Genomic DNA, 72089 nt, shown 5'->3' on the forward strand with positions numbered 1-72089 from the left:
ATGCCTACAGCCCGAAACACTGGACATAATTAAACAAAATTCTGCAGAAAGCTAGCTTTCGGTACGCAGATTGTGCTTTTGCTTATTTGGTGTAAATCAGTCCAGTAGTTTAGGAGCTAATGAAGGGAAAAAAATGTAGATGCCTAGGGCTGTGGATCCTTGGCAATGATTTCACGATGATCACAACGTATTTGTGAAAGCAGCGCCACCAGGATTACTGGGATTGGCTGGCCGCAACCTGACTGGAAAGTTAAGGCTGCCATTTTAAGGTACCAGGACACGGTGCCTGGAATAAGAAATAAAATTAAAAGTAACATAAGGGGTCAGGGTAGAGGTACCCTGGCCCCAGAGCTGTGATATAGGGGGCTGTGAGGGTGAAATTATGTCCTTAAATTTTTTTTTTTTTCACGCTGCACGATATTTGTGAATATGTCACAATGCTCAATGAGTCACCCTGTGTAATGTTGCGATGAATTTGCAAATACGGGCAACAATAAAAAAACAATGAGTAAAGCTCTCATTCACTGACCTACCCAGAAACTGGTGCAACCACTGACAGACTCATTAGAAGTATGACGTCAGAATGTTATGCACCTACTGATAGACCCACAGTGTCTCTCACACACCCATTCACAGACCAAGTCAGACACTCATGCGCCCACTCACATATGTACTCAGGCTGATGCACCCACTGACAAACGCACTCAGACATTCACACACCCGCTCCTACCCCTTGTAACGTTGTGACTAAAAAAGGAGGGTAAAGCTCCCATTCACAGACCTACCCATAAACTGATGCAACCACTGACAGACCCATTAAGAGTATGACATACCCAGTGAGAGACCCAGTGAGAGAGTCACATACTCACAGGCAGACCCACTCAGAATGTTGTACACCCATTGACAGACCCAAAAAGTCACTCACTCACCCACTCACAGACCCAGTCAGACACTTATAGACCCACTCACACATGCACTCAGGGTGATGCCCCATTGACAACCTACCCAGACACACCTACTTATACTCCCACTCAAAATGTAATGTGCCCACTCACGCACCCAGTCAGACACTCATGCATCCACTCATACCCACTCAGATATTCATACACCTGTTCATAGACGCACTCAGGCTGATGCACCAACTCATACACCCACCCAGACTCTCATTCACCCAGTCACAGAACAACTCAGACACTCATGTACCCACTCACACAGCCACTCAGACACTCATGCACCCACTCACAGACCCACTCAGAGACTGATGCACCCACTCACTGACCCACTCAGAGGCTGATGCACCCGCTCACAGATCCACTAAGACCTTCATGCACCCACTCACAGACCCAGTCAGAGACTGAAATACCCACTCACAGACCCACTCAGATCCTAATGTACCCACTCACAGACTCACACATAGACTGACACACCCACAAACTGGCCCATTCGGACCCTTTTGGACCCACTCACAGACCCATGCAGATCCTCATGCACCTGCTCACAGATCCACTCAGACCCTCATGCACCCACTCACAGACCCACTTGAAGACTCACACACTTACTCACAGGCCCACACAGAGACTCAGGAACTCACGAGAGTGAAGCTCCAATTCACAGACCTACTCATAAACAGATGCAACCATTGGCAGACCCATTAAGAGTATGACATACCCAGTGATATACCCAGTGAGAGACTCACATACCTACAGACAGACCCACACAGAATGTTGTGCACTCACTGAGACACATCCACAGAGGAATTCACACACCCAGTCACAGACCTAGACATACACTCATGAGCCACTCAAGGATCAACTCAGAGACTGAAGCACCTACTCAGGCCTTCATGCAACCACTCAGAGACCCACTCAGAGACTGGCAAACCCACTCACAAACGCACTCAGACCCTTCGATACCCACTCACAGACTGAGACACCCACTCAGTGACCCACTCAGATCCTTATGCACCCACTAACAGACCCACTCAGAGACTGACATACTCACTCACAGACCTACTCAGACCTTCATGCAACCACTCACAGACCCATACAGAGACTGATGCACCCACTCACAGACCCACTCAGAATGTTGTTCACCCACTAAGACACCCACAGAGGAATTCACACCTTCTGCCACAGACCCAGGCATACACTCATGCCTCCACTCACAGAAGAACTTAGAAACTGAAGCACCCACTCACAGACCCACTCAGACTATTATGCATCCACTAATAGACCCACTCAGAGACTGATATACTCACTCACAGACCCGCTGAGACCTTCATGCAACCACTCACAGACCCTTATAGAGACTGATGCACCCACTCACAGATGTACTCAGACCCTCATGCACCCACTCACAGACCCACTTACAGACTGTCAACCCACTCACAACCCACTCAGACCCTCATGCATCTACTCACAGACCCACTCAGAGGCTGACACACTCACTCACAAACCCACTGAGACTCTCATGTGCCCACTTACATACCCACTCAGAGACTGATGCACCCACTCTCAGACCTACTCAGACTCTCATGCACTCACCCACAGACCCACTCAGAAACTGACACACCCACTCACATACCCACTCAGACCCCCATGCAGCCAGTCACAGACCTACTCGGAGACCAATGCAGCCACTCAGAGACCCACTCAGCTCTCATGCACCCACTCACGGGCCCACTCAGAGACTAAAGCACCCACTCACAAACCCACTCAGCCCCTCATACTCTCACTTACAGACCCACTCAGAGACTGACATGCCCACTCACAGAACCAATCAGACCCTCAGGCAATCACTCACATAACCACTCAGAGACTGACACATCCACTAACAGACCCACTCAGACCCTCATGCACCAATTTACTGACCCACTCAGAGACTAAAGCACCCACTCACAGAGCCACTCAGACCCTCATGCTCCTACTCACAAACCCACTCAAAGACTTGTGCATTTACTCACAGACCCACTCAGAGACTCAAATACTCACTCACATACCTACACCGAAACATGTACTTACTAACAGACCTATTCAGACCCTCACACACCCTGTCACAGACCCACTCAGACTCTCATAGACCCACTCAGAGAATGATGCAGCCACTCAAAACCCACTCAGACCCTCATGCACCCACTCACAGAAACACTCAACCACTCAGAGACTGAAGCACTCGCTCACAGACCCACTCAGAGGCTCATGCACACACTCACAGACCCACTCAGAGACTCACATACCCACACACAGACCCACTTAGACTTTCATGTAGTCACTCACAGACCCACTCAGGGACTGACATATCCACTAAAAGACCTGCTCAGACCCTCATACACCCACTCACGGACCAACTGAGAGTTTGAAGTACCCACTCACAGACCAAATCAGACCCTCATTCAAACACTCAGACCCACTTACACCTACTCATAAACCCACTGAAAGACTCATGCACTTACTCACAGACCCAATCAGAGACTCAGACACTCACTCAGATACCTATAAAGGCACCTATGCACCCACTCAGACCCTTACACCCCCACTCACAGATCCACTCAGACACTGACTCACCCACTAACAGACCCATTCAGACGCCTATCCACTATGAGAAAGGGCCTCTTTGACATGACAGCCCCCACTTTTTGCCTCGAAATTTATGTGATTCCAAACTGTAAGTGCCCTGGGCCCCTGCTAAACAGGTTCCCAAGGCAAGATCTGTTTCCCCCAAAGTGTACTATGTTTCGCACTTTAGCCACCCCTGCAAGTCCCTAGTAAATGGTATCCCTGGAACCTAGGGCATGGGTACTGAAGGAGACCACCCAGAGCTGAAACACCAATTGTGCCACTCTGAGAGGCCCCATAGCAGCCTCATGCATACAAAGTGTTTATAAAAGTTGCAAACTTGACATGGCACTAACCAAGATTGCCATACCCACTAACAGTCACCCCTCTAGCAGGTGTTACAGCCCTAAGGCAGGGTGCACTACAACACATGTGAGGGCATATGTGTGTATGAGCAAATATACCCCTACTCTGTTTTTGCAAAACCTTAAGACATACTAAGTGTACAGGGACACCATAACAAATACATGTGCTGGACACTGGCCATTACAGTTTCCCTAGCTACATGATGACCTCTCTGAATACTGGGTTGTTTGATATCAATCAAATCAGAATAATAAACCCACATTGATACCACTGTTGGATTTATTATAACATGTACCCAGAGGGCACCTTAGAGGTGTCCCATGCAAAACCTACCAGCCCTGTCATGGTTGCTGACTGGTCTTAACCAGCCTGCCACCACAAGACAGAAGTCTGGACTCCTGGGTGTGAGCCTCTGCTCTCATTAGCTAGAGCACAAAGTATTTTTTTCTGGGTGGAGGTGTTACACCTCCTCCTCCAGGCAGGCATCCTGTCCCAGCGGTCCACTTCAAAGGCCTTACAGCCTTTAAATTCTGACCCACGTCTCTGATGCTAGCAGCTGATGGCAGTCCAAAGTTTTTTCCTCCACTTTGAGTCGGAAAACCAGTGGGAAATCTTAGTCAGAGTAGGAGGAGTGTGGCAGGCGAGGTGACCACTGCATTTAATTTTCATCCATATTGGGTGGCAGGAAAACAGCCAATCATTTTTAGGGTTGTGACCTCTTCCTACAGGACGTGGTCACATAATGGTTGTAGTCACCCTAATCTAGATGGCCCATTGGCCACCACCAGGCACTACCATTAAAACCCACTAAGAGTGAGCATTTTGAGACCTGCAGATCAGATTCAAAGGGCACAAGAAGCCTTGGAACAAAGAAGGCCCAATGGAAAAGAATAGAAGTCCTGCTAAAAAAAAGAAAAATGTGCCAAACCCTGTGTGCTGCTCCTAGGACTCAATAATGGGAAACCTGAAGGACTCTCAAAACCCCAGAACATCTCCACCCTTCTGAAAATTGCTAAGAGCCTCTCTCAGAGTGAAGACATCTCTCTCCTGCAACCTGCAAGCAAGGAACCAGTGAAGTCCAGTTCACTGACAGCCACTGACAAATGAACTGGACCCAGCAGCCAAACCAAAATCAACCCAACAGACCCAAAAGAGAAAACCTATGAATGTGCCAAGTGTGTTGCACTTCAACCTTTAGGGCCTGAGACCTCCCATTGCCCAGGGTACTAGACCCCAAGCATTGGACACACAGAAGCAAAGTCCACTCCAGATTCTCTGAGGGCCAGAAGCAGGCATCATTCAAGGGGCTGAAGGAAACCCAAGAAGCACCCCCCAGATTGGCCTTACAGACCTGCATTCTACCTTCCAAGTGACCTGCGCCTTGCTCCAAGGACACTCTCACACAAGCCTCTTGGTTGACCGAACTGCACTGCACCTGGCCTCCCTGCCCCCTGCAACACCAAACCAGCTGTGTTCTAGAGGTCCCTAACCCCTTGAAGCCTCTACATTCTAAGGGGACCCGCTAGACGTACCTTTAAGTCCACCTGTGCAGTGCGTTTCTGAGTGGTTTCCTTCTACGTTGGGCACCAGCTGCAAGACTTTCAGCCACTGCTCCTGCTTCAACCGGTAACCGCTCACACTTCACCGCCTGACCCACAGGACGTCTCAATGACTTTGACCTAAAAATAGATGGGGACACTTGTGAAAGCATTGCCTGATTTTATATACACTTTTAAAGATTTTCCCATCCACTCCTATGGTAGTAATTACACACAAAAAGCATGCATTTTTGTAACTTTGAAAAATCACAACAAAATAAGTATTTACCATATATTGATGATCTTGGTCCTACACATTTTATAAGAATCTGAAGCATTTTTGTAGATTGGTCTCAGGTTATTCTTCCCAGTGTGTGTCCACATTTATTGATACTGTGAGTAGAACAAATGCTTATCACAGTTCCAAGATAAGCCTAATTGCTTGCCCACACTACAACAAAAACATAGCAATAGGTGGTCTGCTTTTTACCTCTAGATACCAAGGTGGGGTTGCTTGAATTCTCTGCACAGCACACGTCATTTTCATACACTTTACATAGAGCCAGCCTCCTACACCCACCTACTCACAGACCCACTCAAACACTCATGTTCCCATTCCCAGACCTTTTCTTTTTGTATTGGCGACTATGCTGCGAAGGTTGCAAATTCATTGCAAACATTTTAAAAATTTGAAAGAAAAAGCTTTTCAGAAAGAATATGAACACAAACTGTGGGTCGGACGGTGGCTCTGAGAAGAGCCTTATTTTGTTTATTTTCTGCATATGATAGTTACATATAAGTATGGATGCAGAAATATATGTTACTAAGGAAAAGCCTGTTGCTATCATCTGTGAAGTGAACTCCATCACCTCTATAGGTTTCAGGCATGTGGAAATGCAGGTTGTGGTGACAGATATAGCCCAAGTTATGGTCTTTGAGGAATGCAGATAATGACATGTTTCCTGACTTTTTCAATCTTTAGACCACATTGATTTCTGTCTTTGACAAATGTTGGAGTACACAGTGTCAGGGAAAAGTCTAATCAAATGTGCAAAGGTATCCTTCACCAGGATTTCAGAACCAACCCCAGTCAGTGTGTCTAGGCCATTACCACCAGAGTGTACAATGGTGAGGTGAGGTGATTGGCAATCTCTAATGCTTTTTACTAAAGGCATCAATGCATTGCACTTCCTCTCTGGCCAAACCATCTAACTTCTACCTTTGATAAACCCAGGTCCCTGTCAATGCTGCTCTTTCTAGTATATTCACTTGCCCACAATGCATAGCTGTGAGTTACAATCCACACTCTGTACACTGTGACATGAAGCAGCAGTAGCACATAGTAGAATGCTAGAGCTGAATGATGCAGATTTCAAACTACAAGAAGTTAGAATGGAGGTGTGCTCCTGGTTTAATTGGATGCTGTGAATATGCAGGTGAACAATAGTAGGTAGTCTCTTGACAGAATTAGCAAATGGGTTTACAATTGGCTCTGGTAAAAATAAAAAAAATGAAAACAGACTTGGATATGCTTTTCACTTTTCACAATGAACCACACCTGCTGCAGCTCATGTTTTAACTACTATGGTCCTTCTAGAATGTGCTGGGAACTTGTGACCTACTGGTTCTTGTGGGTTGCTATGCAGACTGTGCTAAGACTGTATTGGGTGAAGAGTCTTAAAGAGAGACATCTGTTTTTAGATTTTATAGTTTTGTAACATCATTGTTGTATAATAAAAATATATTTCCTAATGAGGGCTTCTTAAAAAAGTGTAGTATACTCATAAAGGTAAAAAAGAACCAAGATAAGTATGTTTTTGGACACCCTTTTTTGTGATGTCATTGCGAAGACTGCAATTAAGTTGCAAACACAGGCTCAAAGATTCCCATATTGGGGTTCTTTGAAAAGTGTATGAAAGGGTTAACACATAGCAACCATTCACAAGTGGACTTACAGAAGTCAAATATGAAACATAGGTTTTATGCGTACACATTTGCAGTATCACACAGTGTAGTTGAAAAGTTTGCCATTTCTCGTTGCTATGTGCAAACATGCTGACCCATTCAAATGCTTAATTTTGAGAATAACTGAGACTATTGAATGTAATAAATATCGGCCAAACAAAATATTTCTCCAACTAACTTAATTTTCAGGTATGTACACAAAAAGAAAAAGAAAATTGAAAGATATATTTTGTGTGAGATTGTTAAAATAGAGTATGAAATGTATAGTAATGTGTAAAAAGGTAGCATAGAAGACATGTGGATGATAGCGTGAGTGGTTTTATAGATTTATCAATAGGTGAGTAATACTCTCTTTGTGGTGTAGAGTAGCTGTGTAAGCAGTGTAAGCAGTCATTTTAGAATATGTTGTCATGGAACTGCATATTCTAATTGTACTGTTTAGCTGCATGCTCTAATTGTTAGAAAAAAGTGCACAAAAAATCTTAACATTAATTTTCACAATTTATTACCAGATGTGACAGTTGCATATTTCTATACATGATGTGTTGCTCAGAAGCAATGTATTTGTTTGAATTCTGGGACTTGAAGTCCTAGTTCCTGCATGTTTAAAGAGGACTAGAACACAGAATTGAAAGCCCAAAAAATACTGCAGGTGTAAGTGAAACATTAATCTGTGAAATTTGACTAGTTTGTATTATATTTATGTTAGGGAAGGGGTTGATGAATTATAGGACAGTTTTAGAAGAGAAAACATGTTCTTTAAAATAATACTGGGTGAGATGACAAGTTCAAGACTGCTAGGTGTGGTTAAGCAGTCTTTAAACATGAGTCAGGTCTGCCAGTTTATACTATGTGTATGGTGTTACAGGGCCAGCTTGTCATGGCATGTGTAACATATTATTGAGTTATCAAGTGCAAATTCTAGGGGTTATTACTAATTTCTGATATATTGTGTAGATATTTTATAAAGTATGGTGGTGTGTACTGAAAACATGAGAGATCAGCTTTTGTAATGAATACTGACACAATCTTGTCATCTATTCAGACAAATACTGCTTTACTCATGGTTGAGGTCTTGTAGTGCAGAATCTGTGTGTTGTTTGTCACTACCTAACGAAAGTTGGCCTGTAAATGCCCTTTATCAAGTCTCAAACTCATGTTTAATACAAATAACTCACCTCTGTGATATGCTGTAGGTATGACATCAAGTATGGTGCATTGTGGTTGTAAATGTTCTATTCAGTTTTAGGAACTTGTTCATGTAGTTCCAGACCCCTGACCCAAGCACTACATAGATCATACCACTCACCACAGAACTGACATACATGTTTCCAAAGCATGGATCGTATGTGTCAGGTACTCACAGAGTGACAGAGAAACTTCTACATTCAGTCACATGTTAAGAAAGTACTTATATATCTAGAACTAACAGAGGTAATTGCAGACACACTCACATACCCTTGTATTGATTGAGACAGGCACAGAAGTATTTGTTCAGCCACTTACATACACAATTTAGAGCAAATATTTTACCAGCAGGATATACTCTAAATATGCTATCAACCATGCTGTAATGTGCTTAATTGATTAGGAAACATACTTTTCGGTTTTGTAAACTTGCTTAATCACTGGCAGACTCCCAATGTAAGCACTGTAAAGAGTATAGCACTCACCAAGGGACTGGTACCCATGTTTCCAAAGCATGCATCTTATGTTCCAGGCACTGACAGAACGTCAGAGAGACTTGCACATTCACCCACATATTGAGGAAGTACTATATGTATATATATAGTTAGTCTGCATGCACAGTCACATACCCCTTGTATTCACTGACACAGGCTTAGAAGTGTTTGTACAGTCACTTATGTACTCATATACAGAGCCATACAGGTACACAAACAGGGAGTAACCTACTGGCATATGCACTAAAACCGGTGCTGGTGCTTCTTTAGGTTGAAACATATGTTCATTCACATATAGACAAGTAGTGATACCGTCTTTTCACATATTCCAAGAAATATTGCTGTTATCACATTGAAGGCCTACTACTGTAGAACCTGCCTGTGCCCTGTCACTACCCTGTAGAATTACCCTGAAAAACCCTTTCAGAAGCCTAACTCACAACTTTGTGTAAATATCCATCACTGTGATATGATGTAAAAATGCCATCAACCATGCTGCGATGTCCTTAAGTCATTAAGATATGTAGGTTTCAATTTTAGAAACTTAGTGAAGCACTTGCCCACCCAAAAGGTAAGCATTACAAAGAGTATACCACCCATCAAGGAACTGAAAATCATGTTTCAAAAGCATGGATGCTATGTGTTACTCACTTAGGGAGTGACAGAGAGTTCTACATTCAGTCACATAGTGAGAAAGTAGGTATGAATATCCATACTATCTGTGGAAATTACAGGCACAGTCAAAAACCACTGTATTCACTGACACAGGCATAGAAGTATTTGTTCAACCAACTATGTACTAATTTTTCATAGTAATGTAAGTACTAAAGCAGGATGTCATCTCTGGCATATGCACTAAACATGTTCTGGTGCTACTACAGGTTGGCATGTACATTCACTCAGATATTTAGGTATGTAGTGATACCATCTTTTAATGTATTCCAAAAAATATTTCTGTTATCACAGCTGAGGGCTACTACCATTGACCTGTCTGTGCCCTGCCACTAGCCACTATAATTGGCCTAAAGAACCCCTGTCATAAGTCTCAAACTCATAATTTAGTCCAAATATCTCACCAGTGTCATATACTGTAAATATGCCATCAACCATGCTGCAATGTTCATAACTAAATATTTTTCAGTTTACAAACTTACTGAAGCACTTGCAGACCTCCAAGGTTAGCACTACATAGAGTATACCACTCACCAAGGAACTGACTTTCATGTTTCCAAAGTATGGAACCTATGTCTCAGGCACTGACAGAGCAAAAGAGGGACTTCTACATTCATTCATATATTAAGAAAGTAATTATAAATATTCAGCATTGTCTAAGGTAATTGCACGCACAGTCACATACTCCTGTATTTAGTGACATAGGAAGAGAAGTATTTGTTCAATCACTTACTAACACATTTACAGAGTGATACAGAGAGGCAACTACTGATGCCATTTTTCATGTATCTAAAAAATACTGCTTTTATCATGTGTGAAGCCTTCTAATGAAGACAGTGTGTGTACACTAGCACTGCCAATCTCAAGTTGGCCTTAGAAACTGCTTTTACTTCAGAATCATACATAAATATAAAGTTAATATGTAATGCTATTGATATAATAATAAGACAACTGTTTATATTGCTATTTACCGTATTAAAATTTTTAATGTACTTATATTATCATAACAAAAACCTATTTTTTTGGTTTTCAGATGTGAATTTCTTCTCATCTGCACAAACTTGCAATGCCTTTAAAGAGTCAGAGGAGAAAGAAATAGACACAACAATACCATCCCCTCTAACACATGGGTGGCCGGGAACATGGCAGCCGTCTGAGGAGCCGGTCGCGGGGGACGCCGCTCCTGGAAAGATAATGTGTTGTTAATATAATCCCTTACGGGGTTTACAGGGTTCGGGAAGTGTGACGGAAGCGCGATTGAAGGGATTTGTTTTCTTTTTTCTCCCCGTTTTTTTTATTTCGGCGGGGCAGCAAAGGACGAAGGAGCTGGCGGGGAGACAGCACTCCTGGGAGCACAGAGCTCCGTTGCTGAGTGCCTCTCTGAAGCTCAACCGGGTCAGAGAGGCAGTGGCTTGTGTTTCCCTCTGGGGGGATCAAGGTAGAGCCAGCACAAGGGTGGATATTGGTGGAAGCAGGGAGAACAGGTGCTTCAGGATTGTTCAGCAGGAGGAGGACTTGGGGACTATTGAGTTTGGTAGGAAAGCTCCAAGAGTGGAAGGCTTTTTTCAGGCTAATGTTACAAATGTTGTAGAAACTTTATTAGAACTTATGGTGGATAGGGTAAAGGGGCAGGTGGGGTTCGGGAAAGAAGGGGGGAAGGTGGCATTTAGAAATTGTGCTGGTCAAGTAACGCATTCCCTCCATAGCGCTAAGAAAAGTAAGAAAAAAGTTGAAATTGAAAGTTTGGTCCTCTCGCCTCAGAAATCGTCTTTTGTGAAAAATAAAGCAGTGCAAGATAATAGTTCTGTTAGGAGGCAACTGGATGCGAAGAGTGTTGGTGGGCTGAGTTATAGGAAAGCTTGTGTCACCCCTTCAGTTAGGTTTATTTTCGATTATTGCCAGGCGCTCCCAGGGTGTTAGCTGGAGGGGCGAATATGCGAGAGTTGGACAAATTGGACAGATTAGGGGGTGCCGCTAGGCCAGAGGGCAGAGGCTCAGACCCACGGGTGGATGGGGGAAGTGGGTTACAGCATCCGCCTCCTGTGAATTCTATAGAGAGGCAAACAGAAGTGAATGTGGTGCAGGTTTCCCAACCCTTCGGAGAGGATCATGGGCTATCAATTGCGAATATGTTAAAAGCATTATCCATGGAACTGAAGAATGGCTTTGAGACATCAAATGCCAATCAGGTGGAGATAAGTGGTCTCTGTGAAGATCTGGGGAAGAAAATTGATGATCCGGCATGGCGTACTGCCGCTTTGGTGGAGGAAGTGGGGGAGTTAAGAGTGGTGGTAGAAGAAAATAAGGAGCAGATAAGATATTTAAAAGAAGGAGAAACGGGGTGATGGCTAAAATGGAATCCCTGGAAAATAAATTGAGGAGGAATAATTTGAGGATTCTTAGGGTCCTGGAGGGGCTGGAAGAAGGTGACTTAAAAGGGTTTATGGCGCGTCTGATAAAGCAATAGGTGAATGTGGAAATATCAGAGGATGATATTGCAAAAGACATTCAAAGGGTGCACCGGGTTCCGGCTAAAATGCCTTCCAACAGGGATAGACCAAGGAAAATCTTAGTTTACTTTCGGAAATACTCCTCCAGGCGCTAAAAAAGAAACCGTTGATGGTTAATGGATCCCCTTTTGAAATCAGGTCAGACCTTGCGGCTGTGACTTTGAATAAACTGTGGAAGCTGGGGAAAAAAATGGATACTCTAAGAAAACTGGGGGCTACAGCTCAGTTGAGATTTCCTGCATCTCTAAAAGTTATGGTAAATAATAAGATGTGAAATTTAACAGACTGGAATGAGGTGGACGAGTTGATTATGAAAATTGAGAAAGAGGGCAGGAATGAGGCAGGTCTAACCTAAGATTGGAGTGTTCCCCCGGTAGGGAGGTATTGTGGGTAAGGTCCTAACTCAGGAGCGGTGATCCCCTCTGACCTTGAGTCAGGTCAATGTTTGGGTGGGTTCCCAGGGGAGGAGGGGGATTGGGTGGGGTGCAGGAAGTGGGTAGAGAGGCACTGGGTGGGGTGTGTAATACTGGTAAAAAAAAATGTTTTTGGTGTAAGTAGTTTGGGGGGAAAGGGAGGGAGGGGTGGTGCTGGTGAGCACTGGGTGGGGAGTATATTATGAGATAAAAAGATCCTCAATGTGGAAGGTGGACCTGGGGGGTGGGGGAGGTATGAGGGGGTGGGGTAGAAGAAGGTAGGCGGTTTGGATGTCGGAAAATGGCAATGAAGAACTTGAGACTCCTGTCCTGGAATGTAAATGGTCTCAGGGTAAAGAGTAGGCAGAAAAGGTTGGTGCAATATTTGAGAGATGTCCCCTTGATTTTACAAGAGACTCATCTTTCCAGGGTGGAATGTTTTGATGTTTTTAAGACATGCGGGTGGGTCCAGCAGATAGCCAGCTCAAATTGTTTGAGTGGTAGTAAAGGAGTGGCTGTTCTAATTAAGAAACATGTTAATATTTTGGAAGGCCCCATAGATAACTCGGGGAGGTGGGTGGTAGGGAAGCTGTCTGCTTTTGAATATTGCTTTACCTTGGTAGTATATTACTGTCCTAACAGGGATGATGTAGGCCCTTTAAGGTAACTCTCAGATTATCTTTTACAATATTTAGATACAGTTATATGGGTGGGTGATTTTATTGTTGTTCTGAATTATGAACTAGATAGATCAGCGGATAGTAGGTCCAAAGTAAACGAGAAAATGCAGGGTCAGATTCGGGTAATGATGTCCCAATGGGGTTTATATGATGTTTGTAGGGATAAAAGGTGGTCAGAGAGAGGTTATTCTTATTATAATAAGAAGTATCGGCATCATTCCAGAATTGACTATTTTCTGTTGGATATGGGTTTGAGGGACTTGGTTGAATCAGTTGTACATATCGGGCCCCTTTATCAGATCACTCAGCGGTTAGTTTAGTTCTTAGGTTGCCAACAAAAAGGAGGGAACATGGGTGGACTCTAGATAGAACCTTGCTTCTGGAGGATGAGGTGGTTATGGAACTGGGGGCGGATTCAGAGGAATTTTTTAGGATAAACTTGGGTTCAGCTCCCCTGGCGATAGTTTGGGATACATTTAAGGCCTTCATGAGGGGTTGTCTGATTAGGATTGCTGCATATAGGAGGAAATTATATAATGAAGAAATAAGTAGGTTGGAGACTCAAATACGACAATGTGAGCAGGGAATCTTAAGTAAGGAGCAGGGTGAGGAGTTGGACAACTTTGTTAAGCAAAGTCAGACAGCTAGCTTGGAGTTGGCAGCTCTTTTGAATTGCAGGGTTAGATTAGATGTGAAGCTAATAGGGTGATGCATTTAGAGTATAGTGAGAATAGTAGTAAATTGTTGGCCTGGAAGATAAAATAAGATAGGATCAGGTGACAGAAATTTGAGATGAGAACTCGGGTGAGATTGGGAAAGATGCTGAGCAGGTGGAAGAGGGTTTTTAAATTTCTTTAAGGATTTATATACGGAAGATTTAAAGCTGAAGGAGGAGAAATTGAAGGAGTGGCTTGGGGAATTAGAGTTACCGACTCTGGATGAAGAGAAGAGAAGGTTGGTTAATGAACCGGTATGGCTTAGTGAGGTAGAATGGGTCATCTCAGCTGGTAAATTGGGGAAGGCAGCAGGACCAGATGGGTTACCGATAGAGGTTTATTGAGCTCTGGGTAGCAGCATTTTAAAAATCCAGAAGAAATTATGTGACAAGATTATGGGAGGGATGAGAATCTTCCTCCATCTTGGAAAGAGGCAATTATTATGCTAATTCTAAAACCCGGTAAGGACCCTAGGGAGTGTCATTCATACCGGCCAATTTCACTGTTAAATTTTGATGACAAAATCTTTGCTAAACTCCTGGCTGATAGATTGGCAATGGGGAAACTCATACACACAGACCAGAGAGGGTTTCTGAAAGGTAGGCATGTGCAGGATTTGACACAGGGATTGGTAGGGTCGATTGATTTAGTTACGTCATTGCATATGCCTTTGGCAGTGGTAATGGTGGATGCAACAAAAGCATTCGATAGGGTAAATTGGAGTTATTTGATGAAGGTTTGTGAATCATATAAAATCAGAGGTCAATTTCTTAGAATATTGAAGAAAATCTATCAGGACCCAAGCGCAAGAATACTGGTTAACGGTACACTTACTCCTTTAGTAAAGATAGAAAGAGTGACGAGACAGAGGTGCCCATTATCCTCTCTATTATTTGATCTTTATATTAAACCATTAGCCTGTAGAATTAGGAGAGATACGAGAATACCACCTTTCCGGTGTGGAGACCTGGTTAAGAAGGTCTCTTTATATGCAGATGATCTAATGATTTATTCAGCGAACCTAAGCCAGGCTAATCCGGTCCTACCAGTGTTAATGGAGGATTTTGGGGCTAACTCTGGTTATGCGGTTAACAATCAAAAGACTGAAATTATGGCATGGAACATTGAATTAAATGATGAGGTAGCAAATGTAAAAAAAAGAAGTCAAATGTTTGTGGATTACGGTAACACAGGATTTATGTAAAATGGCGGAAATAAACCTTGCTCTGGTTATGAGGGAGGTGGACCTTTTACTGAGGAAATGGCTACATCTTCCACTAACTATAATAGGTCAGATTAATGTGGTAAAAATGGCGATAGTCCCTAAATTAACTTTCATTTTTAATGCATTGCCATTAATGTTTAACAAGGTTGCTTTAAAGAAGTTGCAGGGGAAAATTAGTAGTTTTATTTGGGCATCAAAAGTTGTTCATAAATAATGGAAAAAGCTCAGGAGAAAGAGAGAAAAAGGTGGGCTGGCAGCTCCTGATATACAGTACTATGCATGAGCATACTTGTTAAAAAATGTAAGACTGAGTTTTGTTGCATGTCATCGTTCTGAGATGGGGCAGGTGTTAACTGTTATGATGGAAGGCCAGGAGGTTCAGAGATGTTTTTTGTATAAGTTTGGGGATCTGAAGTTCTCCCAAAAAATTAGATTTAAGATAATATATGATTGGGCGGTGTTGTGGTATGAGGTGAGGAAGATGAGGTACTGGGTTTTTCAGAACCGGTACTGATCCGGTAACCCAGCGGTGCCAGGGTACACCCAAAGACCTCGGGTACTTTCCTGATTCAGACTACAGAAACTCAGAGTCTTCTAGGTGAAGTCAAAGATCGAATTTATTGGCTGCAACCAATTGACAAGTGTCCTAGAAGTACAACAGCACGATTTGTATGTTCTCAGGAGACTGTTTCAATGCAAAGTCAGGTTTCCTTATATACAGTTTTTTAAGCTTCAAGCAAACATTCTTGACATTTTGGTTGGTCATTCACATGTTTTCACTACAAAGGAAAAAACAGTGTCATGATGAAACCTCATATTTCATGTCATCCAACCCATAATAAATTACCCGGCAAGGCCTAGTATTTTACATCAGATAAGTGTGGACCCCCAATAAAAACGGGCACCTCCCCCTCGTAAAGTAAGAAGAAGAAAAGAGCAGGTGCAGGTGTGAGCAAGATTAGGCAGGGTGTGTGAGCGATAATAAGGGTTTTATGGCATGGTGTGCCTTGATGCTATCTGATTCGGCCACTGGGAGAGGGACTGACCAAACAGGTTTGGCCTGAGGCAATGGTTCCAGCTTGCCCAGGTCAGAGAAAAGTCAATCAAGGTGTACGTGTCCTTGGAATCAAATCTGACTGTATTATAAGCCTACGTGAGGGCAACTTTTAAAATGGCTGCCGTGTATAAAATGGGAGCCACGAGTGCAGGACGAAAATGGAGATTTCGAGGTGAAAACGCTGCTGGAATTGAGCGAAAATGCTCATGCTTAGTGTACTAGTCATTATCGGTCTTTTGATACTAAAATCGTACTGCTGTGGCAAAGTAAATTACATGGGTCCAGAATTTTTAGAACCACAAACCCTCCTTTTGCCCTTACATAGGCAATAAACCTATTCTCATGCTAATCTGAGTCCAGGTCTATGTTTATAAGGCCATGGAGATGTTGCTGGAGCAAAATTCTAGTACTTGGTAACTCTCTCTGGACAGGTCTCCTCGAACATGAAGTAGCACAAAAGGCCACATATGGCAGGACAAAATAAGGAATACCTCTATCTGCAGTAGGTGGCATAAGATCACACACCCAACAATTAGTGATGTTCACTACTAACTAGTGTTGATGCAGAAGCTGTACAAAAGAATTGCTTACAAATTCTGATCTTCTAACCTGCTCATGTTCAGGAAAAGGGTGAAAAGAGTGCAAAGAAACAATAGTAGGAAAAGACATAGGTTGGGAAGTGGGTGCAGAAGTCAATTGAGTAGAGAAAAACAATCCCACCCATAAATGACAACGTCATGTTTAAAAGACACTAGAAAACACGTTATTAAGAACATATAGACAACGGGAGAAAGTAGTGACCACTATTTACAAATGAAATAATAATTTTTCACAACCCTAACCAAAAAGCAAATCCTAAAATTATCTAGTAACATTTTTAGGGCTCCTCTGCATTTCAGTAATTTTTGTATGTTCAGGTGGAACAGTGGTGACTCATCAATGCTCTAAGGTGAAAAGGGGGTACTCTTTCCACAGAAAATGGACTTTATTCTGCTTTTACTAAACAGAATAGTACTTTAAAACAATGCCAGCAAAACAATCAGTCTCCTAACACCTAGTCTATACAATCACACGGAAACCTCTTGTGAAACCAACTATGCCCAGAGTCCGTTCAAAAAGCCTCTCTGGCAGGCTTCTATTGTCCATCAAATTTTCTTTTGTTGTTTTCTTTCGCATGGGCCTCTCAATTCAGGCCTCTTCGTGAGAAAAGTACTGCTTAGTTGAAGTGCCCTCCTGGCAAACACCCACAGCTCACTCGAAAGTCTCAATGTCTTAAAGCAATGCACCAGTGTCTCTCCTCTGTGGCAGATACTACAAACAATGTGCTCTTCATTGATCAAGGGCACAAATCATCTCGTGCAGACCCAAGCACCATTAATTGGGAAATAGCTCAAGCTCAGCAGCACTTTCAGACTCCAACACTCATTATTTAGTGTGAGAGGACGCTCAAGCTGCTCTTTCATGGGCACCAAAATATAGTGCCTTTTTCCAAACTTGAAATCTCCGGTGCACTGCCCTTCTTCCGTTGGAGCAAAGAAAAGGGGGTGTGTGGCCAAAACTCAGGCCAAGGGGCTCAAGGGATTGCACACTGTCAGAGGTTACCAGCACATGACAGGTAGAGAAATGAAACCTCAAAACAGCTCTGCCATCAACAACAGGAATCCTTCTCTTTAGCTCTTTTACACTGAAACTTTGGTTTTGTGATGTCCAACGCCGTCTGATGGAGCAAGTACGATACCATGCGCTGGCGATCGCTGTCCAGCTTTGCTACTTCCTGGGTGCTGAGACTGTAGGGCCAAGACGTCCGTCTTTCATCTGTAGCTGTCACTGATGGGAATTAGGCTTAAATCAATGTCCTGCAGGTTATTATGACTTGATACCCGCAGAATCTAGTGACGTAGGAAGTGTGCCACAGCTGTTAGTTTCCTTCAATTTAGTACAAAAACAGTTCATGGTTTTTAACAAGGGGACTGCAAGCAGGTGGTCTGCAATCTTCAAAGGAGTAGCCATACACCATGGGCATAAAATACAAAGACAAAGGCAGAAGGGCAAAACAGGGTCTGTAGCATCTTTAATTCAGTTCTCTCCATTATTCTCTGCCATCTATAGCTACATGAGAATTCTATCTGAATGGATTTCCTCACACAGTGGCATTGTCTAATGGGGTAAACACATATTTGCCTCAATGATTAAGCCTAGGTGTTCCTCCTTACCTTAGAACATCTCAATAGAGAAATCACATGATACCGATTATCAGGGACATGTAGAAACCTTCCTTTAAAAACTGTGCATCAGGTGCACTATGCAATACACAGGCTAATAGTCAAATGTGCAAACAAAAAGACAAGAACTAGAGGGTCCTGATATTTGCATGACTAGGACACATCTGATCCCACAAAAAATTAAAGTAGCAGGAACAGAAGGGAACCGAAAACCAAATTAAAATAGACATTGAAAATTCGTCATGTTCAAAAAGGTAAACATAAGATATCTCCTATTGAGATGGAAAACTTGTCTTACTATAATATTGAGTCAGTTAACCAGTCTATCGCTACCCTGACAGTCAGGCTGGAAAACATTGAAGCAGGCAAATTCTTGAAAACCAGTCTGGTCATACCAAAGGGAATTGTACATAACATGGGGGTCCCTGGTACATCACTGCAGTCTGGAAATCTGAACCTGAACAATACATCAATAATAATAAAAGGGCTGACTGGTGAAAGGAATTCGAAAAAGAGAAATGGGACTAGGACATAGCTAAAATCTCAATAACTAAGCATGGTGCGACATTGGTCAGGGGAAGTAACCAAAGAAAAAATCTATAGAAAGAACAAAAACAATTATTTGGGTGATAGTCAGGCATGTGACACAACACCAAGAGTACGGGTGATACACAAAGGCCAAAGTTACACAAATTTTAACTCTACCGTTGGCGACTACACCATATACGGTACTCCTAGCTAATGTTTCAGTTCCTTCTTCAGGAAAAAATGAAAACCTGGTTTTCTTTTAAGGAACGAAAGCCATATGCTACTTAGGAAACAGAACATCATTAACTAATGTAATATAGAAATTAGGCCACCTTGAGTCACAGATCTATAATTTCATCCTTAGGTCCAATCAAGGATACATAAATGTAGGGCTGCCTGTTCCTTTAAGGGAAGGGGCAGTAACGTGACTAACTGCAGGTGACACACTTTGATCCTGTATATCTCTTTTTATTTTCCTTCAATACCATTATAGCCAAATAGACATTCACTGGTGAAGTGTTGTCTTTTATGTTCACAGCATGAAATATCATTATCTGTGGAATTTAGTAACCAGAACAAGTTCAACCAACTGTTGCGTAGCGATGGGCATCGTCATGACCATCCCCTCACAACACAGGGGAGCTTGTAATAGTATCAAAAGCAGCAACAAACATGCAAAAAACAAATAAAAAAAATAATAAAAACGCACAAAACGTCAAGCCATCAGATATACTTGCTGTGTATCAAGCACAAAAAGCATAGACAAAACAATAGCATGTGTGAATAAGCGGTGACACACAACACCATGTCATGTACTTTATGCACTGTAAACCTGCAGCCCAAAACCCAATATTTGGGCCTGTTTAATTTGTCAGGTTTAAAATCCTTACCCTCCTTTTGACAGTAGATCACCAGGCAATGGAAATCTGCTGTCAAATATAACTTTACTGTTTCTCTTCTAACATACAGGACCAGCAAGAACAATTCATGATAGGACCAAATACATGAAAATAAATTTCCATTACTTAACTGTTACCCTCTTGTCAGTTACTTCGCAACATCAAGCCACCTTAGTTTTACCTTTCTAAAAGTAAAAATTGTTACACTGACACTCCATATTAATTTGGCACCTACAATTTCCACTGTGAAAAATAAGTCTTAATTGGCAAATCGTTCTCATTAAGGCATGTAGCCTTCAAAATTTTAGAAAAGGGCTGCATCTTATTTTCTGTCTAAGACTTAATGCAACACTTCGTTTTCTGTCAAATAAAAGCAACTAGCAGGCATAATTTTATTTTTTTAGAGCGGAGACGCAAATGTATCAGTTCTGCAGAGCATTTAACATGATGTTGGGACTTTCGAAGAAACCCCTTTTTTATATTTTCCCTTTGGAATTAAGTTCTTTAATTGTATTGATGTTCTTCTGGAGAAACCAGAAATCCCACTTTTAGAGGCCCGGTAGGGTCATTCTGCATTTCACAGAGACAAGGCCCTAATTTAAAAGGTCACAAGTGTCAACATGACAGCCTCCTCCATTGTTTATGGGAAAACTAAAGATAGAATCTCAGCAGCATGACTTGAGCCAGCCTCTGTAGCTCTCCTAGCTTCTGCCACTCTGAATCTGTCAAAGACAGTAGGCCTTTCTATTTTCCTTCTAACCTGCAATAATTCACTCTATTTAAAAAAATTCCTTTTTAGGCGCTAAAAAAATGTATCTCTATTTCCAGATTATTAAACTACATTTACTGTGAATAATTCACAAACCTTAATAACACACATACCAGTTGTTAGAATAAATGCTTGTTGCAATCCCATGCAATGGTACATATTTCATCAACCTCGAATGAATGAACATCTCAGTAGGCCCAGCTGAAGTTAGAACCTTCAACCTTGATATTAAAACAAGCCTTTGTACTGGCACATTGACTCATTGAATCATAAGAAGGCACAACCTGCAAATATATATCAAACCTAAATGTATGCATTTACTGAAGCCTGAGACACTTTAAAAAGTACTCTGAATGAAAGAAAATGCAGTTTAAACAGTGCTTTTGCCCAAAATCGACTTTGATATTTTAGGCATTAAAAAATCAATATCCTACAATTTTCTTGCATAATATGCATTACCAGAATGTCTATTACACAATCCATGAGTCAGCCATTGAAAATATTAACTTATACTTTATAGAAATGAGCTTGTTTGCTCCTGCGCCAAGGGAAAATTGCACATACAAATGTCATTTTAGCGGTGCAACATAACTTAAATTAAATGTTAATGTTAGGAGGTCATAGTATAGGTATTAAGCTTTATAAATATTAAAAAACGATTTTGAAAGGCACTTATTTTTTAAATAATTTTTCCATAATTAATCATTTTCTTTAAAAAAAAAAAAATAAAAAAAAATTATTCTTTTTTTTGTGATAATTCCACATATAAAAGCAAGCTGCATCCCTTGCCTATTATTTGGGATACATTAACTCACAAGCCTAAGCGCATAAGCCTAACTTGAAATGCGTCACATTTTTGCGCCACTTTCATTTAAAAGGAAGGTTATGCAAAATTCCACCCATGTTTAACTGGGAAAGTGCTGGCTGAATTGAAAATAGATAATTTCGGTTTTTTGGGGGGGGCCCTATTTATATCTATTGAATGTGTTTTCTAATTTATTAAGCATTTAACGGCAGTTTTGTATATGTGCACAATTGCTCATTCTATAAATTAAAGAGCAACATATAGCTATGTTAGCACATCACATGGTTCATTTCTGGATTTTTTCTAAGTTTCTACTTAATATTAATTAACCAACATTTTACTTAACAAACTGTAAACATCAAGAAGACCCACAAACACACATTGAGCTCATTTCAGATATAAACAGAAAACACTCAGTACACACAATACAGCGCGCTTTAGCCATTTTTCATAAATAGCGCCGTCGCAATTTACTTACAGAACCGTTTGCAGATCCTAGTTGTAAGTCATATTTACAAGAAAAAAAAAAAAAACACTTTTCTCAATTATTTCCAAGAATAGCGGACCCATACTTTATTAAACGTGATGGGGCCCACTCCGTGCTTTACATATAGTTCATAGGTTGGAGTTCCAATCGGAGGAACCGGACATGAGTCCTCCAACCGGGAGTCCCTTTTACAACCAAGACAAAACAAATTTCCAAGTCTGCTAAGACCAGGCATCTTCGCTCACTAGTCTAGCTTCAAACTTCAAAGGATTATCGTTTACGATAGTCTCGTGAATACACGAGTCCTTCGGCTTTGGTACTTGCAAGTTCCAAATCAAAGTGATCCCAAAGGGATACCAAACCAAATGTCCAATTAAGGACCAAACCAAGTGTCCAACTAAGGACCAAACCAAGTGTCCAACTAAGGACTGGGAGACGCTCCACTTATACTTAACTGAAAATATCAATGACGTCACCAGAAGACTCGTCTTATCGTTTCGCTCTACCAAAAATCAAGGGTCCAAATCAGGGCGATAGCCAGGGCAGCAGTCCTTCATAGCCGTCGGGAAGCGGGGAACCTCGCAACAAAGACTTTCGGACCACGTCGACATGCAGGGGTCGATGAAGTGGCGGCCTTCCTCCAGAATTTTCACACGAAGCTCCCCACGGACCTCAGGCTTGGACCGGTACCGCTGGTATCGCCCCACGTTTGGGCGCCAACTGAGGTACTGGGTTTTTCAGAACCGGTACTGATCCGGTAACCCAGCGGTGCCAGGGTACACCCAAAGACCTCGGGTACTTTCCTGATTCAGACTACAGAAACTCAGAGTCTTCTAGGTGAAGTCAAAGATCGAATTTATTGGCTGCAACCAATTGACAAGTGTCCTAGAAGTACAACAGCACGATTTGTATGTTCTCAGGAAACTGTGTTTCAATGCAAAGTCAGGTTTCCTTATATACAGTTTTTTAAGCTTCAAGCAAACATTCTTGACATTTTGGTTGGTCATTCACATGTTTTCACTACAAAGGAAAAAACAGTGTCATGATGAAACCTCATATTTCATGTCATCCAACCCATAATAAATTACCCGGCAAGGCCTAGTATTTTACATCAGATAAGTGTGGACCCCCAATAAAAACGGGCACCTCCCCCTCGTAAAGTAAGAAGAAGAAAAGAGCAGGTGCAGGTGTGAGCAAGATTAGGCAGGGTGTGTGAGCGATAATAAGGGTTTTATGGCATGGTGTGCCTTGATGCTATCTGATTCGGCCACTGGGAGAGGGACTGACCAAACAGGTTTGGCCTGAGGCAATGGTTCCAGCTTGCCCAGGTCAGAGAAAAGTCAATCAAGGTGTACGTGTCCTTGGAATCAAATCTGACTGTATTATAAGCCTATGTGAGGGCAACTTTTAAAATGGCTGCCGTGTATAAAATGGGAGCCACGAGTGCAGGACGAAAATGGAGATTTCGAGGTGAAAACGCTGCTGGAATTGAGCGAAAATGCTCATGCTTAGTGTACTAGTCATTATCGGTCTTTTGATACTAAAATCGTACTGCTGTGGCAAAGTAAATTACATGGGTCCAGAATTTTTAGAACCACAAAGATTACGAAGTTGTCATATTATAATGAATATGCGCCGATTTGGGACTCTTCTGGATCCCCGGAGTGGACTAAAGACACCCTGGCTATTCCCCTGAAAGAGGCAGGTTTGTTGCAATGGAAACATCTTTGTTATAATGGTGAACTTAGAGACTTTGATAGTCTTAACATTGAGGTAGGAGGAGGGCTGCCTAAGTTCAAATATCTTCAGATGAAGTCCTGGGCTGGTTATGTAGCAGAGGAAGTGGCAAGTACTAATGGACTTGTGGACCAGATGCACCTGGATACCTCGATGAAGAAGGAAGTGGCGAAATGGTATTGGCTGATGTTGGATATTGTGGATGGGGAATTTAACCTTCCGGAAGAAGCTGCAGCTTAAAGACCTTTGGCAAGTATCTACTACACTTTTTTATAACACGGTTAAACCTGCTACGTTAAGGATAAATCATCTATTCTCTATCCACAGAGCCTTCTGGACACCCACAAAATTGTCCAGGCTGAGACAAGATAACGTGGTGAGGTGTAAGAAGTGTTGTTCTGCATCAGCTGATGATTTACATATGTTTTTTTGACTGCCCTTTACTTTGTACGTTTTGGCAAGAGGTGAGGGAAGCAGTTAACAACATTCTTCCCTCAAGCCCAAAGGTAAGACCTTCGATTTTGATGTTTGGCTGCTCATATGAGACACGGAAGATGGGTAGAGATGGAGCTAAACTGTTGTTTTATATGATGCTGGTGGTGAGAAGGGAGAGTTGTAGAAAATGGATCAGCCTTGTCCCCCCTACCTTTATTGAATGGAAAAATTATTTAATTTATTATTATAAGTTTGACTGTTATAAAGTTTGTAAGAGGATCAGATTTCGGAATCCGCTAAAGCAATGGTTGAGAAGTGGGGAGGTATAAATAGATATGAGGTTATCCTATGATTATATCCTTCCCTCTGCTTTCCGCACTAGAGTTTTGGATGGAAGGTTTGTCCCAGACAGGGGTGACGTGGTTAGGGGTCAGAGGAGTGCAGTTGGGTGAGAACCTTTGCTGCCCCTCCTCCTCCCCCACTATTGGTCAGGTGAGGGAAATTGGGAAGACATATGAGGATAAAAATAAAAATTAAAAAAACAATACTATCCCCTCACAACAGAGAAATAAAAGGGGCAAAATGCTGATAACGTTTTGTAAGAAATAAAAATATTTCTTTAAAACGTTTGTGGTCTGCTTGAAAGACAGCAAAATGAAGTACGCAAGACACAAAGTTTGACATCAACTAAGAAATGAATACAAATACAGGTTATCTCAGGTAAAAAAAAATCCTACAATAAAGTACAGAGTTTAACTAGAAGGTAGTGCTTGTTCAAGGAAATAAGAGTTAGATTGTTCCACAGCAGAGTAATCTAGAATCTAATGAGAAATATGAGGATTAAATAAGAAGAGAAGCTGTGAGGCAAAAGGTATTTGTTGAGGGTATAGTTCATAAGGCCTTTGTTCTGAAGAGGAAGCAATTTATTTTAATTCTCACAAGAATGAAAACACTAGACAAGATTTTTAGATCTGGCATCCTTGGCGTGGTCTCCCCTGTCTTTTTTGCTTCTTCTTCCTATGTTTTGACTGAGTGCTGGACTCTGTTTTTGCTGATCTTGTTACTCCTGGCACTTTACCACTATGGACCAGTACTAAAGTGCAAGTGTTCCCTGTGTAAACTGTTTGTGTAATTGGCTTTCCATGATTGGCATATTTGATTCACTAATAGGTTCCTAGTAAAATGTAATAGAGGTGTCCAGGGCCTGTAAAACATGTTATTAGTGGGCCAGCAGCACTGATTGTGCCACCCACATGAGTAGCATTATAAACATGGCTCAGACCTGCCACTGCAGGGTCTGTGAGTGCAGTTTCAAACTACCAATTCGACCTGGCAAGTGTACCCACTTGCCAGGCTCAAACATTCCCTTTTGCACATGTAAGGCACCCCTAAGGTATGAAAAGGGAAGGTTTAGGCCTGGCAAGTGGGTACACATGCCAAGTCGAATTGGAAGTTTGAAACTGCACCCGCAGACACTGCAGTGGCAGGTCTGAACCAGGTTTGCAGGGCTACTCATGTGGGTGACACAACCAGTGCCGCAGGCCCACTAGTAGCATTTTGATTTACAGGCCCTGGGCACCTCTAGTGCACTGCACTAGGGACTTACTAGTCAGTCAGTCACAAAACTTTATTCGGCAAATGCCATAAAAGTACAGACAAAAACACAAATACCACACAATAATTACGTTACAGTAAATAGATAGAAGAATAAAATAGTACCATATCTAAAACATTACGTAAACATCCGGTCTAAAAACCCATAAAATAAACAAATAAAACTCATAACATAAGGAAAATCACAATAACAGAATACAAGAATTAACTTACAATATTAAACTATACATACATATACATTTAAAATGAAATGAGCCTTTTCCTAATACTTAAAGAAGCAGTAATAAAATCTAATACAAAATGACAAATTTGCCTATCTGGCAATCTCTGAAAATATATTAAAGCTTCCTTGTAATGGATGGGTCTAACAAAACGTAAAGTGGGTAAAATGCAAACCCCTCTAGGAGCAGCATAAAAAGGGCAAAAGAGAAAAAAGTGCAAAGTACTCTGGGTTGATCTAGAATCACAGGGACAAAGAGGTAAATCCCTGTTCCAAAAACATGGTTCAGGAAACGCTACCTTAAAATGAATTAAATTAAGTCTAAAAAGTGTTAAAAAAGAAAGTATCTTAAAACTGGAAAACCAGGTCAGATAAGGTTCAAGGCATGGGGCTGTCACAACCTGAGAATAGGAATCAAAGGATTTTAATTTCAGAGAACTGCAAAATCTCAGGTCTGATATGTACTCGGAGTAAGTAGCCTTCAGAACGGACCTAGAATTTATAGTTAATAGGTGAGGTTCATCAAACATATATCTAAGACCTAAATTCTCAAAAGAGTTTCGTAAAAACATAAGCCAGGGGATCCTATTTGAATTTTCCAATTGTAAGCATTCAGAAATACAATCTTGGACCAATTTTGCCATTGGGTTTAGCCAACATCTAATCCAAAGCAATAATGGCGCCAAAAAAACCCTGTCCTCCAAAAAACACTGACCAAGTTCTTCGTGGCAGATGATATTTGCAGTACATTTTGGAACCAACAGTAATCTTCGCAAAAATTTATTTTCGACCCTCTGGAGAGATGGTACCTTTACACAGCCCCAAACGCCTGCTCCGTAGAGCACAGCTGCGGTACACTTAGAATTATACAGAGTTTTCATCTGTGCAGGGGGTCTATGGCCTAATTTAGTAAATCAAATATGTCCATCATGGAAGGCCAATTACACATACATTTTACATAGAAACACTTGCACTTTAGCACTGGTTAGCAGAGGAAAATTGCCCAGAGTGTCAAAAACAGCAAAACAGAGTCCAGCATGCATCAACAACCTGGGAAACAGAGGCAGAAAGTTAGGGGAGACCAGGCTAAGGATGCCAAGTCTAACAGGCACAGAAAGAGATATGGGGGGTCATTCTGACCCTGGCGGTAAAAACCGCCAGGGCCAACGACCGCGGGAGCACCGCCAACAGGCTGGCGGTGCTCCCATGGGCATTCTGACCGCGGCGGTACAGCCGCGGTCAGAAACGGAAAACCGTCGGTGTACCGCCGGTTTCCCGCTGCCCTGGGGAATCCTCCATGGCGGCGCAACTTGCTGCGCCGCCATGGGGATTCCGAGCCCCATACCGCCATCCTGTTCCTGGCGGGTTTGGCCGCCAGGAAGAGAATGGCGGTATGGGGTGTCGTGGCCCCCCTGGGGGCCCCTGCAGTGCCCATGCCAATGGCATGGGCACTGCAGGGGCCCCCGTAACAGGGCCCCACAAAGATTTTCAGTGTCTGCCATGCAGACACTGAAAATCGCGATGGGTGCAACTGCACCCGTCGCACCCCTTCCACTCTGCCGGCTCCATTCGGAGCCGGCATCCTCATGGAAGGGTGTTTCCCGCTGGGCTGGCGGGCGGCCTTCTGGCGGTCGCCCGCCAGCCCAGCGGGAAACACAGAATACCCGCGGCGGTCTTTTGACCGCGCAGCGGTATTCTGGCGGGCCCTGCCAGGCCGGCGGCTACCGCCGCAGGCCAGGGTCAGAATGAGGCCCTTGGAGTTTGGGGTCTCTGTACTCACAATTTAAAAATAAATCTTTTGGTAAAGCTGTTTTTAGATTGTCAGTTTGAAAGTGGCACTTATAGAAAGGGGGCATTTTCTTGCTTAAACCATTGTGTGACTTTGCCTGCTTATGTTTTACTTGTCTGGTTCAGATTGACAGTTGAGCTGTTTGTGAATCTTCACTAGACAGTGACACAAAGAGAGCTGGGGTGTAGCCTGCATATCCTGGTGGGCCATCTGGGCTATAGTGGAGGAAGTAGCTGACACTTACACTTGAATGGGCTGTGCTTGACCTCACACAATGCGGTCTCCAACCCCCTGGTATGAGTCAGGCAGGATCTCATGAACAACAGGCAGGATCTCCTGAACAACAGAGACTTTCCTATGAAGTTTACCTACCTCAAAGGCAGAAAGGAGTATAAGTAGTGGACCCACAACCTCAGATTCTTAGATTACTTCTGGAACCAAGAGGAACCTTTGCCAAGGAGAAGATCTGAAGTGCTGCATGAGGAGTACTGCCCTCTTCCTGTGACTGTGCTTTGCTGGGCCGGCCCGCAAATACTGCTTCTGCCTGAAAGAGGACAAAGACTGGACTTTGTGGACTTTGTGGTATATTTCTGCTTGTGAAGTGTCTTCAAGGGCTCGGACTTGCCTCCTGTTTTGAAGTCTCAGAGGCTCTTACCCTGCCAAGTGGTGCCCTATCCAGTCCCTGGGCTCTTAAAAGGTGAAGCTGAGAAACCAAGGTGAAAATCCACACCCAGAAGTTGTGCGTGAAAACCTTTGATGCACCACCTGCAACGTGGCTGTAAAAACAATGTTCCACCCGCCTCTCAGCTGAAATCAACACACCACATGCATCAAAGCTGGAAAATCAACGCATCAACTGCATCATGGCTGGAGAAATGACGCAACACCCGCCTGCAGCTTCTGAAATCGAAGCAAACCCCATGCAGCATTTTTTTCCATCACTGCGCAGCCGGATTTCACTGCACACATCATCACAGGGCATCAAAATCAACGTGAGTCTGCGTGGATCCATGGTGCCCGGTCCGGAAATCAACACATCACTCTCTTGCAGGAGAGAAAAATGACACATTGCCTGCCCAACTGGAGAAGAAACAACGCACTGCCTCACTCGCGAGTAAGGAATCAACACATCGCTGACTTTTCTGATGTACGCTCGCCCATATAGCTTTATTTTTGACGCAAACCAGGTACTTTGTGTAACAACAAGTTTTTCATTGTTTTCAATGGAGTAAGATTCTATTATTCATTACTTTACTTGTGTATGTTGGAGTTTTGTCATTTTGGTTTTGTTTGATTTAGATAAATATTGGCTATTTTTCTAAACTGCTGTGGTGTGCATTTTGTAGTATATTCACTGTGTTACTGTGTGTGTTGGTAGAAATACTTTACACATTCCCTTTGAGACAAGCATGACTGCTCGTGCCAACCTACCAAGGGGGTGAGCTGGGGTTATCTTAAGTGAGTATCTTCCTTGCCCTGACTAGAGTGAGGGTCCCTGCTTGGACAGAGTTCAAACTAACTGCCAACCATAGACCCCATTTCTAATAAAAATAGTGTTGGGTATGATGAGAAAAAGCCAACAGAAAAGACTTATAAACAGAACTAACTTTTGCAAAGTTTTTATGGGTGAATTGAGATATATGTCTAGTAGTGAGCCTTTCTTTAATGAACAAAGCTACTTGTAAGAGAACATAATACTGCATGCAGTTGATGTATCTTGGCAATATTAAAAGTTGAAATATGGATTTCCTATTCAGAAGACGGTAATAATACCTAGAAATATACAGGAAACCATTGCTGAAGAGGTCCAAGGCAGGGATAAATAGGCCCCTGTATATAAATAGAATTGTAGCACTATTTGTAGTGTTCGCCAGCAATCAATTGGGATACTCAAAAACTTTCTACGTATGTTTCTATGCAAAACTCGTAAGCAAACATTTTTATCCATGCAATGTAAGAAAATATATAAATGTACAGGGACATTCATTAGCATGTTTATCAAGGAAAGTATGCCAAAGCACCTTTCATCCCTTTAGAATGTTAGCTGTACATCACTCACAAATACAAACTCTAGTTAGGAGGCTACCATGTGAAGAGTTCTGCACTATTGTCAGGAGAAATTAATAAAAAAGAAAAAAAAGTTATTTTGCACAGAATACTAGCAGAGGTAGGGAAGGTTTGTGATGATTTGCAGTTTTGTTTCTTTGGACCTGTCCAAGAGTGCAGAAAGATGCAAGACATGGAATTTGCAGGTGTAGTAGAAGAGGAGTTAGGTATTGCAGTTGATAGTTTTCATGAAGAGATTAGAAAGTTTAACACAGTCTCTTCAGAGAAACCAGACTATGTTTGCATATTTTGTAGACGCAATCACTGTAAAGGTCAAAATTGTTATGTTACTGAATCTTCAAAAACTGAAGACAACAACAAAGAGGCAAGATTTTACGTCTTATTTTTTAATGGAGGAAAGTTTTGATTGTTGCACACAACAAATTATATGTAAATTGCTATAATGAATTAGAGGATAATACAATGTCAGCTAGAGCAGTGTATAACAAGCTAGAACTCATTCCAATCCCAGAAGAACTTTAAGGTTTGAATGTTTCTTAGTTGATACAAATTTAATGTATACATCCAATTCAAGCTATAATTCAGATGGAGCCAAAGACAGGAAAGTTACCTCCAACTGAGATTCAGAAAGGTCTGAAAAGCAGAGCTGTATGCTTGCCATTAGCTTTTAAACAGAATAGTGTAACTGTATGTGTGCAAAGAGATTTGGAAGAAGGTCTGATAAGTCTAGTTAATGATGTACCTACGAAGAGTAAAAAGATATGGCAAGAGTTAGTGGATGTTATCAAAGTAAAAGAAGCTGTATTATATCTGGTACAAAACAACATTTATTATGAAAATGTGGATATTCTACAAGATATTTCACGTATGAAGGATGCGACGGTGCCATCTAAGGGTTAGTTTGAAAAGGCTGTGATGACCATGCTGTACAAATTCCGACAGCTAAGTACAGATCAACTCGACTTTACTCAGAGGACCCAAGATTTATTCCCTATATATTTGATCTACTATTTGAGAGTGACTTGTCTGGGTCATCTTATGCAGTAAATTGCATTCTCAAACCAGGAAACTGCAAAATCTGTCAAAAAGGGAATTTGTTGACAAAGTATATGGAAAAGATGAAAATCTGGAATACAACTTAGTTAATTTGATGGCGTGTCAACATGGTACCAACGAGTATTGGTATCCTTGCCACAGTGAACTAAAATGCATGTTAAGAAACCTTGGAACTCCTACTTGGGTTCTAACACTGAGTTGTGATGAGTAAAAACCAAACAACCTATTGGAATTCTTATGAGAAGCAAACTCAAACATAAATTACATCAAAGTGAAGACACCAGGAGAACTCTCCTTGTTAGACCCTGCAAACCTTTGCAGATATTTTAACCATAGGTTTCAAGCAATAATGACTTTCATCTGCAACAAAAGTACTCCTCCTCTTAGTGAAGTGACTGATTTCTTTTAGCACAAAGAATACCAAGCGAGAGGTGTGCCCTATAATCGCATGCTGTTATTGGTAAAAGATGCCCTGAAGTTTGAACAGACTATGGTGAGTCTGTCTTGTCTTTCACAGAACAGCAGGTGACATGTGATAACCCAAAAGATACTACTGACAATTGATTGAGTAAATTTCTATGAGTTCAAAATCATCAGTGTGGATACTGTCTAATACTGTCCTTGAACATACAGATCAAAATAAAAAATTTACACAACATGTCCTTTTGGATTCCCACGACCTGTGATCTCAGAAGGGCGAGAGAACAGCTTTTTGTCTGCAATGAGACACACCCTGACTGGGAAATCACCAAAAACTACATAAAACCTCAGAAGAAGAGAAGCTTCTAAATATATTAATGACTACAACCCTGTAATTCTGAAGGTATGGAACGCAAATATGGATATTCAACTTGTTGCAGGTAACTTCAGCGCTGTAGCTCGCTACATGACTTGTTATATAACAAAATCAGAGAAAACTGAAATTAAAGTGATGTTGGATGAAATTTTGGCAGAAAAGACTCTTAGCAAGAGATTGTACAGTTTTAGTTCGAAAATGCTTTCCCGCAGGGAAATTGTATCTTATGAATGCGTAGATAGGGTAAGCTCGGCCAGTTTGTTCTCCAAGTCCAGAGGAATTGTGTGAATAAGCCTAGTCCTTGCAAGCAGTCATAATAAAGTGTTAAAGTCTTTCCCAGAAATACAGTACCTTGCAGAATTTGATCCTGGGAGCACAGACATTCTAAAGACTAACATGTTGGATACATTCTACCCAAGAAGAAGTTCCTATCTTGAGAATGTGTGTCTGTATGAAGTACTTCAACAATATACTTACAGAAGTAATGTAACTGAAAACATAGAAGAAGGAAGATTTGCAGTCACTGGATGTGACACAACAAATTAACTCTAATAAATCACAAGAAGCTAAGGGCCAGATGTAGGAAGGCATTAGCGCCTCGCAAACGGCGAAAAACGCCATTTGCAAGGCACAAATGCCTTCACGCGATGCAGAAACACATATTGCGAGTCGGTACCGACTCGCAAAATGTGTTTCAGACTCCCAAATAGGAAGGGGTGTTCCCTTCCTATTTGCGATTCGCACCGCGATGTAGAGTTGATTTGTGACCGCAAAAGCGGTCGCAAATCAACACGCAGTTACCATCCACTTGAAGTGGATGGTAACTCATTCGCAAACGGGAAGGGGTCCCCATGGGACCCCTTCCCCTTTGTGAATGCTCACAATAATATTTTTTCAGAGCAGGCATTGGTCCTATGGACCACTGCCTACTCTGAAAAAAAACGAAACTAAAAGGTTTCGGTATTTTTTCTATTTGCAGCTCGTTTTCCTTTAAGGAAAACGGGCTGCAAAGAGAAAAAAAAAAAACTGCTTTATTGAAAAGCAGTCACGGACATGGTGGTCTGCTGTCTCCAGCAGGCCACCATCCCCGTGAGTGCCTAGACTCGCTATGGGGTCGCAAACTGCGACCCACCTCATAAATATTTATGAGGTGGGTCTTTGCGACCCCATAGCGAGTCGCAGAAGGTGTCTGAGACACCTTTTTGCATTTCCTTTTGTGAGGTGCAAATTGCGAGTAGCTGGGACTCGCAATTTGCACCTCGCAAAAGGAAAAGTACCTACATCTAGCCCTTAGTTGCCAAACTCCAGATAGAAGAGAGTTTTTTAATTTGGAGCTTTACAGCTATTCAAATCATGGTGAAATGAATCAGATCTACTTGGACACTATGGGGGTGATTCTAACTTTGGCGGGCGGCGGAGGCCGCCCGCCAAAGTTCCCCCAACAGAATACCGCTACGCGGTCAGAAGACCGCCGCGGTTATTCTGTGTTTCCCGCGGGGCTGGCGGGCGACCGCCAGAAGGCCGCCCGCCAGCCCAGCGGGAAACCCCTTCCCACGAGGAAGCCGGCTCCGAATGGAGCCAGCGGAGTGGGAAGGGTGCGACGGGTGCAGTAGCACCCGTCGCGATTTTCAGTGTCTGCTATGCAGACACTGAAAATCTTTTAGGGGCCCTCTTACGGGGGCCCCTGCAGTGCCCATGCCATTGGCATGGGCACTGCAGGGGCCCCCAGGGGCCCCAGGACACCCCTTACCGCCATCCTGTTCCTGGCGGTCACGACCGCCAGGAACAGGATGGCGGTGAGGGGGTCGGAATCTCCATGGCGGCACAGCTGGAGGATTCCTCAGGGCAGCGGAAAACCGTCGGGAGACCGCCGGTTTTCCGTTCCTGACCGCGGCCATAGCGCCGCGGTCAGAATGCCCTTGGGAGCACCGCCAGCCTGTTGGCGGTGCTCCCGCGGTCGTTGACCCTGGCGGTCAATGACCGCCAGGGTCAGAATGACCCCCTATGACTGTTATGAAGTCTCATTCAAGGATGTAAAAGACAGTGTACAATGTTCTGTCTTTCTAATGTGCTTGCAGATGTTGAAAGATGAGATTGAACAGGAAGAAACAATTGCTGCAGAAATAGCCAGGGAGAGTTCACTAAGTAATCAAAGTTCTGACCTAATCAACTATTCAAATCATGGTGAAATGAATCAGATCTACTTGGACACCATGACTGTTATGAAGACTCATCCAATGCTGTAAAAGACAGTATCCAATATTCTGTCATTCTAATGTGTTTGCAGATGTTGAAAGATGAGATTGAACAGGAAGAAACCATTTCTGCAGAAATAGCCAGGGAGAGTTCACTAAGCAATCAAAGGTCTGGGTAAGCAAATCAAGTTCCTCTTGGAGAACCAGTAATTCAAAATGAAGCAGCCATATCTATGAATGAGGTGGAGATTACCATGCAGCAGGCACAAGAGGAAACAGCGGATTTCAAACTGTTAGCAGAACGACTGAACAATAAAGAAAGACAAATTTACAACAACGTTAAAACTAAAATAGATTAGGATTCCTCCATGAAAAAATACTATGTGACTGTCCTAACTATAAACTAATATTACTGTACATAAGTGGACAAGCTGGCACTGGCAAAAGCTTCCTAACTAAAGTACTCGCCAGTTACATACAGAAGACTACAGATTCAAATTTGTTATGTGTAGTAACAACACCAACGGTCTTAGCTGGACATAACATTAAAGGGATTACTCTACTTCGACTAGTAACGCTGCCTGTTGAAAATGACAATAAACTAGAATATCAGAAGTTATCTGGTAATGCTTGAGAAATCGAAAGTATTGAAAAAAATGAAACTTCTAGTAATTGATGAAGTGAGCATGGTATCGAACATAATGTTTGCTTTCATACACCTACGGATGCAGCAGAATTTAAGAACAAGCTATGACGTACTCTTTGGAGGGAATCCTTTAATTGTCTTTGGAGACCTACTCCAACTTAACCCTGTAAAAGGACAACTTGTTTTCAAAACACTTTTGTATACTGAAACAGAGGTGATGGCAATGTTAATAGTTGGTTAAACTTTGAATACAATTTGGGGGTCATTCTGACCTCGGCGGTAAAAGGCCCTTACCGCCGGTCAGAAGTCTGCCATTCTACCGCCGTGGCCGTGGTAAACCGCCACGGTCATTCTGACCCACAACTGACAACCCGCCAAAAATCCAACATCCACAGCAGGCCGCCACATCAGCGGCCAGTGGTAAACTGGAGATGACCAAACCTCCACCGCCACGCCAACAGAAACACGCCCATGTCATTCTGACCCACAAATCCACGCGGCGGTCTTTCAACCGCGGTATTCCATTGGCGGTACACACCGCCGCGCTCAAAATACACACACAGCTCCAAAACACAGCCACATTGGACAATTTGAAATACACACACCTGATACACATACACACACCACTCCCACACACCCAACCCAATATAAAACACACACCCACATCACCCACAAACCCCTACGACCAAAGATCAGAGACGAAGGAGAGAGAGACACATCACAGAATAGAGAGCTACATCACACAGAGGCACACTACACCATCACACACACCACATAGAAGCACAAAGCACCACACACCAACACACTCATCACCACATACACCACCCCACACCTCATCCACACCACCCCATGGCACCCCAAAGGCACCCACGCTTTTCGGACCAAGAACTCCGGGTCATGGTGGAGGAAATTATAAGAGTTGAACCCCAGCTATTCGGCTCACAGGTGCAGCACACCACTATAGCCAGGAAGGTGGAGCTATGGCAGCGGATCGTGGACAGGGTCAACGCGGTGGGACAGCATCCCAGAAATCGGGACGACATCCGCAAACGCTGGAACGACCTACGGGGAAAGGTGCGCTCGATGGTCTCGCGACACAACATCGCAGTGCAGAAGACTGGCGGGGGACCCCCACCCACTCCACCCGAATTCACAGCATGGGAGCAAGAGGTACTAAACATCCTGCATCCTGATGGCCTCGCTGGAGTACACGGAGGAATGGACTCTGGTAAGTACAATCTCAACTACTACACCCCCCCCAGCATGCTAACCCCCACCACCCCCCTCACCCCCAAGCCCCCATCACACATCCTCCCTGAGAATGTCTCTCCAGCACAACCCACCCAACACCAACCCCTGCATGCCACCACAAACTATGGACACCCATCACCTAAGCATGACCACTGCACATACCCCCCCCCCCCAAAACACCCTCACAACACCTCCCCCAAGGGAATGGCAGCACTGGGGGACAAGGGCACCCATAAATCGCACACTAGCACACACAGAAACAATAACCATACTCTCTTACCCCATGCAGGACCCGAACGCCAACACACCGGTCAGGAGGGTCCAGAAATGTCCATCCCACCCCCGGAAGAGGCCCCCAGTGATGACAGCAGCTCTGTCGACCTGGAACCTGATGACCAGCCCGGACCATCGGGGACCTCTGGACAGTGGGTTCCCCACACACAGACACAGGCCACACCAGACCCAACCCCCTCTGGGACCAACAGCACAGCTCCCACCCAGCGGGCCCATGCCTCTGTCTCTAGGACAGGTCAATCAGCGGTGTGTCTGCCACTACAGGGCACCCAGGCTAACCCACCACCCCAACAACAACAGGGACCTGGGGGCAGTGGTAGTGGGCACACCGTCCAGGGGACAGAGGCCGGGGGAAACCGGGCAACTCGGAGGGCTGCTGTGCGACAGGGGGGGGAGGAGAGGCCCAGGGAACCCACTCTCCAAGAGGCCCTCACCACCATCATGGCAGCCTACCACCACTCCCAAGAGACAATGGCGACTGTACTGGCCAGGTTCCAGGAGATCCAGGCACAGCAGGAGGAACGCTACATGGGGTTCAGCAATCAACTCACCAACATCTCTACCGCTATGGGGAGCATAGTCCAGGCCCTGAACTGTATAGAAGACACGTTGCGGGACCATGTGGCACCACACAGGGCCCCTGTCACTAGCCCGGACCAGGAACAGCCTACCACCTCCGCCGGCGCTAGTGGTCAGGAGGCCCCACCACAACGACAGGCCACCAGAACCCCACCTCCTGCTGAAGAACAACCACCCCGCAAGAGGAGCCTGAGATAAAAAAAATAGACAGAGTAGGATGTCAAGACCCCCGCCAGCATGAGGTACCCCCTGAAGTCATCCCACTGTCCCACATTGCCACCCTGTCCAACCTTGAACTGCCCCTGCTCCATCCTTCCACAGGCATATGGACAATGCACCTGTGAGACTGAGAACTAGACTCTGCCATGGACATTACTCCACCCCCACCCATCACCGTGTTAATATCATGTACCATTATCTAGCACTACAAATAAATCACTCATTGCACTGAAATCTATCAGGAGTCAGCCTGTATTATTTACAAATGTATAACACATTACAGATCAATTATGTTCGGTTATCTTTGTGTTGAAAACATACCGAGGTCAATAAGCATTAGTCCATGGGCTAACCAACCAGAAGTCACGCAGTGGGTCATACAGCACTGAAAAGGGAAGGGAAAATCAAACATCAGTCTAAAAGAACTGGGGGGAAATAGACAAAGTTGAGATGCAGGAGTCTTCAAGTAAATGTAAAATGGCGTGGGTGATTCTTACCTGTGTGCTACTGAAAATACTGTTGGATAACTCTGTCCCTGTTGTCTGTGTCGTCCTCTGAGTCTTCCTCCTCTTCACTCTCCGCAGGCTCCACAGCTGCTTCAACACCACCATCTGGACCATCCTCCTGCAGGAAAGGCACCTGACGTCGCAATGCAAGATTGTGAAGCATACAGCAGGCCACGATGATCTGGCACACCTTCTTTGGTGAGTACATCAGGGATCCCCCTGTCATATGCAGGCACCTAAACCTGGCCTTCAGGAGGCCAAAGGTCCTTTCTATGATCCTCCTAGTCCGCCCATGGGCCTCATTGTACCGTTCCTCAGCCCTGGTCCGGGGATTCCTCACTGGGGTCAATAGCCAAGGCAGGTTGGGGTAACCAGAGTCACCTATTAGCCACACACGTTGTCCCTGTAGCTGTTCCATCACATAAGGGATGCTGCTATTACGCATCACATACGCGTCATGCACTGAACCAGGGAACATGGCATTTACATGGGAGATGTACTGGTCAGCCAAACAGACCACCTGGACGTTCATAGAATGATAACTTTTCCTGTTTCTGTACACCTGCTCATCGTCTTTTGGGGGTACTAAGGCCACATGGGTCCCATCAATGGCACCAATTATGTTGGGGATATGTCCAAGGGCATAAAAATCACCCTTCACAGTGGCCAAATCAACCTCCTCAGGGAATAGAATGTAACTCTGCATGTGTTTTGTCAGGGCAGACAACACTCTAGACAAAACTTTTGAAAACATGGGCTGAGACATTCCAGATGACATGGCCACTGTCGTCTGGAATGAGCCACTTGCAAGAAAATGGAGGACTGACAGAACCTGCACCAGAGGGGGAATTCCTGTGGGTTGGCGGATGGGGGACATCAGGGCTGGCTCCAGCTGGGCACACAGTTCATGGATAGTGGCACGGTCAAGTCGGTATCGTAGTATGATGTGGCGTTCTTCCATTGTCGACAGGTCCACCAGCGGTCGGTACACGCGAGGATTCATCCTTCTCCTCGCAAGTCCCAGCGGACGGTTCCTAGGAAGGACAACATGGAGCACAGAGTCAAGCAACTCACAGGTACGTTCACCACAGCTTGCATAGCACACGGTTATCTATGTATTGAGAGCGTGTATGTGTGGCAATGCAAGGCCTAGGCCTGTGTGACGCAGTACGAATTATGCCATGTGGGCCCTTGAAATGGCGGCTGCCTGACCTGTGAAGTGGGACAATGGGATGTGAGGTCAATGCGCTGGCGGGGCGCACTGTGGCGGTAGGCGGTCGAAGACCGCAATACGAAGCCGCATTGGTTAACATTGAAGCCTATGGGTTTCAGGAGCCAATGACGAGGTGCGCCGGCGGTCGCGGTACGCACCGCCGCGGTACGCACCGCCGCGGGCGTGACCACCATTTTCTATCTGCTTAATCACTCGAGACCTGATCATCCACAGGAGAGGACCTATACTGCAAGTGCTGCTGTGACCTCGGTCTGGAAGTGACAATGGCTGCTGCGACTGGGGAAAGGGCCCCTGCCTTCACGTCTGAAGAGTTGGAGAAGCTCGTGGATGGGGTCCTCCCCCAGTATGCGTTACTCTACGGTCCTCCAGACCAACAGGTAAGTACACCGTGTGCACATGGAATGGGCGATGCCTGTGTGGAGTGGGGTGGATGTAAGTTGGTGGGGTGGGGGGCGAATGAGGAGTGCAACGCACAACAGATGAGAGCATGTGCCATTTGGCAAAGTTGGTGAGGGGGGCCAATCACATCTAACATGCAGTTCATTGATGAATGTTTCCTTCCCAACCTGTACATGTCAAATAGGTCAGCGCCCATCAGAAAGTCGACATTTGGCGTGCCATCGCCAAGGAAGTCCGGACCCTGGGGGTCCACAACAGACGGGGCACCCAGTGCCGCAAGAGGTGGGAGGACATCCGCCGCGGAACCAGGAAGACCGCCGAGTCACTGCTGGGGATGGCCTCCCAACCTAGGAGGGGTGCCAGTCGTACCATGACCCCCCTGATGTCCCGGATCCTGGCGGTGGCCTACCCTGATTTGGATGGGCGCTTGAGGACATCACAGCAGACACAAGGGGGTGAGTATCAGCACATTCTCCTATCTTTCTGCGCAGTGGAGGCGTCTGGGTGGGGGAGGAGGGCTGTGGGTGACATTAGGCCAGGGCGCTTTCTGTAGGCTAGTCCCCTCCCTTAGGCATGGCCCTGTGCTCCCAGTCCCCCACCTCTGTAGGGTGACAAGTACAGCTATTGATGGTCCAGCATCACACATGTGCGCGTTTGTCGTCTCTAGACCTGTTGTCCTAGTCAGGAGTACTGAGTAGTGTACCCCGAATGCGCGGCGTAGTGCATGAGGCTCCTCTGTCTGTCCTCTCCGCCAACGGTGTTGACATTGCATGCACTCAACCCGGTCTTCGTTTTTCTCCCCCCACCCTTCTTCTTCATCTTCTTGTGCATGTGTGCATTAGCATCATCAGGCGGAGGAGATTTGGCATCGGAGCACGAGGGAGCTGCCAGTCACAAGGCCCCGGTGGCCCCAGGAACAGACACCGAGGGCACCAGTGATCCAGAGGGCGAGGGGAGCACCACAACGGGGACCGGTGGTGAGACCAGCGACACAGACACGTCCTCGGATGGGTGCTCCCTAGCGGTGGCGGCAACATCCGTGCCCCCTGCCTCTACAGGTACAGCCGCCACCCAGCGCACCAGCCCCGCCCTCCCAGCAGCCCCTCAGCCTACGCTCCGTGCCCGCTCGCCCAGGAAGGCGGGCGTCTCCTTTGCCCCAGGCACCTCAGCCCCTGCCCCTGTCACCCCTGCTGCCCTCAGTGCAGAGCTCAGTGACCTCCTGAGGACGCTCATTGTTGGGCAGACTACCCTTTTGAATGCCATCCAGGGGGTAGAAAGGGAGGTGCATCGGAGCAATGCCTACCTGGAGGGCATTCATTCGGGTCAGGCTGCCCATCAACGATCGTTCAATGCTCTGGCCTCAGCACTGACGGCAGCCATTGTCCCTGTTTCCAGCCTCCCTCTTCTGACTGCCTCCACCCTGTCTCTGTCTCCTGTTCCTCAGCCTATCCCATCCACACCATCTGACCAGCCTGCACACACCTCAAAACCCAAGGGCAGCTCATCCAGACACAAGCACCACAGATCCTACAAACACTCACCCAAGCAACACCCAGATGCAGACATTCCAACAGTCACTACCACCTCTGTGTCCCCCTCCTCCTCGTCTCCCTCCTCCCTCCCTGTGACGTCTACACTCACACCTGCATGCACACCAACATCAGCCAGTGCTTCCATCACCACCACACCCTCCAGTACAGTCCGCACGTGTGCAGTCACCACCCCCACTGCCATTTACACGTCCCCTGTGTCCTCTCCCACTGTGTCTGTCACCCCCTCTTCCAAGACACACAAACGCAGGCAGCCACCCACCCAACAGCCATCCACCTCACGACAGCCTACAGCACCAGCACCTTCACCCAATGACAGCACACCTGACTCTCCTACAACCACATCCTCTTCCTCCACTCCCATCACCACTTCTCCTACCCTTTACCTTGGTCCTAAAAAACTTTTCCTCGCTAATCTTGACCTCTTTCCCTCCGATGACCCACCCCCTCCATCTGCAAAGAGTCCCAAGAGCACCACAGCCACCACCAGCCCAGCTACGAGTGTCACTGTTGTGCATGGGTTCTGGAGTCCACCCTTTGCCAGCAGTGACACTTCAATCAGCAGCAAGGACACATCCAGCCCCCCCCCAGGGAAGAGGACCAGGAAACACAAGGGCCGCCGTGAGAGGACTGACACGGCTGCCCCAAAGGAGCAAAGTTCGCCCACTTCACCTGCCACAACATCTAGGGGAGGCAAGGGCCCGAGAGCCACATCTAAGGAGCGAAAGGGCAGCAGGGCGGAGAAGTCAGGCAGCAGGAGCGCGGAGCAGGTGGGCCCCACATGCCACGTCCCCGCTGTAAGGGAGGACACCCATGGGCCCAGGACTCCGTCACCGAAGGGTCCAGAAACCTCACGGTCGGAGGGGGACTGAGCAGGGAGTCCAGCCCAGGTATGGCTCCCTTGACTGGTCTGGCCCTGTGTGGGCTTGGACCTTGTGTTGTTACACTTTGGCCCACGGACACTTCGATTTACTTTTGATGTGCAGGACTAATTGCCTCGGTTATCCATTGCACTGTATATATAATTATTTTGGTATTGTTTTTTGGCTAGTTGACCAATACTTTTCAAAGCCTATATTGTACATAAATATTTTTTCTAATTTTAATTATGTCTTTGCATTTTTCCGGGGGGTTTGGGTGGTGTCACTGTGACTTGTTGCTCTGCATTGGTGTGTACATAGTTTGGGGGGGTGGGGGTCGCATATGTGTGTGCGCGTAATCTTTCCTCCTTCCCCCTCCCGTGTGTCGTAGGTGCAGTACTCACCGTTGTCGTCTGCACCGGCGTTCGTACTCGTGGTAGATGAGCAGGTAGACAAGAGCAGGTAGGATGTTTAATTTGGGTTCCATGCTGTCCTCCGTACTCGTGGAGTGTGTTTCGGTGAGCGTTTTCCCGTTCGTGGTCTGTTTCCGCCGTCTTTTTATCGGCGGTGCTCCCGCCCCGGAGGAGGTGGCGGATTGGTGAGTTATGATAGTGTGGGCGGTACATTGTCTGCCGCCTGCCTGTTGGCGGTGACCGCCGCGCTGTTTGTCTGTACCGCCGTGGCGGTCGGAGTGTTAATGTGGCGGTCTCTGTTGGCGGTTCCCGCCAGGGTCAGAATTCCATTTTTTGGACCGCCGGCCTGTTGGCGGGTTGGCCGCCGCTTTATCACCGACCGCCAGGGTTAGAATCACCCCCTTAGTTTTTTAAAAACATGCATTAGGCTTCTAATATGGAATATGCAAACAAAATAAAAGAGTAGGAAAACATGCTTTGGAAACTCAACATATCAATCCTTTATTCCCAAGTGACATTATTGCAGCACAACTAATGTTCAATCTCATTAAAAAAAGAAAAATTTGCATTTTCTTTAAGGGCGGCACTTCAAGATTGCTGAAACTTTAATGAGAAATTATTAGAATTAGAAAAATAGGATATCCTGCAAATTACAGCTATTGATAAAATGGAATACCAAGGAGTGACAATACTACTGGCAGACAGACTACAAGCAAAATTAGATTATTTGGAGAAATCAGAATGGAAATCAGCAGGATTAGAAAAGCATTTCCATTGTACAAACATTGTCTAGTTATTTTACGATGGAATTTAAATGTTAAAGAAGGCTTAGTAATTAATGCAATAGGTAAAGTTATTGATTTCATTAATTTTTCAAATACAGATGAGAATATTTAGCTATAAAATGTGATCAGATAGATGATGTGAAGAAGGTTGGCCGTTGTGTTGTATGTTTTAAGCTTGTAAAAGACATGTATCCAATGGTAACAGTTTCCTCTTTCTTTAACATATGCTGCAACAATCCATAAATCACTAAGTTGAAGTGTAGATGCAGCTTTAGTTAATGTTGGAAGTTCTGTATTCAAAGAAGGAATGTGATATGTAGCGTATGCTCGTCATTTAGGCTAGTACCCTGTTTATAAGAAACAGATACTCTGCCCAAGAAGATTGCAAAACAGTTTTTGGACCATCAGCAAAAGAAAGGACAAAATGAGAAAACAGAGAGTGCTAAGAAAAGAAAAGTGGCAAATGATGGTGAAGTTGTAGGTTACCAGTGTGAAAATAGTTCAGGTACCAACTGCTAAGCGAATTTTGTTCTCAATGTACAGTTTCATTTACCCTACACAATAAACAAAATAGAACAAAAAGTAGATAAGATGAGTGTTCTGCGCAAGTGTAATACATTCTACTTCAGGGATCCAAGACCTTTTACATATATGTTCAGAATCAGTAATGATTAGAGTCAACACTCAGCAAGACGCACAGGAATTTATTGTAGTCATTCTCGGAGTCTTAGAATGAGAAGAAGTAAATATTGATGATCTATTGGACTCTCTTACAAATGGAACCATGATTGTAAAGACTCCTCCTTTACAACTACCACAGAAATCAATTATGAACGATTTCTTCACTTAACATTACGAGATTCTAAAAATTTGGTTTTTGACGAATTGCACAGAAATGTTCATCAAAATATGACCTGTTCAAACTGCAGATCAGACCTTATCTCTAGATTGTTTCTATGAAGAATAGGACAATACATTATAGTAATGCCACAACAATGCAGACCAGATGGTTCTAAGTTGGAAACTCAAACTACAAACTTCAAAGCATCAAAAATATCTCTTTCAGGAAGAACTTTTAGTCCTTTGGCTATCATCTTTCATGAAGGACTTAATACAAGCTCTGGACGCTATACTGTATATCTAAAAAGTGGATCTGGATGGAAAGAATGCAATGAAATCAACCTAAAATACTTCAATTCAAACTACCAAATTCATCTATTCTCTTTCTTCAACCAAAGTTCTAAAAATATATATTGTTAATGAAATTGCATATAGTATTTCTTTCATGTTGGTCATCTCTTTATAAAACACTATTTGGCCTAGTAAGGAAATATCCTAAAATAAATCTTCAAATGACAAGACTTCTTTAAATATTCCTAAAAGACTTAGGGGCATATTTATACTCTGTTTGCGCCGGAATTGCGTAGTTTTTTTTTACGCAATTCCGACGCAAAACTAACTCCATATTTATACTTTGGCATTAGACGCATCTAGCGCCAAAGTCCATGGAGTTTGCGTCATTTTTTAGCGTGGACACCTACTTTGCGTTAATGATATGCAAGGTAGGCGTTCCCGTCTAAAAAATTGACTCCGAGGCATGTGCGCGGTATTTACACTCCCGGGTAAAATTCACGCCCGGGAGTGGGTGGGTCAAAAAAAATGACGTCCACCCGCTTTTGCGCCGTTTTTTTGCGCCTGGTCAGGGCAGGGGTTAAGGGACATGTGGGCTCGAAAGGAGCCCAGAGGTGCCCTCCCATGCCCCCAGGGACACCCCCTGCCACTCTTGCCCACCCCAGGAGGACACCCAAGGCTGGAGGGACCCATCCCAGGGACATTAAGGTAAGTTTAGGTAAGTTTTTTTAATTTATTTTTTTGTGGCATAGGGGGGCCTGATTTGTGCCCCCCTACATGCCACTATGCCCAATGACCATGCCCAGGGGACAGATGTCCCCTGGGCATGGCCATTGGGCAAGGGGGCATGACTCCTGTCTTTGCTAAGACAGGAGTCATTTCAATGGGGGTTGGGAGTCGGAAAAAATGGCGCAAATCGGGTTGAGGTGAAAAATTTGCCTCAGCCTGACTTGCCCCATTTTTTGGCGCCCAAGCTCCATATCCCCCTACGCCGGCGCTGCCTGGTGTACGTCGTTTTTTTTCACGCACAACAGGCAGCACCGCCGGCTAACGCCGGCTAACGTCATTGAATAAATACGGCACCCGCATGGTGCTTCAGAATGGCGTTAGCCGGCGCGAATTTTTTTGACGCAAAACTGCGATAGCGCAGTTTTGCGTCAAAAAGTATAAATATGGCCCTTAATATGACAAGTAAAAAAAACACTTGCTGACTAAAGTGTGGAACTGGAATAGCATACTGCAATCAATCACCTCTAACCTGGAAAAAATACATTCCATCAAAACTTTAATGAAAAATCACCTTTTGCTTCTTCAAGCAAACTTCTACTTCGTATTTAACCGGTTCTGTGCCCAGGACGTAATGGTTACGTCCTGAGGCACAGTGCTGCTGTGCCCAGGACGTAACTATTACGTCCTGGTCGCAGAGCCCAGAGGGAGTGCTAGCGCTCCCTCTGTGGGGTTCCCCCCCACCCCCTCAAGTCAGGGATGAAAGGGGAAGCCCTTCCCCTTCCACCCCCGACCCCCCCCCACCCCGTGACATCAGCGCGCTAGCGCACGCTGATTTGTCACCGGGCCTCCCCCATCGCGCTGGAAGCTGAGCTTCCAGCGCGATCGAAAGAGAAATTCTCAGAATTTCTCTTTCAATCATGTGGGGGAGGTCCGGAGAGGCTTCAAAGGGAAGGAAATGTATTTCCTTCCCTTTGAAGTCTCTCCCAGCGTTTCAAAAGCCGGATTGCTTGCATTTTTTGGGGGAGACCTTTTCTGCCCCCCCCGGGTGCAGAAACCTCTAGGCACCAGGGATAATTTTTTTTTTTTTTTTTGTGGGAGGGTTCTTTTTTAGGTGGGGAGTGACCCCTTAGGCAAGGGTCGCTCCCCTAGGGGGCAAATTATATTTAGGCCATTTCTGCCCCCCTGGGGGGTAGATCAGCCTATTTTGATTAGGCCGATCTGCCCCCAAGTGGGGCAGAAACCACTAGGCACCAATGTCAGCAGGGGGAGCGACTCTGTAGGCAAGGGTTGCTCCCGGGGTGGGGTTGTGGGGGACAGATTTATTTTAGGCCATTTCTGCCCCCCTTGGGGCCGGTTGAGCTAGAGGCCAAAATCCACAGGTAGGCACTGTTTTCTATGAAAAAATTTGATGTGTCCACGTTGTGTTTTGGGCCATTTCCTGTCGCGGGCGCTAGGCCTACCCACACAAGTGAGGTATCATTTTTATCGAGAGACTTGGGGGAACGCTGGGTAGAAGAAAATTTGTGGCTCCTCTCAGATTCCAGAACATTCTGTCACTGAAATGTGAGGAAAACTTGTTTTTTTAGCCAAATTTTGAGGTTTGCAAAGGATTCTGGGTAACAGAACCTGGTCAGAGCCCCACAAGTCTCTCCATCTTGGATTCCCCTAGGTCTCTAGTTTTAAAAAATGCATAGGTTTGGTAGGTTTCCCTAGGTGCCGGCTGAGCTAGAGGCCAAAATCTACAGGTAGGCACTTTGCAAAAATCACCTCTGTTTTCTTTCAAAAGATTTGATGTGTCCACGTTGTGTTTTGGGTTGTTTTCTGTCACGGGCGCTAGGCCTACCTACACAAGTGAGGTATCATTTTTATCGGGTGACTTGAGGGAACGCTGGGTAGAAGAAAATTTGTGGCTCCTCTCAGATTCCAGAACTTTCTGTCACTGAAATGTGAGGAAAACTTGTTTTTTAGCCAAAGTTTGAGGTTTGCAAAGGATTCTGGGTAACAGAAACTGGTCAGAGCCCCACAAGTCTCCCCATCTTGGATTCCTCTAGGTCTCTAGTTTTAAAAAATGCACAGGTTTGGTATGTTTTCCTATGTGCCGGCTGAGCTAGAGGCCAAAATCTACAGGTAGGCACTTTGCAAAAAACACCTCTGTTTTCTTTAAAAAAATGCGATGTGTCCACGTTGAGTTTTGGGGCATTTCCTGTCGCGGGCGCTAGGCCTACGCACACAAGTGAAGTATCATTTTTATCAGGAGACTTGGGGGAACATAGATGAGCAAAACAAGTGTTATTGCCCCTTGTCTTTCACTAAATTTTGTCCTTCCAAATATAAGAGAGTGTGTAAAAAAGACATCTATTTAAGAAATGCCCTGTAATTCACATGCTAGTATGGTCACCCCGGAATTCAGAGATGTGCAAATAACCACTGCTCCTCAACACCTTATAGTGTGCCCTTTTTGGAAATACAAAGGTTTTCTTGATAGCTATTTTTCACTCTTTATATTTCAGCAAATGAATTGCTGTATACCCGGTTTAGAATGAAAACGCACTGCAGTGTGCAGCTCATTTATTGGCTCTGGGTACCTAGGGTTCTTGATGAACCTACAAGCCCTATATATCCCCGCAACCAGAAGAGTCCAGCTGACGTAACGGTTTATTGCTTCCGAAAATCTGACATTGCAGGAAAAAGTTACAGAGTAAAACGTAGAGAAAAGTTGATGTTTTTTTCACCTCAATTTCAATATTTTTCTTTTTCAGTTGTTATTTTCTGTAGGAAACCCTTGTAGGATCTATACAAATGACCCCTTGCTGAATTCAGAATTTTGTCTACTTTTCAGAAATGTTTGGTTTCACGCCCATTTTTGTCACTGACTGGAAGGAGGCTGAAAGCACAAAAAATTGTAAAAATGGGGTATGTCCCAGTAAAATGCCAAATTTGTGTTGAGAAATTGGGTTTTCTGATTCAGGTCTGCCTGTTCCTGAAAGCTGGGAAGCAGGTGATTTTAGCACCGCAAACCCTTTGTTGATGCCATTTTCAGGAAAAAAAACACAAGCCTTCTTCTGCAGCCACTTTTTCCCATTTTTTTGAAAAAAACGAAATGTTAACTGTATTTTGGCTAATTTCTTGTCCTCCTTCAAGGGAACCCACAAAGTCTGGGTACCTCTAGAATCCCTAGGATGTTGGAAAAAAAGGACACAAGTTTGGCATGGGTAGCTTATGTGAACAAAAAGTTATGAGGGCCTAAATGCGAGCTGCCCCAAATAGCCCAAAAAAGGCTCGGCACAGGAAGGGGAAAAGGCCTGGCAGCGAAGGGGTTAAAGGAAAAAAAAAAATACTATGCAGGATTTTGTATACAAGGTTTATCAGCAGTTTCTACATCACTTGGCCCACCAGAGATAATGCTTTCAAAAGGGTTTCTAAAAGTGAAGAGTACTTTACATTAACTACTGATATTGTAAAAGATATAGGCCCTCATTACAACCCTGGCGGTCCAAGATCGCCAGGGCTGTTTTGGCTGAAGCACCGTCAACAGACTGGCGGTGCTTCATCAAGGATTACGACCGTCACGATTGCACCGCCGGGGCTGGCGGTTAACTGATACATTTGCCCCGGCGGTGATAATCTGCCAGGGCAGTGCTGCTTGCAGCGCTGCCCAGGGGATTACGAGTCCCCCTACCGCCAGCCTTTTCCTGGCGGTTTGAACCGCCAGAAAAAGGCTGGCGGTACGAGGGAGTCGCGGGGCCCCTGGGGGCCCCGTGCAGCTTTTCACTAAGCGCGATGGGTGCAACTGCACCCGCTGCACGCCCGCAACACCTCCGGCTCCATTTGGAGCCGTCTCCCATGTTGCGGCCCACATCCCCGCCGGCCCAGCGGGGATGTCATAATTGGCACCGCTGGAGTGCGGGCGCATTAGCGGCTGCACAGCAGTTACAACTTGGCGGGCGGAAATCGCCGCCCGCCAATGTTGTGATGAGCCCCATAATTTTTGAAGAAACATATGAAATTCTTCTTGTTTAGATTACTGTAGTGAATATAGATAACACCACTAGTTCATGAATTTTAGTGACTGCAATGCATAGTTTTACTTATATGTAGTGATCTACTGTGAACTGTGGAGTTTTTTCACAATCCATTGATTGTTTTTCCACATCGTTCGAATATAGAAGCCATTGTTTATGACAAAGAAGTATAAAAGCTGAGAACAGTAAAAACGAAAAGCATGTATTTTAACTATATTGCAATAGACTCTTGCAGTATATGCAATCTGTATTTTTATGTTTGTGCAACTTTCAAGATTTATTGCTAATATATGTTTATCTTCTTTTTTTTTTCAATAGTGGCTGCACTTCAACAACGTCATATGGAAATAGTTCTTTAAGCATGGACATGTTTGTTTCAAATATCCATTTAATAATATGGTTTTAAATAAGTGTGCATGAATTTATGAGTGGTTCTATGAGTGTCTGCATGACCACCTCAGTGGGTCTGTGCGTAGGTGCATGACTGTTTGAGTGGGTCTGTGAGTGAGTGAATGAGTGTTTGAGTCAATGAATGCATGCACAGGTCTCTGACGGGACCTGTGCATCACTGCATGAGTACCTCAGTGGGTGTCATTGGGTACATGAGAGTCTGAGTGGATTTGTGAGAGGGTGCATGAGTCTCTGAGTCTATGAGTATACGCATGAATCTCTGAGTGGGTCTGTGAGTGTCTGCATTAGTACCACAGTGGGTGTATGAGTGGGTGCATGAGGCTCTGAGTGGGTTTGCCAGTGGATTGAAATCACTCAGTAGCACAGACACCACTCATAGACTCACTAGTGCACCAATACATATATACTCATACAGTCACTCAATCACCCGTATATGCACTCATGCACTCACTCTCTCACCCATACATACACTCATGCACTCAATCATGCATTCACCTCTCATCCATTCAGTGACTCATACATATACCATTCATGCATTCATTAACTCACCCATAAAAATACTTGTGCACATGGCAAATCACCTATGCACATACTTATGCACTTAGTCAATTAACCATGTCACTCATACACTCACTCACGCATACATGCACTCATACACTCACATAATCACTCATTCAGTCACACATTCAATGACCCATACACCACTCATTCATTCACTCACTTGCACATTCACCACTCATGCACTCACTAACATACCCATCTATCCACTCATGCACTTATAAAGTCAGTCAGTCACCCATACACCACTCATGCACTCACTCACCCCTATATGAACTCATGCAATTGCCCTTACACCCTTCATACACTCACTCAAACCCCCACACATGCAGTCTGTACAAAAAAGACGTGCACTGTGCAGAGAGTCAAAGCAACCACACTTTTGTATCCAGAGATAGAAAGCAGACAACTTAGTGCTCTGTTTTGTGGTAGTGTGTGCAAACATTTAGGCTTGTCTTGGAGATGGGCTAAGCATTTGTTGTACTCACAGTATTTATAAATGTGCACACACTTGGAAGAATAGCTTGAAACCAATTCACAAAAATACTTCAGATTTTTATAACATTTTTAAGAACAACATCATCAAAATTTAGTAAGTACTTTTTAACTTATGATTTTTTCAAAGTTCATAAAAAAATGTCTTTTTGTGTGTAGTTACGCATCATGGCAACAAAAGGGAGAGCCTTTAAAAATGCATAAAAAATCAGGCAATGCTCTCAGAAGTGTCACCTTCGACCTCTACATCCAGGTCATAGAGACGTCCTGTAGGCCAGCTGGAAAAGTTCAGCCGGTTCCCAGTTCAAGCAGGAGCAGCAGCTGAAAGTCTTCTTGCTGGTGCACAGCGGAGAAGGGGACCATTTGGAAACACGCTGCACAGGTGGACTTAAAGGTAAATCTGGTGGGTCCCCTTGGATTGTAGAGCTTGCAAGGGGTTAGGGACACCTAGAGCACAGCTGGTTTGGCATTGCAGGGGCCCAGGAGGCCAGGTGCAGTGCAGATTGATCAGCCAAGAGTCGTACATCAGAGAGTCCTTGGAGCCAGATGCAGGTCACTTGGGGGATAGACTGCAGGTCAGCAGGGCCACTCTAGGGGATCATTCTTGGGTGTCCTGAGGTCCCTCAACTGGTGCTTGCTTCTGGTCCTTGAAGGTTCCAGAGTGGACTTTCCTTAAGGGTGTCCAACAATCGTGGTCCAGTACATCAGGTATTCGAGACTTCTTGAGTCCTAAAGGTTGCATTGCCACCAAACTTGCCACACTGGTAGGCCTTGTCTCTCGGTCTGTTAGATGAATTTTGGTCAGTCTGATGTGTCTGGTTCAATGGTCAGTGGCCCTTTAGGGGACTGGACTTCACTGGTTTTGTGCCTGCAGTGTGCAGGGAGTAATGCTTTCACTCAGAGAGAGGTTATTTTCAGAAAGCTGGAGGTCCTGCATGGTTTCTTAGAGTCCATCAGCTATCCAGTGGGCCCCTTTGCTGTGATTGTCGAGTCCTGGGTGCAGCAGGCAGGGTTTGGTGCCTTTTCCTTCTTGTAGCAGGACTTCTATTCTTGTGCCTTGGGTCTTCATTGTCACTGGTCTTCTTGTGTCTGTTGAATCTGATCTGCGGGTTTAGGGATGCCACTCAATACTGAATGTAGTGAGTGTTAGGGGGAGTATCTGGTAGTGGCCAATGGGCCACCTACCTTGGGGTGGCTACACCCACTATGTGACCACTTCCTGGGAGAAGGGGTCACATGCCTAATCATGATTGGCTACTTTCCTACCATCTAAGATGGAGGAGCAAGAAATGGAGTGTTAACCTCGCCTACCACACCTTAGGGGTGATGCAAGCTGGGGGGGGGCACTCCTCCTACCTTTCCTGCTAGTTTTCCCACTCGAAGTGTGGGAAAAATGTTGGGCGGCCATTTTCTAGCAGCAGGGGCGTGGGTCAGATTATAAAGGTCCTGGTGCAGGATGCTTGCTATGGAGCGGAGGTGTAACACCTCCACCTAGTAAAGCATTTGTGTACTGGCCCCTGAGAGCAAAGGCTCTCAACCCAGTAGTCCAGAGTTGTGTCTGGTGGCAACAGGCTGGCTAAGACCAGTCAGCAACCATGCCAGGGCTGGTAGGTTGTGCAGGGGGCTCCTCTAAGGTATCCTCTGGGTGCATGTTGTAATGAATCCAACACTGGCATCAGTGTGGGTGTGTTATTCTGAGTTGTTTGATACCAAACAACCCAGTATTCAGAGAGGCCATCATGTAGATGGGGAACTTGTAATAACCAGTGTCCACTACATGTATTTGCTATGGCTTCCCTGTACACTTACTTTGTCTTAAGGTTTTGTAAAGACACAGTAGGGGCATGTTGCTCATGCAAACATGTGCCCTCACATGCATTATTGTGCACCCTGCCATACAGCAGTAAGGCCTCCCAGAGAGGTGACTCACATATAGTGTATGCAGTGTTAGTGGAAATGGCACTCTTAGTGAGTGCCATGTCGATTTTGCAACTTTTAAATACATTTTGTCAGCCACTTGCGATGGGAGTCTGCATGAGGCTGGTGTAGGGCCTCTCAAAGTGGCACAATTCATGCTGTAGCTCTGGGGGGCCATCTTCAGTAACCATGCCCTAGGTTCCAGAGTTACCATTTACTAGGGACTTGCAAGGGTGGCTAAAGTGTCAATAAATAGTACAGTTTTGGGGAAAGAGATCTTACCCTGGGAACGTGTTTAACTGGGGCCCTTGGGGCACTTACAGTTTGAAACCACATCAATTTCCAGGCAAAAGGTGGGGGACTACCATGTGAAAAGAGGCCCTTTCTCACACCATCCCCCGAAACAGAAGGGAATGTAACTACCCTTCCCCTGGGGAGTCTTCATCCTCTAATTGGAATGACCTATAAAGGCCATCTGCATTGGCATGCTCAGTCCCAGGTCTTTGTTCCACTTTAAGTTCATTCCCCTGCAGCGATATGGAGCACCTAAGCAGTTTGGGGTTTCCATCTTTCATCTGTTGAAGTCACCTGAGAGGCCTGTGGTCTGCCTAAACTATTAAGTGAGAGCCAAACAAGTATGCCCTCAGCTTTTTGAAGGCCCAGACCACAGAAAAGATTTCCCTCTCCGTGACTCTGCATTTTTGTTGCCTGGGAAGTAGTCTTCTGCTTATAAAATCATCAGTCTGGTTGTGTCCCTCATCATTTGTCTGGGCTCGGACTGCTCCTATCCCAAGTTCAGAAGTGTCTGTTTGGGCAATAAACTGCCTGGAGAAATCTGGAGCTTTCAGGACTGGGGCAGATCACATTGCATCCTTCAGAGTGTCAAAAGCCTGCACTATATGGCACTTACTAGCCTTCATAGTGAGACCTGCCTTTTGCAGGGCATCAAAGACCTTTCCAAGGTAGATCAGGTGATTCTGCCAGATGGAACTGAAGAGAGAATTATCATCTAGATATATTACACTAAAGGATTCCAGCCTAGTCAGGACTTGGTTCACTAACCTCTGGAAGGTGGCGGAGCATTCTTAAATGCAAAGGGCATGACAGTGAACTGATAGTTCCCACTCAGGGTGGAGAGTGCTGATCTCCCTTTTGATCAAGGGAACAGTTCAATTTGCCAGTACCCAGATGTAAGATCAAATGTACTCAGGTATTTGGCTGACCTTTATCTGTCCATGACCTCATCAGCTCTTGGACTAGGGTGTGCATATGTTTTGGGGACTCAGGTGAAGCCCCTGTAGCCCACACAAACCTCATTCCCTTTTCTCTCCCTTGGAGTGAGACTTGGGGGCTAAAACTACTGAGCTAGGGTTCAATTACACCCAAACCCAGCATCTTGTTGACTTCAACTTGGATGCTTTCTCTGCCTATACATTTTGTTTTTGTATGGCAAGCTGTCACCAGTGTCTCCATCATGGGGTCACCAGTTATTCCTCCTAGGGGCCAAGAGAATAATTCAATATACTGCTTGAGGACTTGCCTGCAACCAGCTTGCTGTTGGCCTGTGAGGATGTCTGACAAAACCACTCCATCCACAGAACTATCTTGTGGGTTGCTGGAGAGGAGATCAGGGAGAGGTTCACTCTCTTCCTCCTGTCCCTCATCTGTACCCATGGGCATGGTCACATCAGCTTTGTCAAAATTGGGCTTCTGGTGGTTGACATGTATAATCCTTTTGGGATGCTTGCAACTACCAAGGTCTACCAGGTATGTGACCTCTCCTTTAATTTCATGGATGGAGTAGGGCTCAGACAAAGGGGGTCATTCTGACCCTGGCGGTCAAAGACCGCCAGGGCGGAGGACCGCGGGAGCACCGCCGACAGGCCGGCGGTGCTCCAATGGGGATTCCGACCGCGGCGGTAAAGCCGCGGTCGGACCGGCACCACTGGCGGGCTCCCGCCAGTGTACCGCCGCCCCATTGAATCCTCCACGGCGGCGCAGCTTGCTGCACCGCCGCGGGGATTCCGACCCCCCCTACCGCCATCCAGATCCCGGCGGTCCGACCGCCGGGATCCGGATGGCGGTAGGGGGGGTCGCGGGGCCCCTGGGGGCCCCTGCAGTGCCCATGCCACTGGCATGGGCATTGCAGGGGCCCCCGTAAGAGGGCCCCTACATGTATTTCACTGTCTGCTGCGCAGACAGTGAAATACGCGACGGGTGCAACTGCACCCGTCGCACAGCTTCCACTCCGCCGGCTCGATTCCGAGCCGGCTTCATCGTGGAAGCCTCTTTCCCGCTGGGCTGGCGGGCAGTCTGAAGGCGACCGCCCGCCAGCCCAGCGGGAAAGTCAGAATTACCGCTGCGGTCTTTCGACCGCGGAACGGTAACCTGACGGCAGGACTTTGGCGGGCGGCCTCCGCCGCCCGCCAAGGTCAGAATGACCGCCAAAGTGTCTTGGAGTGACCTAGGAACCACAGGCTTCAATACTCAAACTTTTTGCCATGGGTGGAACTCCACCAGTACAGCCTTTTGGTGGTCACACCAGTGCTTCTGAAGCTCCTGGCGGCCTGAATTACTTGCTTTCTCCATGTACTCAGCCATCCTAGGATGAAGGCCAAGTACATAGTTCACAATGTCTGCTTAGGCTTTTTGAGAGGTCTCTCCCAATCTTCCCTCACAAGAGTTAAAGGACCCCTAGCTGGACACCCAAACAAAATTCAAAGGGCAGAAACCCTAATCCCTTTTGTGGCACTTCCCTGTAGGCACATTGAAGTAAGACATCTTATCTCCTTCTGCGTTTTTCAGGGAGCCTCCAATCATGCCTTTCAATGGTTGGTTACATTTTTCAACTAGTCTATTGGTCTGTGGATGGTATGGGGTAGTGAACTTATAAGTCACTCCACATTCCTTCCACATGTGTTTTAAGTATGCAGACATGAAGTGTGAACCCTTGGCAGATATTACCTCATTAGGAAAGTCATACCTGGTACAAAAAATACCCAGGAGGCTCTTGGCCACTGCAGAGGCAGTGATGGTCCTAAGTGGAATGGTTCAGGGTACGTTGTGGCATGATCCACTACCACTAAAGTGTATAGGTTTCCTGAAGCTGTTTGAGGGTCAAGGGGGCCAACAAAACCAGTGTGAGAGAACAGGGTTGATTGCAGAGGCCCCTAACTTTTTGCCCCCAATCTCCACTTGTTTGCTGGTGTTTTCCTGACTCTGATGGTGCCCTGGGTACAGCCTGTGCTCTGTGTAAAATCAGTATGCAAATTAGGCTAATTATAATTGGCTCAGTCAACCTACCTATAAGTCCCTAGTATATGGTAGGGCATGGAGGTTTAGGGACCCCAGCATAGGTGGGGCCCCCATAGGTGCACTGCTGAAGTGCCCAGTGCCATTTTAAAGGCAGGCCTGCCTTGCTGGCTGCTTTTAAATTAAAGTTACATGCAAATTCGACTTTGGAATTAAACGTAGTTCTAAAGTCTCAAACTACCTTATTTTTACATATATGTCACCCCTAATGTGTACCCTATATGCCCCTAGGGCTAGGTGCCATGTAACTATAAGCAGGGACCTTATAAAAATAGTTTTATAAGCCCTGGTGAGGTAAAACAGCCAAATTAGTTTTTCCCTCATTGTAGCGAAAGGCCTCCATAGGCTAGAATGGGCAGACTTTATTTTTATTTAAAAAATCTCCTTAAGTAACAGATACCACAAGTTTGGTATCAAATTAATTGTTATAATAAATCCCACAACTTCCAGTTGTGGGATTTAATATAACTTGTTCAGGTAAAGAGTTTTAAACTTTACCTGAAAAGTTGCCAACTTCACCCCTGCAGTGTTTTTGCTGCTGTGCTCTGATTGGCCAGCCTCTGGCAGCCTGGCCAGGCTGCCTTGATGAGGTGTGGAATGGGGCTCGGCACAAAGAGATATGCCTGGGGGAGGAGATCTCCCCTCAGCAGATGGTGAAGCAGGAAGGGGGAGGGCTGCCAAACTGGTCTTCAAAGGCAGAGAAGGACATTGGGAGAAACCCAGCAATACCCTCACATCCTGCAGACCCAGACAATTAGGTGCCCCCTTGATTAGATTAGGAGAGGGCAGGAGAGGGATGTGTTTAGGATTTTTAGCCACACCAGTGGGTGGGCTCAGCCAGATGTAACCTCAAAAAATCACTTTCAGCCATGATGGATTTTTGACGAATGTTGCTCCCTGCGAATGATTTTTGTCACACTTCCCAGGAAGTGGTTATCACTGGGGGAAGGACCCTGCCCCTGATTGGAGAACCAGGACCCCCTGTGTTTCACCCAGGAGCAAGGATAACACTGGCAGACCTGCACACACCCCTAAGTTCCCTACCAGATCCCTATCAGATTCCAACAAGGAAGAACTACAGGAGAAGAAGGACTCCCCTGCTGGACCCCTTACCTACACCTGGACACTGCACTCTGGAGGACTGCATCAGCTGCACACTTGGGCTTCACCACTAAAAGGACTTTACCTGTCTTCTACTGCTTCAAGAAGTGACTCCCTGTTTGCTACAGGTACAAAGGAGCTGCCCAGAGTCCCTTCCTCAAGTCCTGCAAGCAGAGCCCAGCTGACCAGCGTCCAGTGGCCATTTGAGGATTCTGACCAGGTGAATTCAGGGAATTGTAGTCCCAACTCCCAAGGAGCAACTCAGAGCTTCTGGAACCTTGGATCAAGTTGTGGACACTTCAAGGACACAAAAAAGGACCTCTGGAAGAAGATTCAGAAGTTTGGAGATGTTTGGAACAACTCCATAAGTTGAAGAGGTGCATTGTGGGAGTTGTAGTACCAGACCCCAAGAGGCACACCATAGCCTCTGAACCCTTGGCTGGTGCTGTGGACCTCTTTCCTGAATCAAACACTTCTGAAAGTAAGTGTGACAGTGTTACCTCATGGGTAGCCCGAACTCTGGACTTTGTTCCTTTCCAGTGTGACCTTTTTTTAACCCTTTGAGCGCTAGTTGCTTCTATGCGCTAGAAAGCATTAATTCTTTAAAAATTCATATTCCGATTGATTTTGGATTTTAAACTGTTTCCTGTGTTTTATTTAATTACAGTTTTGTGATATTTGAATGCCTTATGCTTTGTCGGCGAAGTTAAGCCTTGTTGCTCCTTGCCAAGCTACAAAGGGTTGAGCTAGGTTTAATTTATTGATACCTAACTGGACCTAAGTGGAGGTTAGTGGGCTATTGCTAAGGGTAGGTACTTACCTGCCCTTACCAATAACGCATTTTCTAACAACCAGCCCCTACCCTTTCTAAGGGCACCCCAACAACAGTTAGTGGTATTAAGGGAGCCTTTAGGTGGCCACCTCCCTTGCCACTTGCTTGGCATGTGATACAGTACTGAAAAAAGTCATTCACCTTCTGGGACATTCCAGGCCAGTACAAAGTGATTAACTAGCCCACTCCAGGTTTTGTTTTGGCCCAGATGCAAGGGGGACTGTCATGGGCTAAAGAGAGAAGGAACTCCTAGTATTGCTGGGGCACTACCACCTTCCTGATTTCCCCAGGTGTAGGAAAGTACCATCTTGCCTGGCATGTTACCCCCATATTTCACTGTATATATGTTGTTTTAGTGTATGTGTCACTGGGACCCTGCCAGCCAGTGCCCCAGTGCTCATAAGTGTGCCCTGTATGTATTCCCTGTGTGATGACTAAGGGGGTCATTCTGACCCTGGCGGTCATGGACCGCCAGGGCCAACGACTGCGGAAGCACAGCCAACAGGCTGGCGGTGCTTCTGGGGCCATTCTGACCGCGGCGGTACAGCCGCGGTCAGAAAAGGGAAACCGGCGGTTTCCCGCGGCCCCAGGGAATCCTCCACGGCGGCGCTGCAAGCAGCACCGCCATGGGGATTCCGACCCCCTTCCCGCCATACTGTTTCTGGCGGTTTTCACCGCCAGAAACAGGATGGCGGGAACGGGTGTCGTGGGGCCCCTGGGGGCCCCTGCAGTGCCAATGCCACTGGCATGGGCACTGCAGGGGCCCCCTAACAGGGCCCCACATTGATTTTCAGTGTCTGCTTGGCAGACACAGAAAATCGCGACGGGTGCAACTGCACCCGTTGCACACCAGCAACTCCGCCGGCTCCATTCGGAGCCGGCATCCTCGTTGCCGGTGCTTTCCCGCTGGGCGGGCGGGCGGGCGGCCTTTTGGCGGCGGAACTTTGGCGGGCGGCCTCTGCCGCCCGCCAAAGTTGGAATGACCCCTAACTGTCTCACTGAGGCTCTGCTTACCAGAACCTCAGTGGTTATGCTCTCTCTGCTTTCTAAATTGTCACTAACAGGCTAGTGACCAATTTCACCAATTCACATTGGCATACTGGAAAACCCTTATAATTCCCTAGTATATGGTACTGAGGTACCCAGGGTATTGGGGTTCCAGGAGATCCCTATGCGCTGCAGCATTTCTTTTGCCACCCACAGGGAGCTCTGACAATTCTTGCACAGGCCTGCCACTGCAGCCTGAGTGAAATAACGTCCACGTTATTTCACAGCCATTTACCACTGCACTTAAGTAACTTATAAGTCACCTATATGTCTAACCTTCACCTGGTGAAGGTTGGCTGCAAAGTTACTTAGTGTGTGAGCACCCTGGCACTAGCCAAGGTGCCCCCACATCGTTCAGGGCAAATTCTCCGGACTTTGTGAGTGCGGGGACACCATTACACGCGTGCACTGTACATAGGTCACTACCTATGTACAGCGTCACAATGGTAACTCCGAACATGGCCATGCAACATTTCTAAGATCATGGAATTGTCACCCCAATGCCATTCTGGCATTGGGGAGACAATTCCATGATCCCCCGAGTCTCTAGCACAGACCCGGGTACTGCCAAACTACCTTTCCCGGGGTTTCACTGCAACTGCTGCTGCTGCCAACCCCTCAGACAGGTTTCTGCCCTCCTGGGGTCCAGCCAGGCCTGGCCCAGGAAGGCAGAACAAAGGACTTCCTCAGAGAGAGGGTGTTACACCCTCTCCCTTTGGAAAAAGGTGTCAGGTCTGGGGAGGAGTAGCCTCCCCCAGCCTCTGGAAATGCTTTGATGGGCACAGATGGTGCCCATCTCTGCGTAAGCCAGTCTACACCGGTTCAGGGATCCCCCAGCCCTGCTCTGGTGCAAAACTGGACAAAGGAAAGGGGAGTGACCACTCCCCTGACCTGCACCTCCCAGGGTAGATGCCCAGAGCTCCTCCAGGGTGCCCCAGACCTCTGCCATCTTGGATTCAGAGGTGTGCTGGAACACAGGACTGCTCTGAGTGGCCAGTGCCAGCAGGTGACGTCAGAGACTCTTTCTGATAGGCTCTTACCTCTGTTACTAGCCTATCCTCCTTCCTAGGTAGCCAAACCTCCTTTCCTGGCTATTTAGGGTATCTGCTTTGGGCAATTCTTCAGATACCGAATGCACGAGCTCACCAGAGTTCCTCTGCACTTCTCTCTTCACCTTCTGCCAAAGGATCGACCGCTGACTGCTCAGGACGCCTGCAAAACCGCAACAAAGTAGCAAAGACAACTACCGCAACCTTGTATCGCTTATCCTGCCGCCTTCTCGACTGTTTCCTGGTGGTGCATGCTCTGGGGGTAGCCTGCCTCCTCTCTGCACCAGGAGCTCTGAAGAAATCTCCCGTGGGACAACGGAATCCTCCCCCTGCAACCGCAGGCAACAAAAGACTGCATCACCGGTCCTCTGGGTCCCCTCTCAGCACAACGAGCGTGGTCCCTGGAACTCAGCAACTCTGTCCAAGTGACTCCCACAGTCCAGTGACTCTTCAGTCCAAGTTTGGTGGAGGTAAGTCCTTGCCTCCCCACTCTAGACTGCATTGCTGGGTACCGTGTGATTTGTCGCTGCTCCGGCTCCTGTGGACTCTTCCAGGATTTCCTTCATGCACAGCCAAGCCTGGGTCCCCGACACTCTAACCTGCAGTGCACAACCTTCTGAGTTGTCCTCCGGAGTCGTGTGACTCCCTTTTCTGACTTCGGGTGGACTCCGGTTCACTCCTCTTCCAAGTGCCTGTTCCGGTACTTCTGCGGGTGCTGCCTGCTTCTGTGAGGGCTCCCTGACTTGCTGGACGCCCTCTCTGTCTCCTCATCCAAGTGGCGACATCCTGGTCCCTCCTGGGCCACAGCAGCATCCAAAAACCCTAACCGCGACACTTGCAGCTAGCAAGGCTTGTTTGCGGTCTTTCTGCATGGGAACACCTCTGCAAGCTTCTTCACGATGTGGGACATCTATCCTCCAAAAGGGAAGTTCCTAGTCCTCTTCGTTCTTGCAGAATCCACAGCTTCTGCCATCCGGTGGCAGCTTCTTTGCACCCTCAGCTGGCATTTCCTGGGCATCTGCCCTCTCTCGACATTGTCGCAACTCTTGGACTTGGTCCCCTTGTTTCACAGGTACTCAGGTCTGGAAATCCACTTTGGTTGCATTGCTGGTGTTGGTCTTCCTTGCAGAATTCCCCTATCACGACTTCTGTGCTCTCTGGGGAATATAGGTGCACTTTACACCTACTTTTCAGGGTCTTGGGGTGGGCTATTTTTCTAACCCTCACTGTTTTCTTACAGTCCCAGCGACCCTCTACAAGCTCACATAGGTTTGGGGTCCATTCGTGATTCGCATTCCACTTTTGGAGTATATGGTTTATGTTGCCCCTATACCTATGTGCTCCTATTGCAATCTACTGTAACTTTACATTGCTTGCATTACTTCCTTTTGCTATTACTGCATATTTTTGGTATTCTGTACATATATCTTGTGTATATTTGGCATCCTCATACTGAGGGTACTCACTGAGATACTTTTGGCATATTGTCATAAAAATAAAGTACCTTTATTTTTAGTATATCTGTGATTTGTGTTTTCTTATGATATTGTGCATATGACACCAGTGGTATAGTAGGAGCTGTGCATGTCTCCTAGTTCAGCCTAAGCAGCTCTGCTATAGCTACCATCTATCAGCTTAAGCTGCTAGAAATACCTCTTCTACACTAATAAGGGATAACTGGACCTGGTACAGAGTGTAAGTACCCCTTGGTATCCAATACAAGCCAGGCCAGCCTCCTACACCAGGCTTAAGGTGTCTGGCCTTAGTAAACATGGGCACATCCTCCCAATAAACCTTGTGGGCACCGCTGACACTACCCTTTTCTTCCTGAGCAGCTTTGTATCCCATGCTTTTAAGAGTGGGACAGTTTTTCTGTCCCTGACACAGATTTTCCCTAGAGGGTCACCTTAGCCCTAAGAGCTCTGAGTTGTAAGGCCCAAGCTCTGCTGGCTCAGTTCCCTCTGGAGTTGACAAGTCATCTTCCTGGGAAGAAAGGCTCTGACTTATGTTCTGTTCAGAAGCTGGTCTCCCAGTCTTCTTGCCTTTTCCCTTGGAGGGTTGGTCCATTCTTCCAGGATCCAGCGCCTCTCACTCTGGAGTTTGCTCTGTGCCCTTCTCTTCTCATCTCTTCGTTCAGGAAGCGAAGCATTATTGCATGATTCCTCAGTTGTACTTCAGCCCAAGGAGATTGCTCCAAATCATTTCCAAGCAAACAGTCTACAGGAATGAATAGGGACACAGCCATTTCCTTCTGCCCAACTACTCCCCCATGCCAAATGGTGTCCTTTCCTTGGAATGGATCATTGTGACATTGTCAGCATTGGTGGCAGAATAAGTTTTCCCTAACAGGTACTGATATGAGTGGAATAGGTGCTGGGTCACCATGGTGAAACTAGCCCCTGTGTCCCTCAAGGCTTCCACCTTAGTCACATTAATCAAAGGGTGCTGCAGTATTTTTGCTATTAGTGGACCAGGCAACACAGAATAGATCTACCCCTCCCTCAGTGACTAATGTTGCCTCTGTGGGTTCACTGATATGGTCAGGCCACAATTGTGATCCCATCTGGAGATTGGCAACTGCTTTTACCGCAGGTGGATAGAGGCATTTTCTTGTTTTTTACAGCTAGGGTCTCCAGTTGCATGCCCTCTAGTCTTGCAATCATTTCACCAAGCCTTGTTGGGATCAAAGTTCCTACCTTTGTACCCACCCTTAGGCTGTGAGGAGTCTCAGGGCCCACCCTACTGAACAGTTTTTTGGGGGCCTGATGATGACTCTGCTTTTATTTTAGTTCCCATCTTTCCCTTGGCTGGGTTTTTCGAGCTCTTTCATTTGGTCTCCCCCACCAGTGGCTGTTTTGGTCACCCTTGTGTTGACCCAGTGGTCTGTCTTCTTCCCCAACTCTAGAGGAGAAAGTGGACCTAGATCTACCAAGAACTGATTTCATTCCTCATTGTAACAATTTATCAAAAGATGCTCATTCTTAATTAAATTATAAAGTCCATCAAAATCTTGTTTCTTGTTACCTTCTAACTAGCCTCGCAGCAATTTTACTGAATAGTCCACAAATTCTATCCAGGACTGACTCTGTTTTTTTTTAGTCTCCCTGAATTTAATTCAGGGTAGCCTTTATGAGGTCATAGGACTTTGCATCTGCCTCACTCAAGGTCAGGAGTCTATCCCTGCACTTGCCTGAGAACATTTCCTACAACTGAGAACCAAAACATCTTCTATCTATATCCCTGGCTATGAAAACTCTCCCCTAGGCAGAAAAACACTTGGTGATATCATCCCCCTCTGTATAATGTGGGACAACTTCTTTTGGGAGTTTTAGATTCAAAGATGTCTCTTTCTGCCTAGTTACTTGAATGCTGCCAACAGAGATGGGTTTTAGGCCCAGCTCTCTTCTTTTTACTTCTCTCTCCAGAAGCAGGGTTTCTAAAGCCAGTCTTCTGGATAACCTTGCTAGAGCCACATACACCTCTGAGCAGGCTCCTACTTCTGTGGTGGAGGATCCTACCTCATGATCTACAGCTTCCATAGAGTTTTCTTGATTCTCTGTTGTTGATCCTTCCCATCTTCCACCTGGTTATCAGTCTCCTAGTCTGCCACAAGCTGTCTATGTTTTTCTGTGGTAGCATGAGCACCTGTGTGGATTTGATATCCTTTGCAGAGAGCCTCAATCTGGGGCATTTAGGGGCATATTTATACTCCGTTTGCGCCGAATTTGCGTCGTTTTTTTCGACGCAAATTCGACGCAAAACTAACTCCATATTTATACTTTGGCGTTAGACGCGTCTAGCGCCAAAGTTCATGGAGTTAGCGTCATTTTTTTCCGTGAACACCTTCCTTGCGGTAATGATATGCAAGGTAGGCGTTCCCGTCTTAAAAAATGACTCCGATGCTATTGCGTCGGATTTATACTCCCAGGCAAAAATGACGCCCGGGAGTGGGCGGGTCTAAAAAACCTGCATTAGCGCCGGATTTTAGCGCCTGGGTCAGGGCAGGCGTTAAGGGACCTGTGGGCTCAGAATGAGCCCAGAGGTGCCCTCCCCTGCCCCCAGGGACACCCCCTGCCACCCTTGCCCACCCCAGGAGGACACCCAAGGCTGGAGGGACCCACCCCAGGGACATTAAGGTAAGTCCAGGTAGGTATTTTTTTATTTTTTATTTTTTTGTGGCATAGGGGGGCCTGATTTGTGCCCCCCTACATGCCACTATGCCCAATGGCCATGCCCAGGGGACAGAAGTCCCCTGGGCATGGCCATTGGGCAAGGGGGCATGACTCCTGTCTTAGCAAAGACAGGAGTCATTTCAATGGGGGATGGACGTCGTACAAAAATGGCGCAAATCGGGTTGTGGTGATTTTTTTGCCTCAGCCTGACTTGCACCATTTCTGGACGCCCATACGCCATTTTCCCCCTACACCGGCGCTGCCTGGTGTACGTCGTTTTTTTTAACGCACACCAGACAGCGCCGGCGGCTAACGCCGGCTAACGTCGTTCAATAAATACGGCGCCCGCATGGCGCTTCAGAATGGCGTTAGCCGGTGCTAATTTTTTTGGCGCAAAACTGCGTTGGCGCAGTTTTGCATCAAAAAGTATAAATATGGGCCTTAATCTCCAGCCGAGTCAGGTTGAGCTCCTCCTTAGACTGGTTCTCTGCATCAGACATTTTTTTTTTTACTAATCTTGGGACTTTTTAAAAACGTTTTGAAAAACGTTTGGAAACGTTTTCTAAGGCCTAACCAGAGTAAAGACTTTTAGCTTCTAATCACTGTTTTAGGGACCTAACTAGGGCCCTAGCAATACATTTAAAAATGTAAAAAATAGTTCAAACATAAAAATACAACTACAGGCCATTTTTAAAGTGATCTGTGTGAAAACTTAGGGCCTTTTTATGACTTTGGCGGACAGAAAAGCCCATCCGCAGAAGTCCAGATGGGTAGGTTGCCGCCAGTGTGGCAGGTCCCCAATGGGCCCATTATGAGTTTCCCTCTGGCCCAGTGGGTGGAAACGCAGTTTCCTCCCACTGGGCCAGCAGGAAATGGCCTACAGCAATGATGTAGTGCGTAGAGTATACCAACACCCATCACAATGTTCACTGTCTGAAAAGCATAGGGCTGGCCAGGGGGGCCCCTGCACTGCTCATGCAAAGTGCATTGGCAGTGCAGGGTGCCCCTGGAGCTCCCGGCGCCCTGTCGCCACCAGCCTTTTCAAGGCAGTGATACTGCCATGAAACTGCTGGTGGAGAAGGGGGTCATAATCCCCAGGGCAGCGCTGCTTGCAGCGCTGTCCTGGGGAATAAGGACTGCCAGCACAGCCAGGCAGATGTTCAGTCGTAATCTGGCAGTGCTGGCGCTCCCACCGCTAGGCTACCCTCGTGGTCATAACACAGGGCTTGGTCCAACTGCCACCGTGACCCTAGCGCCCATTAGACTGCCAGGATCGAAAAAGAGGCCCTTAGTGACAAGGTGATATCAGAAAATGCAAAGTCTTGTATCTCACCGCTGTTCCACCCAAGTTAGGATGCTGTCTCTCTATATAGTGTATGAAAAGGATGTGCACAGTGCAGACTCCAAGCAACTCCACCTTGGTATACAGGGACAAAAGACAGACCACCTAGAGCTCTGTTTTTATGTTGGTATGGACAACCAGTTAGGATTTTCTTGGTGATGTGCTAAGCATTTGATGTGCTCAAGGTATCAATAAATATGAACACCCACTCAGAAGGTTTATAATTTTTTTAAAACCAAGATCAACAAAATTAGGCAAGTACTTTTTAAGTTATGATTTTTCAAAGTTTAGCAAAAATAGTCCTTTGTAGGTAATTACACATTTTAATAATAAATGGGCAAAACTTAAAAAATGTGTATAAAATCAGGCAATGTTATCACAAGCGTCACCTTCCATTTTTAGGCCGCAGTCATTGAGATGTCCTGTGGGGCAGCTGGAGAAGTTTGGGCGGTTTGCAGTTCAAGTAGAAGCAGTAGCTCAAAGTCTTGGAGGTGGTGCATAATAGAGAGGAGGAACACTTGTAAACACACTTTCAGCTGGACTTAAAGGTAAGTTCTTTGGTCACCTTGGACTGCAGAGGTCGCAAGTGCTTTGGGACCCCTAGAGCAAAGCTGCTTTGGCATTGCAGGGGCCAGGGAGACCAGTTGCAGTGCAGATTGGTCAGCCAGGAGTCGTATCTCACTCAGGGAGTCACTGGAGCCAGGTTCAGGTCACTTGGAGGGTAGATTGCAGGTCACCAGGGCCACTCTTGGGTTTGTTTCTTAGGTGTACTGAAGTACCTTGAATGGTGCTTCCTTCAGGTCCTCAGAGAGTCCAGAATGGACTTTCCTTCTGGGTGTCTGACATTGAGGGTCAAGTACATCTGGTATTGGGACTTCTTGGGTCCCAAAGGTTGCACTGCCATCTAACTTGGGACACTGGTTGGCTTTATCCCTCGGGTCTGTCAGGTGGATTTTGGTCAGGCTGCTATGTCTTGTTTGCTGGTCAGTGGCCGATCAGTGACCTGCACTACACTAGTTTATTGCCTGCAGTGTGCAGGGTGTAATGTCTTCATGCAGAGGGAAGTTCTTGGTGATTTTCAGAAGGCAGAAAGTGCTCTGGGGTTTCTCAGTGTCTGTCCATTGTCCAGTCAACCGATCAGCAATTATTCTCGAGACTCGGGTGCAGCAGGCAGGGTTTGGATCCTTTTTCTTCTCGCTGTAGGACTTCTGTCTTGTGCCTCAAGTATTCTTTGTCACTGTTGTTCTTGTGTCCCATCAAATCTGATCTGCAGGTCTAGGGATGCCCCATTTAATGGTCACTAGAGGGAGTACCTGATAGTGGCCAGTGGGCCAATGGGCCACTTACCTTAGGGTGGCTACACCCAATATGTGACCACTTCCTATGTGATCAAATTCCTAACCCTGATTGACTACTTTCCTACCAGCCTAGATGGAGGAAAATGAAATGGAATGGTCGAATGGTCACCTCGCCTACCACACCTGAGGGGTGGTGCAGGCTGAGGGGGGGGCACTCCCACTCTGACTAGGTTTTCCCACCAGTTTTCCCACTCAAAGTGGGGGGAACATTTTGGTGGCCATCTGCTTCTGCTGCTAGCAGCAGAGGCGTGAGTCAGATTTCAAAAGTGACAGGGCCTTTGAAGCTGACCACTGGAGAAGGGTGCCTGTTTTGGGGAGGAGGCGTAACACCTCCACCCAGTAAAGGCTTTGTGTTCTGGCTCCTGAGAGCAAAGGCTCTCACCCTAGCGGTCCAGACTTGTTTCTAGTGGTGGCAGGCTGGCTAAGACCAGTCATCAACCATGCCAGGGCTGGTAGGTTTTGCAGGGTGCTCCTCTAAGCAGCAGTAGATTCAGCAGGGCCAAATATGGCTTCTTCTCCCACTGCACATTGAAACAAAATGGGAAGACTGGATGTGGTCTTCCCTCTAATATAACTGAAATGTTTCTTGTCCTAATCACTATATTTTGTGATCATGTGACATTTGCGAATACCAACATAATTGCAGCGAACGACAACGTCACAATTAAATGAAAAGACACCCAAAAACATCTTTACAAGCTTTACAACTGTATTACTTGCAGAATTAATAGTTTCTATACCACAGCAATGAAATATTAATGTGAAAGGTTAGGTTGGAAATCTGTTAATGTGTAGTTCAAACTTCCTAAAATCATGGCAAATTTGCGATTAATCACGAGGATCGCTGAGAACAACTTTGCTGTGATGAAACAAAAAGTACCCTAATAACGTGTACAATTGAATTAGTCACAGAATTAATAGTTTCTAAAGCAAAACATTTTAATACTGATGTGAAAGATTAGGTAGCAAACGTGTTTATATATACTTTTAACTTTGTGGAAACACACCAAAATCACAATTGATTGTGACAACCGCAACACAACTTTTTTGGAAAAAAATGATAACAGATAAATTAAAAAATATATACACAGTATCAAATACAATCCTACAAACTACAAACTATCATCCTTTAAAGTAAAATAAATCAGAATTTTCTAGAAGGTTGTGGAATCTGTAACCATTTCTCACACAGCTGAGTATTGTAAACTCAGATTGATGTGTGTCAACTTTATTAGCATTTCAGCTACAGCAATGTACACTCACATGGAATATACCACCCATGTGCCCATACATCCTGCTGCCTAGGGAAATAACCTTTTTTTTACATAATATATAATTTAGTGGTACACTTGCTCACTTCTGTATAGCCATTGGCTAACTCTGAGAGAGTTGTTTACCCACCCTTACACCACTCACACACTCGGTCACTCATCCATACAACCACTCACAGACCAATGTTTGACTGACAGACTCAGTTACGCACTCATGTACCCACACAAAATTCCAGACAGGTAATTACATGCCCACAGACAGACCCATGCTGCTACTCATGCAATCACTTGCCTACCTATGCAGCCAGTCACACAGCCACTGCAAATTGTTTCAGGTTATACTTACTAAATAACATTCTAAAAAACAATCTTATAAATTAACTAAAAAACTGTTGCAGAGGCATAACACTTAGGAAATGCTAATCCAAAAACATAGAAATTCACAGACCAAACACAGGTTACAGTAAAGTTATAGTTAGGAAATAAAATTTAAAAAAATAAATTCACTAAAAACAAAACAAAGGTTACATAGACGTTACAGTTGGGAAATAGAAATTAAAAAACCTTACAAAGTCACTGAAGAAAACAAAGGTTACAGGAACAATATAGTTAGGAAATAACATTTTAAATAAGTTCACTGAAAAAAAAGGTTATAGGGATGTTATAGTTAGGCTCACATTTCACACATACAAAAACAGAGAAATTCAGCAGTTATATTTAGCTGACCTAAATATACCTTACATCCCTACAATGCACTGCTTATGACCTCACACCCTACATCACTCACTACATGGTCAATGATATCACTGATGACATATCAAACAACACCACTTGTGACATCACTGATAACATCTCAAATCAGATCACTGATGACATCATTCGCAGAACTACTCACACATTCCTAAACATCCCTATATACATCTCAAGCACCCACTCTCACACAACCACTGACATATGTGTTCAAAGACCCATACAAATACTCACACACCTAGCCACTGAACCATACAGGCACGTGCACATCAACTCACCCATACAGCCACTAACACAACCAGTAACTCACATATGCAGCCAGTCATGCACCTACCCAGTGACTAACACAGCCACTCACACATCTAGTCATACAAACATGCAGTCACTTACACACCCACTCATATACCCATTTAGCCACTCACACACTAGATATAGCATCCACAAAGTTACTCACACACCTACTCACTCACCTACACAGTCACTCACACAGCCACTCACTCACTCATGCAGTTACTCACACACCCACTCACTTACATATACATATACTAACACATATTCACCTACACAGTTACTGAGACATATACTCTCCCATAAAACCGCTCTCATTCTAAATTACTCGCTCATACAACCACTCACACACCTATTCACTTACTCCTACAGCCACACACACACCCACTCATGCACCCGTACAACCACTCATGTACCCTGTTACTCGCCCACACAGACACTTGTGTACCTGCTCTATCACTCATTTAGCCACTCATTTACTCTCTCATTCACCACTACAGTCATTTACACACCCACTCACTCACCCACACAGATACTCACAGATCCACTCACTTACTCCAAGACCCCCTAACACACCCACTTGCTTATCTATCTGAAAACTAACACACCCACTCACTCATCCATACAGTGTCTCACATACCCACTCACTCTTTTATACACCAGTTACACATCCGCTTACTCACACATACAGGCACTCCCAAAGCCAATTGCCTTAGTATGCATGTTTACAACTCACTGCATTTTACAAAACTCTCACAAACATGGGATGGTGTCATCAGTGATGTAATTTGAGATGTCATCAATGATGTAATCAGTGATGTATTGAGATGTCATCAGTGATGTCATCATTGATGTTTCTGACTATGTTCTGAATGATGTAATGTGTGAGGTCATAAGCAGTGCATTGCGAGCGTAAGTTATAATTAAGTCAGCTAACTATAACTGTTGAGTTTCAGTGAATTTGTATGTGTGAAATGTTAGCTTAAATATAACATCAGTGTAACCTTTGCTTTTTTCAGTGAAAACAAAAAATATATATATATTTATGTATGAGCTATATATATATATATATATATATATATGTATATTATATATATATATATATGTAATAATGAATGAAATCAACAAATTTTACAACTTTAGGATCACTGCAGATATGTAGAAATGTTATGATTAAGAAAAAATATAAAAATATAGGAATATTATTTTAAAATCAACTCTCTAACATATATGTAAGGTGTTAATAAGCTTTAGATTATTATACATGCATAGTGTAGACAATCATAGTGATGTAATTAATCAGGAAACAATTAGTAGCAGATGTAATTATGAACTAGAGGGAAAAAGTAACACATAAGAGAACAAACACAAAGAGTACAACACATTGTAAATTACACTCTTATTTTTATTTTTATTATTTTTATTTTTAAAAGTTTTTGTTTTGGGAAAATATGAAATTTTTGTTCATTGGAAACTACACTGTCCATAATGCACTGTGAATGTTGTAACACCATGGGGTATAAATAGCAAAAGAGAAAAGAGACTCACTCACTGTGAACAAGACTCCGGAGGGAGTTGAAACGCGTTGGTGGTTGTTAATTGGAATAGATATGCACTAATGAAACTTCGTGGAGTGCAGTGAATATCTTTGGGGATTTATATATATATATATATATATATATATATATATATATATATATATATATATATATATATATTACTGTAGGAAGGTACACTCTTATTTTCATGTTACCCCCAATTCCTGCCTGATGGCAGTGTGTTTTTGACTGTGTCACTGGGATCCTGCCGGTCAGGACTCCAGTGCTTATGGTTTATGGCCTGCTTGTCAGTGTGTTTACAGTTTTCTAAATTGTCACTGGAGTTCTGATAATCAGGGCCCCAGTGCTCATGCTCTCTCTGTTTCTAAATGTATCACTACATACTGGTAACTCAATATTTCACTCCAAATTGGCATACTGGTTCCCCCTTTATAAGACCCTAGTATATGGTACCTAAGTACCCAGGGCATTGTGGTTCCATGGGATCGTTATGGGCTGCAGCATTTCTTTTGGCAGCCATGGGGAGCCCATGCAAAGGCTTCTGCAGGTCTGCCATTACAGCCTTTGTGAAATAGTGCATGCGCTATTTCACAGCCATTTTCACTGCACCAGGTCACTCATAAGTCACCTATATATCAGGGCTTCCAACCCTGAAGGCTGGGTGCAAAGTACCTGTGTGTGAGGGCACCCCTGCACTAGCAGAGGTGCCCCCAAATGATCCAGGCCTATTTTCCTGGACTTCGTGAGTCATGGACACCATTTTACTTGTGCACTGGACATAGGTCAATACCTATGTCCAGCTTCACTATGGTAAGCGCGAATATGGCCTTGTAAGGTGTCTAGCAACTGGGAATTATACACCCAGTCCCTCCTGTGGCGTGAAACTGGAGAAAGCAAAGGAGAGTGACCACTCCCCTGTCCATCACCACCCCAGGGGTGGTGCTCAGAGCTTCTCCAGAGTGTCCCTGGGTTTTACCATCTTGGATTCCAAGGTGGTGGGGCACTCTGGGAACATCTGAGTGGCCAGTGCCAGCAGGTGATGTCAGAGACCCCTCCCTATAGGTGCTTATGTGGTTAGGTGACCAATCCCCATCTCAGGGCTATTTAGGGTCTCTCCTCTGGGTGTTTCATCAGATTCAGATTGCAAGACTCCAGCAGGAATCCTCTGCATCCTTAACTTCATCTTCTACTGACATAACAACCGCTGACCACTCAAGGAACTCTACAAAACTGTAACAAAGAAGCTAAGACAACTTCTACAACATTGTAGCTTCAGCTCCTGCCAGCAACTGCAACAGTTTCCAGGTCGGGCATCCTCCAAGACCGACTGTCTTCATCCTGCACCAGAAGAACTGAAGGAATCTCCTGTGAAGTGACAGAGTCACTTCCCTGCTTCAGCAGGCACCTCTCTGCAACGACGACCGGTGGCTTGGATCCCCTCTCCAGATGACAGGTGTGGATCCAGCAACACAGGTGGTGGACTAAAGTGACCCCGACATTCCCAACATCCAGCTGTCCAACTTTGGTGGAGGTAGGAACTTGCCTCCCACAGAAGACAGTACCTCCCTGCCAAAAGGACTCACCTAGACTGCTTTCTGGAAGGGCTGTTTTTCTGCTTGTTGCCATGCTACCTGCTACCTGCTGCTCTCTGACCCTGCTGGAAGGACACTGACTTCCCACCCGAGTGATCACCAAGAGCTAGTTGGCTCGTCCCCTGTTTTCCTGAGGGCTCATTGGGGGTGTACCTTGCTCCCACCTATGCGAATCTCTATATGGGATGGTGGTAAAAAGAAGTAGCATGGCTGGATGCCCTTCGTGCCCTGATGGAAAGGGTAGTACTGTGGGAGCAATACATTGATGATCTTTTCCTTAAATGGGATGGCCATGAAAATACTCTACAGGAATATATTAATATACTTAATAACAATGATCTGAATATCCAATTTGAAATAACATGGAGTAGGAAAAAAATAGAGTTTTTGGACATCCTACTTGAGGTAAAAAATGATAAA

Source organism: Pleurodeles waltl, chromosome 3_1 (genome assembly GCF_031143425.1).
Source record: "Pleurodeles waltl isolate 20211129_DDA chromosome 3_1, aPleWal1.hap1.20221129, whole genome shotgun sequence".
In the NCBI taxonomy this organism is placed as follows: Eukaryota; Metazoa; Chordata; class Amphibia; order Caudata; family Salamandridae; genus Pleurodeles; species Pleurodeles waltl.